The following is a 72,089-nucleotide window of genomic DNA, read 5'->3' as shown; positions in this document are numbered from 1 at the left end:
CGTTTAGGATGCCACTAGGTACACTGAGTGTTTGCTAGTTTAATGGCTTAGTTATAATGAGTTGGAGTGTGCAATGCAGGCAGAGGTGCTGCAAATGTCTTTGCACTAGTGTGACTAGACAAATGTCCAATAGCCACGTTTAGGATGCCACTAGGTACACTGAGTGTTTGCTAGTATAATGGCTTAGTTATAATGAGTTGGAGTGTGCAATGCAGGCAGAGGTGCTGCAAATGTCTTTGCACTAGTGGGACTATAGAAAAGTCCAATAGCCACGTTTAGGATGCCACTAGGTACACTGAGTGTTTGCTAGTATAATGGCTTAGTTATAATGAGTTGGAGTGTGCAATGCAGGCAGAGGTGCTGCAAATGTCTTTTCACTAGTGGGACTATAGCAAAGTCCAATAGCCACGTTTAGGATGCCACTAGGTACACTGAGTGTTTGCTAGTATAATGGCTTAGTTATAATGAGTTGGAGTGTGCAATGCAGGCAGAGGTGCTGCAAATGTCTTTGCACTAGTGGGACTATAGCAAAGTCCAATAGCCACGTTTAGGATGCCACTAGGTACACTGAGTGTTTGCTAGTATAATGGCTTAGTTATAATGAGTTGTAGTGTGCAATGCAGGCAGAGGTGCTGCAAATGTCTTTGCACTAGTGTGACTATAGCAAAGTCCAATAGCCACGTTTAGGATGCCACTAGGTACACTGAGTGTTTGCTAGTATAATGGCTTAGTTATAATGAGTTGGAGTGTGCAATGCAGGCAGAGGTGCTGCAAATGTCTTTGCACTAGTGGGACTATAGCAAAGTCCAATAGCCACGTTTAGGATGCCACTAGGTACACTGAGTGTTTGCTAGTATAATGGCTTAGTTATAATGAGTTGGAGTGTGCAATGCAGGCAGAGGTGCTGCAAATGTCTTTGCACTAGTGGGACTATAGCAAAGTCCAATAGCCACGTTTAGGATGCCACTAGGTACACTGAGTGTTTGCTAGTATAATGGCTTAGTTATAATAAGTTGGAGTGTGCAATGCAGGCAGAGGTGCTGCAAATGTCTTTGCACTAGTGTGACTAGACAAATGTCCAATAGCCACGTTTAGGATGCCACTAGGTACACTGAGTGTTTGCTAGTATAATGGCTTAGTTATAATGAGTTGGAGTGTGCAATGCAGGCAGAGGTGCTGCAAATGTCTTTGCACTAGTGGGACTATAGCAAAGTCCAATAGCCACGTTTAGGATGCCACTAGGTACACTAAGTGTTTGCTAGTATAATGGCTTAGTTATAATGAGTTGGAGTGTGAAATACAGGCAGAGGTGCTGCAAATGTCTTTGCACTAGTGTGACTAGACAAATGTCCAATAGCCACGTTTAGGATGCCACTAGGTACACTGAGTGTTTGCTAGTATAATGGCTTAGTTATAATGAGTTGGAGTGTGCAATGCAGGCAGAGGTTCTGCAAATGTCTTTGCACTAGTGGGACTATAGCAAAGTCCAATAGCCACGTTTAGGATGCCACTAGGTACACTGAGTGTTTGCTAGTATAATGGCTTAGTTATAATGAGTTGGAGTGTGCAGAGGACAGGAGGGTACAGTGCCAGGATTGTGGGGCTCTGGGCAGAGGAAAGGAAGCCTGCCTTTCTATTCCCTCCTAATAGGGAAATGCAGGGAGGAAATCCCTGACCTTTGCTACACAGACGCTGTCGCTGTTTTCAGGACCTGTCACCTATGGCTCTGACACTGCCGGTTTGAGCCCTTAAAAGGACTGATAGAAAGTGCTCTCCCTAAGCTGTCCAGCGCTGTGTATGGAGCGCATACAGCTGTATCAGCGATAGGACAAAGGACGGAGCTGCGACAGTGATGTCTGACACCAAAGACGCAGAAGAGATAATGGCGTCCTGGAGGAAAATGTCCGGTTTTATAATGCAGGGACATGTGACATGGACATCCTATCACACATGCCGTTGCTTCTCTGGCTAAAAGTCCACTTAGCTGTGTGTGTGTCTGGGATTGGCTGACATGCTGGCCCGCCCCACAAGACGCGCGCGCTTAGGGAAGGAAGACTAGGAAAAAAAAAAAAATGGCGATCGCCATTATACAAACAGCAGTGATCTGAAGGCGCTGTTCCCGCACACTATACACTGAAATGTCATAATAGTGTGATTCACAGAGTGACTTACACTATTACAGCGGAAACCAAGCTAGGAATTAGCTGTTTTTTTGCTGCTAGAACCGTTCTCGAACGTTTCTAGAACTATCGAGCTTTTGCAAAAAGCTCGAGTTCTAGTTCGATCTAGAACAGGCCCCAAAATCACTCGAGCCTAGAACTGGAGAACCTCGAACCGCGAACCGCGCTCAACTCTAATGAACACCTTTGAACCCCATTGAAAACAATGGCAGGCAAACACAAACACATACAAACACATTATACATATACACATACAGTTAATAATAAACATTGTCATTATACTTACAGGTCCCGCGACGCATCCTGCACTCTGTCTCCCACCGCTTCTCCTTCCGTTCATCGCTGCGTCCTCCCGGTAACCAGCACTGATGATAGGACCTTTCCGTGATGTCATAGCATGTGACCAGTCATGTGTGTATTATCTCATTGGCTACAAACTGGTCACATGGCTATGACATCATGCTAGGTCCTGTCAGTGCATCTCACCACTATGCGGTGCTCGCCCGAGTATCTCCGTACTCAGTATACTCGGAGAGTACCGGCAAGATACTCAGGCACATGCTTGGCTCCCCGTTCCTGCATGCTGGCGCTCTTTACAGAGTCAGCCCACAAGCAGGGACTGGATGCCACAGTCGGTGAATATCGGTGCCAGGAATCAGGTGATCGGAGATCACCATTGCTATAGCAAACCGCCTTTCAGGTTACTATTGTAACAGTAATGACGTCACCGCTTACCAACCCGCAGCCTCTGCTCACTCATTGAATGATTAGACTCAGCAGCAGCAGCGTTCTTCCTCCCATGCAGTGCTGTCTGATGTAGCAGAGCTGCATGGGTTGAAGGAGAAAGAAGACAGAAGACCAGGATCATGGAGGAGTGAGCAGGAGTAATAAACATGGAGTCTCTAAGTGTGTCTGTGTATTTATTTCTATTAAAGTATTTTTTCTCTGTGTAGTGTCTTTTTTGTAACCCTTTATTGGAGATTCTTAATGGCTGGGTCAAACTTGCCTGACATTAAGAATCTCTGGCTTAATACTAGCTAGTAAAACAAAGCTAGTATTAACCCCTTATTACCCAGCGAGCCACCCGGTATCAGGGCCACTGAAAGAGTTGGATACAGCACCAGAAGTTGGCGCTTCTATGAAAGCGCCATTTTCTGGGGCGGCTGCGGATTGCAATTCGCATCGGAGAAGCCCAGAAAGCTTGGGCCAACCTGTGCTGCGGATTCCAATCCCAAGCTGCCTACTTGTACCTGCCTGGACACAAAAATGGGGCGAAGCACATGCCGGTTTTTTTAAAAATTTTTCATGAAATTCATGAAATAATTAAAAAAGGGCTTCCCTATATTTTTGGTTCCCAGCCGGGTACAAATAGGCAGCTGGAGGTTGGGGCAGCCGTACCTGCCTGCTGTACCTGGCTAGCATACAAAAATATGGCAAAGCCCACATCATTTTTTTGGGCAGCAAAGAACTCCTGCATACAGTCCTAGATGGAGTACGCTGAGCCTTGTAGTTCTACAGCTGCTGTCTGCTCTCCTGCATACACTAGTGAATGGAGCATGCTGAGCCTTGTAGTTCTGCTCCCCCTGTCTCTCCCTCCAGCATACAGTCCTGGATGCAGCATGCTGAGCCTTGTAGTTCTGCAGATGCTGTCTACTCTCCTGCATACACTAGTGAATGGAGCATGCTGAGCCTTGTAATTCTGCTCCCCCTGTCTCTCCCTCCAGCATACCGTCCTGGATGCAGCATGATAAGCCTTGTAGTTCTGCAGCTGCTGTCTGCTCTCCTGCATACACTAGTGGATGAAGTATGCTGAGCCTTGCAGTTCTGCTCCCCTGGCCTCTCTCTCCAGCATACAGTCCTGGATGGAGTATGCTGAGACTTGTAGTTCTGCAGCTGCTGTCTGCTCTCCTCCATACAGACAAACAGCAGACAACAGCTGCAGAGCTACAAAGCTTAGCATACTTCCAGGACTGTATGCAGGAGTTTTTTGCACCCCCCCAGAAAATGACATGGGCTTCGCCATATATTTGTATGCTAGCCAGGTACAGCAGGCAGCTACGGGCTGTCCCCAACCTCCAGGTACCTATTTGTACCGGACTGGGAACCGAAAATATAGGGAAGCCCTTTTTTTTTAATTATTTCACGAATATCATGAAATAATGAAAAGAAAATGACGTGGGCTTCGCCCAATTTTTGTGTCTAGCCAGGTACAACCAGTCAGCTGGGGATTGAAATCTTCGAAACAACAATTGATACAAAAAGGCACCAGGGTTCAGGATGATAAATAACAACTTGGCATGGACCTTGATTAGTGCGAATGATATAAATTTTATTATACATGGGGTGAAAAAACACTCACATTTAAAATCATTTAAAAACAGACATACAAAATACTGTTTCCTGCATGGTTCAAACCTGGCACATATTCAATAATTCAGGGAAAACATATACAATCCAAGATGGAGAATGGACTCTGTCCCCTAGGGAACTCTAAGTACTCTATATATGCATCCCATATACAATCAAGTGTGCCTGCATTGCACCAACTGGTTTTGAAAAGCCTGAAAACTACCACCAAGTAATATAAATCACAGCTGAAATAGCCAGATTTAAGTCTAAATAACAACTATACAGGATTACCCAGGCAGCAATGCAAGGTGCAGGAAGCTCAGTACAGGACCCGACGCGTTGCGCCAGTCAAGCTGGCTTCATCAGGAGAATATCACCCTCCAATGTTCCTGGGGCTATATATATATATCCACCCCATATAACATTTGCCCTATCAGAGCACAGGAGTAATAATTATAACATAAAGCACAGGTGTCCTACCAGGCTAGAAACGGCCTCTGTTTTATCCATATAAGGGAATTCTGAATCACATGGAGCTTCTCCATTACACGTGCGGCCAGGAAGGAATCCCCTGGTAATGGCCACTCCTCCTCCTTGTCACATGGCTGCCTGTGCAATGCTATGGTGGAACACAAACAAGCGTTTCACCAACCGGAAATGACGATGTGTAAACCGGAAATGCAGCATTAGAAGTGTGCTCACATGTGGTGCATCACTTTTAGACAGTCCCCCGGATACAAATGCCGTGAACAAAGGTTCCACAAAGTTAGTAACTTGTTAGTACAGCATTCAGGGATGCACTCAAATGGTCCATCATTTTTGAAACATCCCCCGGATACTTATATAAGCAAACAATAGTTCCACATTGCAAAATACCATCAATCCTCAATAACACATACCCCAAATGCATTTTAATCCAAATATGTGGAACTTAATATTGCTGTACATGAATTTCATGAGCGACTTAAGTACAATGTTATTACATATTTGCACATAAAATCAAATAATGCTAATGTGTCCAAAGTACACCAAGCATTATTTATCAGCGCTGATATCACAGATTAGTTTGTTATTTATCATTTTTTATAAAACCCTGTGAACAATAAATCCTCATTAATGCCGCCCGGATGCACACTGTTCAACTCATATATCCATCTGGATTCGCTACGCAGGAGAGCCGGTACAACATCACCACCTCTAATGGACATCTGAATCTGTTCTAAACCAACAACACATGTATTTCTGATTTTACAATTATGAACTTTGTGGTAATGCATAGCCACAGTTGAAATTTGTTTACCTTGTTTAATATGAGTATTAACCAGGGATATATTAGATAGGTGCTGTTGTATCCGTTTGCGCAATTCCTGCGTAGTTTGACCCACATAAATCAATGGGCAGGGACACACCAAAGCATATACCACATTCTTAGATTGGCAGTTGATATAATCACGTAATGGATATGCCTTCTGAGTAACTGGATGTACAAATTCGTACAATGCTTGTGTAAAAGCACATATTGAACAGTTACCACATGCAAATGAACCTTTTAGCGAAAACCCTGTATTCAGACTGGTAGTAGGTCGCACAAAATGGCTGTGACTCAAACAGTCTCTCAAATTACGTGCTCTTCTCGCTGTGAGTTTTGGAGTTGCAGAGATGATATCTCTCAGTTTAGTCTATGTGTGGAGAATGTTCCAGTTTTTGTTGAGTATTTTATAAAGCTCACGCCATTGATCATTATATGTGGTCACCAAGCGTACCACATTGTCCACTTTTCTGGATTTTGGAGTGAATAAGCTTGTCCTTTCTGTATCCATAGACCGTGCAAAAGCCTGACTGATGACCTGTTTGGGATATCCTCTCCTATTCAACCTCTTCGCCAGTATCTCCGCCTGTGAACAAAAATCGTGTTGACACTTGATTGTATATGGGATGCATATATAGAGTACTTAGAGTTCCCTAGGGGACAGAGTCCATTCTCCATCTTGGATTGTATATGTTTTCCCTGAATTATTGAATATGTGCCAGGTTTGAACCATGCAGGAAACAGTATTTTGTATGTCTGTTTTTAAATGATTTTAAATGTGAGTGTTTTTTCACCCCATGTATAATAAAATTTATATTATTCGCACTAATCAAGGTCCATGCCAAGTTGTTATTTATCATCCTGAACCCTGGTGCCTTTTTGTATCAATTGTTGTTTCAATGTTTTGTTAGGTACTTGGCACAGTGGTTTTCATATTATTCATTGGTGGTGCTGAGGCTCTCTTTTGGAGGTTGTTGGATTGAAATCTTCAGCGCAGGGTGCCCAAGCTTTCTGGGCACCCATGCTGCGAATTGCAGTCCGCAGCCGTCCCAGAAAATGGCGCTTTCATAGAAGCGCCATCTTCTGACGCTGTATCCAACCAACTCTTCAGCAGCTCTGGTGACTAGTGGCTCGCTGGGTAATAATGGGGTTAGGGCTAGCTGTATATTATCAACTGGCCCTAAGCCCAAAAATCATGGTGTCACATCAATATTAGACATGGCCACCATGAATTTCTAGTACAGATAAAAAAAACACAACACAGAGAAAAACACAGAAAAATATTTTTATTAGAAATAAAACACAACACAATTAGTGACTCCATCTTTATTGAAAGAAAGAACCCCCCTCCGCAGTAATCCTGGGTCAAGGGTGCCGCGCCATCCAATCTGGATCCAATATCATCTGATCGGTTTGCTGGAAGGCAAAGCGATCAGATGATGTGTCAGGTTCAAGGGCTTGAATCACATGGCACATCAGCTGATTGTATAAACGGCTTTTATACAATCAGCTGATGCATCAGTGCAAAAAAAAAAAAAAACTACACACTTCTGTGCAGACTCCTGCCCGACGGCATCGACTGAGTTTAGCCGGCCGGGCGGTAAAAAGCCGGCATCACTGCTCGACTTATAGTGTCATCTTATTCCATCAGGTGACCGCATCAGGTGATCATCGCCAGGTCTGAGAGACAGAGAGAGAGAAGAGAGAGAGAAGAGAGAGAAGAGAGGAGAGAAGAGAGAGAGGAGAGATAGAAGAGAGAGGAGAGAGAGAGGAGAGAGAAGAGAGAGAAGAGAGAAAGAGGAGAGGAGAGTAAAAGAGAGAGAAGAGAGACAAGAGAGGAGAGAAACAGGAGAGAGAAGAGAGAGAGAGGAGAGAGAAAAGAGAGAGAGAGAGAGAAGAGAGAGGAGAGAGAGAGAGGAGAGATAGATATAAGAGAGAGAGAAGAGTGAGAGGAGAGAGAAGAGAGAGGAGAGAGAAGAGAGAGAGCGGAGAGAGAGTGACAGTGACACTGGACACTGAAGGAGCAGGACACTGTAAGACGAGCTCCTGATTCAACCAGAGTTAATACCTTATAATGAGCAGATTGGAGGACATAATACAGAAATCTACAGATATGATGGAATACTAAGCACACCGGACAAACATTTTAAGGATTTTAAGCAATGACAAGAAAAATCACAAGAAAATTTAATACAAAGATGGAAAAGCAGGACAAGATTGCCTAGTGGAAACCCAGCAAACAGACCACCCTAAATCAAAACCATCAAACCCTACCAGCACAGCGCATCCCCAAGGTAAGGGCTCCATGCTAATACACTTCTAAAATAAGAATTGATCGTATATTACGCATTAGAAAAAATAAAAGAAAGACCTTTAAAATGAAACTACACGGGGATTGCACTGTAGTCAATGCAGGAGACCTGGAGAAGGCAACTGGAGCTAGCAGGGGGCCTGACACATTAGTGATAACCTTCCCTGAGAATGCCAGATCCAAGGAAGCTAGGAAAGCCATAAAAATGGACACTATCAAGAAAAACCCAGAGACACTACTAATAGACTTTAATGAACAGGGGGAAAAACAAATCTGTTATTCTACTCAAGGCACCATGAAGCCTGGGACCAGACTCTCAGCAAACATTACAAGAACATCAAAAATCGGGGCATTAGCAGGGGCAAACAAATTAGAGTACAGGATGAGGAGGACCCTGAAACCTTTAATTTCTCCATAAATATTTATAGCAATGGAACTATCATGGTCCAAGGAATGGAACCAAAAATGGAGGAATTTCATGAACAATTCCAGCACATTAAAAACCAAGTGACAACCCTAATAAAGGAAGGAAACATATTCACAAGTGACCAGACCACAGCAGACAGAATCTCCATCCACCCCCCAGCCCCATCTACATCCCAATCATCACAACCCCCCAGGGATATGCTCAGAGACTGCTTGTCTCAATTAGAATGCGAGTTTATTTAATTCAAAGAAGAATTTCAAAGAAGCCAAGGTGAGAAAAAGGCAAATGACCAACTGAGGGGAGAAATATCAAGGGTGAAAACAGACCTTTGGGAATTGCAAAGGTCACTTCAAGGGCTACAGGAAGAAAAGGCATACCTCAAAGAAGAAATATGCCAGCTAAAATCCTCAATCCTACAACAAAAAACAGAGAGGGCACCTCAAAGTATAAGCACTCCCCCAAAACAAATGCCTGCACCAACTACCTCTGTGCCAGATATATCACAGACCTGCGACAACCTCAGCCAGACGCACTCTACGCATAACCCCAGCAATAACAATACAGCCCCACCATCACAGCAAATCAGGGTATCCAACACTCCTGGACCCAACAACACAAAGGAAACCCCTACCATCAACCCCAGCAATGAAAATGCATCATCACAACAAACAAGGGCAACCAACACTCAAAGACCCTACACACAGAAAACAAATGGCCCAAATAAAACACTGGATCCTGACATAGTCCTAATAATAGACTCAAATGGGAAATACCTGGACACTCAGAGACTGTTTCCAAGGGCTCGGGTTGTAAAAATTCACTGCTCAACGATCCCACAAGCAGAGGAGGTGATCAGCAACCCATATTTCACAGAGCCCACACACCTCATACTACACACCGGCACAAACAATATCCACCAAGAGACAATCACAAAGGACCTATCAAAACTCGCAATAGCAGCCCAGCAAAAATTCCCCAGAACCAAAATAATCCTGTCTGCCCTGCTTCCAAGGAAAGATATGCACCAACAAATAACCCAGCAAATCAACTCAGAGCTGGCCGCCAGTATTACCTCAGCACCAAACATACAGCTGGCAAGACACCCTGAAATAACACTCCATCACCTCTATGACGACAAACACCTCAATAAATAAGGAGTCAGCCATCTAGCAAAAGAGCTAAAGGACATGGTTCTAAACAGACCTCCAAGACCACAAGCAAGACACCCACCAAACAGATGGAAGCCCACAGAGACCCCCGGAGAGAGTCCACAGAGATGGCAGAAATACACAAGACCACATACCCCACAATGGCAATACAAAGCAACAGAGGGCAACAACATGGCAGAAATAAGGCATTGCTCAACACATTGTGCAGCAAACTCTTGGGACACTACTAAAATATGCCACCCAAACCCACCACTAAATCCGGTTATGTCCTATGAAAATCTATCCTTCCTCATTATAAGGTATATCAACTAAATATGACATCCTTAGTTATCAGCAGCTGGAACATTCAAGGATTGAATGCCTCAGCTTTTAGGTCCAAGACAAATGACCCAGACTTCAAACAAAGGCTAAAGAACATTGACATCCAGATCCTCCTGGAGACATGGGCCCGGGCAGAGGAGGAATCTCTCGCACCCATGGGATACAAGGAATTCTCTGTCTCCGCCCAGAAAAACAAGAACACCAAACACGGCCGCTGCTCAGGGGGCATACTAATATGGTACAAGGAAGAGATCCAAGAACATATCAAGGCAATAAAAAAAGGAGAAAGCCATATCTGGATGAGGATAAGTAGCTCCATCCTCATCTCTCAGCAGGACATCTACCTCTGTGCAGCCTACATCCCTCCATCAGAATCCCCATTCTTTAAGTTGGACATCTACGAGGAACTTCAGAGGGAGGCTGCCCAATTCCAGTTCAAAGGTAAGGTGCTTATCTGTGGAGACCTGAACGCCAGGACAGGTACAGAGAAGGACTACCTGTCACCTGACAGAAACACATACGTCCTGGGAGATGAGCCCTTCTACAGAGACTCAGTACAGACAACAAGAAACAGCTATGATAGAGTGGTGAATAAAAGCAGCAGAACACTGCTTAACCTGTGCCGGAGCTTGGGGCTGTATATACTGAACGGGCGCACCAGGGGTGACTCATTAGGGAGATTTACACTAAACTCCCACATGGGCAACAGTGTAGTGGATTATGCCATAACAGACATAGACCCAGCAAACATAAATGCCTTCATAGTCACCCCTGACACCCACATGTCAGACCACAACCAGACACTGCTGTACTTGAGATCCACGGACAAGTCACCCACACAAAAGCCCCACTTGAGCTGTCACCACAACTTGCCACCATCCTTCAAGTGGCCCAAACAGTTAGCCATTGAATACATCAACATTACCAACAGAACAGAGATTAAAGAGCAGCTTGTACATTTTCAAACAAAATCCTATACATCAAACAAGCAAGGGGTCAACCTGGCAGTAAACGACTTCAATAACATCCTATATACCATGGCAGAGCTAGCAGACCTCAGAAGGACCAACTCCAAGAGACCAATAAATAAACAAGGCCAAAAATGGTTTGACAAAGAATGCAAGGCACTGCGCAACTCCCTAAGGATAGCCTCAAATCAAAAACATAGAGACCCGGACAACAAGGAGCTAAGAGTGTTCCATGACACCCTACAGAGGCAATACAAGCAAACCCTCAAGGAGAAAAAACAAAAGCACATCTCCCACAAACTGCAGCAGCTCAAAGACTCCCTCCAGGACAACTCATTCTGGGAGACATGGAGCCATATCGGTACAAATCCCAAGCAAAGCACCCTCCACATTCAAAATGGCAACATCTGGCACAGCTACTTCAAGGGCCTCTACAAGAATTTCCCTGAAGAAGACCTAACCCCAGACCAGGAACATCTAATCACTAAACTGAGGGACATGGAGGAGACAATCAAGGACTTTCAAAATCCTCTGGACATACCAATCAGTGTGCTGGAAATAAAAGACAGAATCAAACTGCTAAAATGTAAGAAAGTCGCGGGCAGTGACGGCATCCTGCCTGAAATGATCAAATACAGTTCCCCAGACATTCATGCAGCACTGGCAAAACTATTCACCCACGTCCTGAGTGCCGGCTACTTCCCTCAAAGCTGGAATCAAGGTCTGATAATGCCATCTACAAGAATGGAGACTGATATGACCCAGCAAACTACAGAGGGATCTGTGACAACAGCATTCTGGGAAAACTGTTTAACAGCATCATTAATAAAAGGATTATCGCCTTCCTCACCAAGGGTGACATCCTCAGCAAAAGCCAAGCTGGTTTCATGACAAACCACCGCACCACGGACCACATTTACACCCTGCAAAGCATCATCAAGACCCACGTCCACGGCAAAAAACAGGGGAAAATATTTGCATGTTTCGTGGACTTCAAAAAGGCATTTGACTCAGTTTGGCATCCAGGCTTGTTCCTGAAACTTCTGGAAAGCGGAATAGGTGGCAGAACCTACGATGTGATCAAGAGCTCATACACTGAGAACCGGTGCAATGTGAAGGTGAACGGGAAGAGGACGTCTTTCTTCCGACAGGGCCGTGGGGTCAGACAAGGCTGCAGCCTGAGCCGAAATCTATTCAACATCTATATAAATGGACTAGCAACAGCTCTAGAGTCCTCCCCCACTCCAGACCTCAGTCTGCATGACCGAGAGGTGAAGTTCCTGCTGTACGCAGACGACCTCCTGCTACTCTCCCCAACCAAGAAAGGCCTCCAAGATAGCCTGGCAGTACTGGAAACATTCAGCACCACATGGGCGCTTCCCATCAACCAAAAGAAGACCAAAGTCATGGTGTTTCAGAAGAGGAACGAGAATAAAATAAACTCTCCCTCCTTCACATTAAATGGCACCACGCTGGAGAAAACCAGCAGCTATACCTACCTCGGTCTGGAGCTAAGCAATAACGGGAGCCTCAAGCAAGCAGCAGAAGCCCTGAAAGGAAAAGCGTACAGAACCTTCTACGCCATCAGAAGGCAACTGTACCACCTCAAACCACCTGTGAGAGTCTGGCTCAAGATATTTGACAGCATCATCTCCCCTATACTGCTGTATGGCAGCGAGGTATGGGGCCCAGTGACCTACCCAGACCACACAAAGTGGGATTCCAGCCCAACTAAAGTCTTCCACATGGAGTTCTGTAAATATCTCCTCCAAGTCCATCGCAGCACCTCAAACATAGCCTGTCGGGCAGAGCTGGGCCAATCCCTATTATGGTTCAGCATACACAAGAGGGCGCTATCACACCAGGCACACATACAGAACAGCAACCCCAGCTCCTACCATCATAAAGCCCTGCTGAGCCAGAGCCCAGAGCAAGCCAGGAAATGCGGCAGCCAGTCCAGCCAAAGTCAGCAACACACCCTGACAAAAGCCCAAATAAAACAGATCTCAGAGAGCTGCAAGATGCAATACATAGAGGACTGGAAGAGTGAATTAGAGAACTCCCAGAAACTCACAATCTACCGGTCACTGCGGAGGGACTACACTCTGGCCCCATATCTGGAAAGGTTACGCCACCCCAAAGACAGGCAGACCCTGAGCCTGTACAGACTGAGTGCCCACAGCCTAGAGGTGGAAACAGGGCGGCACCGACAGACATACAAGCCACGAGAAAACAGACTGTGCCAGCACTGCCAGTAGGGGGCTCTGGAGGACGAGGCACACTTCCTGCTGCACTGTGACAAATACTCAGCAGTGAGGGCCTCCCACTTCCAGAAATTTACCACCCATACCCCAGACTTTCCATCCATGGACGAGGACATGAAACTCCGCTTCCTACTGGGGGAAGATGAATCAATGGTGGAGTTCGCCGCCCAATATGTCACCACATGTCATAAGCTAAGGGGAACATAAGGCCTCTAAATGGACTTTCAGAGCTCAAATTGTGCCTCCAACTCCTCATAACCCTGATCCCCTCCCACCACACTTACTGTATTTCTCTTGCTTTGGCAACACTAATTGTATTTTGGTAATGCCAATAAAGCATGTTTGAATTTGAATTGAATTGAATTTGAATTTGAATTTGAGAGAGAGAGGAGAGAGAAGAGAGAAAAGAGAGAGAGGAGAAAGAGAGAAGGGAGAGGAGAGAGATAGAGAAGAGAGAGGAGTGAGAGGAGAGAAAGAGAAGAGAGAGAGAGAAGAGAGAGAGGAGAAAGAGAGAGGAGAGGGAGAGAAGAGAGAGAGAAGAAAGAGAGAGAAGAGAGAGGAGGGAGAGATGAGAGAGAAGATAGAGGAAAGAGAGATAGAAGAGAGAGAGAAGAGAGAGATAGAGAGAAGAGAGAAAGGAGCGAGAGAGGAGTTGGTGAGGAGAGAAAGAGAAGAGAGAGAAGAGAGTAGAAAAGAGAGAGAAGAGAGGAGAGAGAGGAGAGAGAGAAAAGAGAAAGACGAGAGAGAGGAGAGAGAGCGAAGAGAGAGATAAGAGAGATATGATTGATAGAGAGAGGGGGGAGAGAAGAGAGAGAGAAAAGAGAGAGAGAGTAGAGAGAGGAGAGAGAGAGAGGAGAATGAGAAGTGAGAGAGAGCATAGAGAAAAGATAGAAGAGAGAGAGAAGAGAGACAGAGAAAGAAGAGAGAGAAAATAGAGACAGAGATAGGGGAATGAGAGGAGAGAGAACGAGGAGAGAGAATAGGGAGAGAAGAAAGAGGAGAGAGAAAAGAATGAAGAGAGGAGAGAAGAGAATGAGAAGAGAGAGCAGAGAAGGAGAGGAGAGAGAGTGAGGAGAGAGAAGAGAGAGAGAGGAGAGAGAAGAGAGAGAACAGAGAGAGAGGAGAAAGAGAGGAAATAGAGAGAATAGAGAGAAAGAGAGAAGAGAGAGGAGAGAGAGAAGAGAGAGAAGAGAGAGAGAAGAGTGAGAGGAGAGAGATGAGAGAGAACAGAGAGAGAGGAGAGAGAAGAGAGAGAGGACAAAGACAGAAGAGAGGAGAGAGAAGAGAGGAGAGAGAAAGTGAGAGAGAGAAGACAGAAGAGGGAGTAGAGAGAAAGGAGAGGTTGAGAACAGAGAGAAAAGAGAGAGGAGAGAGGAGAGAGGAAAGAGGAGAGAGAGAGAGAAGAGAGAGAGGAGAGAGTGAGGAGAGAGAAGAGAGAAGAGAGAGATGAGAGAGGAGAGAGAGAGAAGCGAGAGAGAAGAGAAAGAGGAGAAAGAGAGAGGAGAGAGAGAGAAGAGTGAGAGAAAGAGAGAAGAGAGAAAGATGAGAGAGAAAGACGAGAGAGAAGAGAGAGGAAAGAGACGAGAGAGAAGAGAGAGGAGAGAGAGAGAAGAGAGAGAAGAGTGAGAGGAGAAAGGAGAGAGAGGAGAGCGAGAGAGAGGAGAGAGAAGAGAGAGGAGAGAGGAAAGAGGAGAGAGAGGCGAGAGAGAAGAGAGAGGAGAGAGAGAGAAGAGAGAGAGAAGAATGAGAGGAGAGAGGAGAGAGAGGAGAGAAAGAGGAGAGAGAAGAGAGAGAGTGAGAGGGGAGAGAAGAGAGAGAGGAGAGAGAGAAGAGTGAGAAGAGAGAAGAGAGGAGAGAGAAAGCGAGAGAGAGAAGAGAGAGAAGAGAAAGAGAGAGAGAGGAGAGAGAGAGGAGAGGTAGAGCAGAGAGAGAGAAGAGAGAGGAGAGAGAGAGGAAAGAGAGAAGAGAGAGAAAGAGAGAGATAGAAGAGAGAGAGAGAGACATGCAGGCACTACCACACTCATAATCATCCCCGCACACACCCCGGCACTACCACACTTATCATCATCCCTGCACACACCTTGACACTATTGCCCCCATCATCGTGCCCGCATACACCCCAGCACTACCGCACTCATCATCATCCTTGCACACAACCCAGCACTATCGCGCTCATCATCATCTCCGCACACACCCTGGCAGTGCCGCCTCCATCATCATCCTCACACACACCCCTGCACTACCGCACTCATCATCATCCCCGCACAAACCCCGGCAGTACCACCCCCATCATCATTCCTGCACACACCCTGGCACTACTGCACTCATCATCATCACCGCACACACCCCTGCACTACCGCACTCATCATCATACCCGCACACACCACGGCACTACCATCCCCATCATCATTCCTGCACACACGCTGGCACTACTGCACTCATCATCATCCCCACACACACCCCAGCACTATCGCACTCATCATCATCTCCGCACACACCCCGGCAGTGCCGCCTCCATCATCATCCCCACACACATACCCCGGCACTACCGCACTCATCATCATCCCCGCACACACCCCGGCACTACCGCACTCATTATCATCCCTGCACACACCACGGCACTACCACCCCATCACCATTCCTGCACACACCCCGGCGCTACTGCACTCATCATCATCCTCGCACACACCCCGGCACTACCGCACTCATCATCATCCCCACACACACCATGGCACTATTGCCCCCATCATCATCCCTGCACCCACCCCGGCACTACTGCACTCATCATCATCCCTGCACACACCCCGGCACTACCACACTCATCATCATCCCCACACACACCATGGCACTACTGCCCCCATCATCATTCCTGCACACACCCAGGCACTACTGCACTCATCATCATCCCTGCACACACCTCGGCACTACCGCTCTCATCATCATCCCCGCACACACCCCGGCACTATTGCCCCCATCATCATGCCCTCACACACCCCGGCACTACCACACTCATCATCATCACCGCACACACTCTGACACTACCGCACTTATCATCATCACCGTACACACCCCGGCACTACCTCACTCTTTATCAGCACCCCACACACCCCTACACTACCGCACTCATCATCATCACCGCACACACCCCGGCAGTACCAAACCCATCATCATCCCCGCACATACCCTGGCACTACCGCACACATCATCATCACCGCACACACCCCGGCACTACCGCACACATCATCATCACTGCACACACAAGCACTACCGCACTCATCATCCCCGCACACACCCCGGCACTACTGCTCACATCATCATCGCCGCACACATGCAGGCACTACCTGAGTGAAGTCTCCGGTGACAGCATGGCTCACTTCGGTTGCTACGTGAAGCTGACGCAGAGTGGTTGTGTTCAACGGCACTCCCTGTCAGCTTCATGTAGCAGAGCTGAAATCGTCGTGTGGATTACGTCGGACCTGGATTTGTGTTTGGGGATTAGTAAAGTTGTAAAAGAGGGTTTTTTTTGTCTTTTATTCCAAACAATAGATTTTTCGTTGTGTGTGTTTATTTACTTTCACTCACAGGTTAATCATGGAAGGTATCTCGGGGAGACGCCTGCCATGATTAACCTAGGACTTAGTGGCAGCAATAAGCTGCCATTTAACTCCTTATTACCCTGATTGCCACCGCACCAGGGAAATTCGGGATGAGCCGGGTAGAGTCCCGGGACTCTCGCATCTAATGGATGCTGCAATTCCGAGCGGCTGCTGGCTGATATTGTTAGGGTGGTGGGCTCCACATAACGTGGCACTCCCCATCCTGACAATAACAGCCTCCAGCTGTGTGGCTTTATCTCGGCTGGTATCAAAATTGGGGGGACCACAGTTTTTTTTAAATTATTTATTTATTTATTTTACTGCGCGATATAGACCCGCCCGCCGGCGGCTGTGATTGGTTGCACTGAGACAGGTGTCACTCAGCATGGGGGCGTGTCTGACTGCAACCCATCATGACGCCGGTGGGCGGGGAAAGCAGAGAATACCAGAATGAATAATGAGTGGCAGCCATGTTCAACAGAGGAAAAGCCGCCAGGTCAGGATCCAACTGACAAATATTTTGGGCATCAGTGCATTTTTTTTTGTCCTCTTGAGTCTGGGAATCTTTGAAATAGACCTTAGATGCCCATGGGATAGAATGTGTGAACAGCTCTGCAGAATCACTCATGTGTGGTTCCCCACAGTCAGTTGAAGTGATATGCAGCTGCGAAAGAAATCTAGTGGCATATGCTTTCCAGTAATGGAAGTTGTTCTCATTTCTCTTGTGTAGGATGAGCCGGTATTTTCTCACTAGAGCTTTGACTACCATAAGACCTTCCCACATGTACACCTTGAACACCCCAGCTATTCACCCTTCCACTACAACCTCGTTGTGATTTACCACTCATGGTTGATGTTCCCTTCCACTTTAAAACAAATGTTTTGCAACTCTATGCTAACAATTGTCAGACACCTGACACAAAGTATAAATTATTTCTTTCCTGCCTGAATTGGCAATATTGGGAAGGCACTAAAAAGTTCATAAAACTAGACAACTGTGGTTGTCTGCATAATTTTAAGCAGGCTATGAAAAGTGCCCAGACCTTTTTAGCTAGTTCACTAGAAAATTTTCAACAGGCACTACTAACTAAAAATATCTTCAAATGGGGTTGACTGCATAATTTTGAGTAGGCAATGAAAAGCGCTAAAACCTTTATAGCTAGTTCACCAGCAAATTTACAGCAGGCACTACTAACTAACAATAACTTGAAATGTGGTATGAAAAAAACCAAAGTTCTTAAAGCTAGATGTTATCCTCCTCTTCTTTAGCGCTCCGTTGGACCGTGCAACTTCTTTAGCCAATAACTAGAATGTGGTAAAGTGCATAATTTGGAAAAAATTCAGCAAAAAGTGAAAAAAAAAGTTTTTAACAACATGAAAACAATAATAAAACACAGGTTCAAATCCCCACCCTTTTTGCCCTTTGAAAATAAAGCAATAAAAACAAATGAAAGACACACATATTTGGTATTGCTGAGTTTAGAAATGTCCAATCTATAAAAATATAAAATAAATTTATCCAATCAGTAAACAGAGTAACAAAAATCAAAATGCCAGAATTATGGGGTTTTAGTTGCTGAAACAGGGCAATGATATACAGTTAAATGTGATCAAGACATTGTATCTACCCAAAAATGTTATCAGTAAAAATGTCATCTCAGGGTGTAAAAAATAAGCACTCCTACAGCCCCGGATCCCCAAAAATAAAATGTTATGGATCTCAGAAAATGACAAAAAAAAGTCTTACAAATTGGTTTTTTTTCACCACTTAAATAACAAGTAATTTGTACAAGCTGCATACTAATCTGCATCCTCATACTGACATGGAGAATCATACTACCAGTTCAGCTTTACATATAGGGAGCATAGTAAATAAAAAAAAGAAAAAAACAACTGTGAAATTACACTTTTAATGCAATTTCACTGCACTTGGAAGGTTTTTTTTTTCATTTTCCAGTACAATATATGCTAAAATGAATGGTGTAATTCAACAGTACAACTCATCTCTCAAAAACAAGATCTGATATGGCTATATTGATGTAAAAAAACAAAAAAAGTATGGCTCCTGGAAAAATGGAAGAAAAAAATACAAATAGCTTGAAGGAGTTAAAGGAAATCTGGACCAGGTTTTTGCTCCCCCGTCTGAGAGCAGCATAATGCAGAGACAGAGATCCTGATTCCAGCAAAGTGTTATTTACTGAGCTGTTTGCTGTCATTTTGATAAAATCAGAATTTTCTCTGCTGCAGATCTAGCAGTTAGGCTGGACTCACACGAGCGTATGGCATCCGATGCGAGAGCATCGGATGCGATATGCTAATGTCCCCCGGCTCAGGCTCTGCTGTGAGCGTGAGCCGGGTGTCATGCGACTGTAACCCGATCTTGCGATCGGGTCACAGCTGTGAAGCTGAGTGCAGGCGCTGCGGAGGAGAGGGAGGGGTTAATCCTCCCATCTCCTCCACTGTCAGCCTGTGCGTAGATCGCACTGCACTGGGATAACATCCGAGTGCAGTCCGATGTATCTCTCGCATCCATTCACTTGAATGGGTGCGAGAGATACGGCGGTAGCAGCAAAACGCAGCATGCTGCCGCTTTTCTCGCATCCAGAATCTGGATGCGAGAAAAGCTGACCAACAGCTCAACCTCATTGCCTAACATTGGTCAGAGTGCAATGCGAGAATTTCTCGCATTGCACTCGTCCGATTTTCACGCTCGTGTGAGCATACCCTTATACAGAGCTTAGGAATACGCTGGACTACCTGGCAGTTGTCCCCTTAGTTATCTAATGGTAATTTACTGCTGATTAATCAGTCACTACACTAAGCAGCCCAGTAAGTGAGACACTGCTGGAATCAGGGTCTCTGCCCCTACATTATGCTGCTTTCAAATTAGGTAGCAAAACTGGTGACAGATTCCCTTTAAATGATACTCTCTTGTGGCTTTCCACTGTAAGGCTGAGTTCACACATAGCATCAGCGACAACGACGTCGCTGTTATGTCACCATTTTCTGTGACGTAACAGCGACCTTGTAAGTCGCTGTTATGATCGCTGCTTAGCTGTCAAACACAGCGACGCAGCAGCGATCATAACGTCACTACATGTGCAGAGAGCAGGGAGCCGCGCACACTGCTTAGAGCTGGCTCCCTGCTCTCCTAGCTACAGTACACATCGGGTTAATTACCCGATGTGTACTGCAGCAACATGTGCAGAGAGCAGGGAGCCGCGCATACTGCTTAGCGCTGGCTCCCTGCCCTCCTAGCTACAGTAGACATCGGGTTAATTAACCCGATGTGTACTGCAGCTACATGTGCAGAGAGCAGGGAGCCAGCACTGGCAGCGTGAGAGCGGCGGAGGCTGGTAACGAAGGTAAATATCGGGTAACCACCTTGGTTACCCGATGTTTACCCTGGTTACAGCTTACCGCAGTCTGCCAGACGCCGGCTCCTGCTCTCTGCTCGCTTCATTTCGCCGCTCTCTCGCTGTCACACATAACGATCTGTGCGTCACAGCGGGAGAGCAACAATAAAAAAACGAACCAGGGCTGTGTGTAAAGAGCAGCGATCTCACAGCAGGGGCCAGATCGCTGCTCAGTGTCACACACAGCGAGATCACTAATGAAGTCACTGCTGCGTCACAAAAAACGTGACTCAGCAGCGATCTCAGCAGCGATCTCGCTGTGTGTGAAGCACCCCTAATTCCTTGCTGGAGTCTTTGCTATCTCCCTCTTTTGTTTTTATGGCAATGACAAGACCCCTCACATTTGCATAAGGTGTGAGCTACTGAGTGCATTGCCCCATACCATCACAGACAGCAAGGGCCACATCATTAACAGAAATTACGTCCATAACTACTTCTTACCCAATGGTGTGAGGCTATGTGATTAAGAAAAGGACTGGGTAAGAGGCCACAGAGCAAAACAGGTGACATGCAGAATTCAGAATTAAATTATATTATATTTTACCTACTTTTCCTGAATTTAAAAGAATCCATCCGAATTTCGTAAATTCTTATCCAGTTGATTTGTAGGAATTGCTTCACTCATCTCTAGGAGCTTGAAGAAGGCCATGCAGACTTATATTAGGTTATAATCCATATACAGCTTTTGAGTTCCTTTAATTAAACAAAATTTCCATGGGGAAAACATAAGAAAATGAAAGGAACATGTAAAGTTTAAAAATACGTTTTTCAAATGAGGACAGATCTCCTGAATTGTAGTGAAGCAATACTCTCTACATTTACAAAACTGACTTATCCACTGATAAACATAGCATGCACTATGATATTTATACAGACTGTATATCTATTGTAATAACTATAGGACTAAATATCTTCTTTTATATAGATGGAGTTTTATACAGACAGAGAAATGAAAATCTCATTCTATTATAATGATAATTAGTACAATAAATTTCCTTATGCCGCCTTTGAAGAAATGTGGTAATTAAACTGTGAAATTTTATTTTCCTATGGAGACATATTAATTTACTGTCTTATGAAAAATTTGTTGCGGCACCAGATTTCTTTATTCATTACATGCACTTTTGTAGTAGAATAAAACTAGCTATAAACAGCAAGAACATGTATATTAGTTAAGGCATACTTTAATATATTTTAACCAGCAGAGTATAAGTGAGAAAAGATCATTAGTTTATGTATGTAATTAATCTTGTAAAAAGTCGCTAAAAGTTTGCTGACTGGAGAAACAGTTAACTTTCAGACAGTGAGAAAGTCTATAAACAAAATCGCCAGTGTAGTAAGTCTGACAAACTAATGACTACGAGATATCTGCAGCAAGAAATAAAACATGTATTTCATTAAACTTCTTTCCCCTGGGTATGTTCATAAAGTAATTACATCCTCAGTTTAATCCACTTTTCTAATTTTCAGTCTGTTATGGCATCTGTGGTAAAGGTCAACATCCCTGTTCCTTTCTTTACCTGACATAATTTAATATTGCAACACTACACTACAATCTATACCCATGAAGTATTATAATTAGGATAGATATTATCGTCTTAAAAATATATGTATGTATATCTAAACAATATATACTATATATATATATATATATATATATATATATATGCATATAAAACTAGTCGGAATGGATCCAGCAAACACTCGGGTAGTCCAGATGGCAGTAAAAAAAAAAAATTGACAAATTTATTGAAAAAAAGTTAGAAATTTACAGAACTGGAGGCATTTAATATATGCAGGACACACACAACCACAAACAACGCATTTTGGCGATGTAAACCACCTTCCTCACGGTCAAAGTTGAGTTTTGGCTTGGACCGTGAGGAAGGCAGTTTACCGCTGAAACACTTGTCCGTGGTTGTGTGTGTCCTACGTATATTGTCTCCAGCTCTATACATTTCTAACTTTTTTTCAATAAATTTGTCAATTTTTTTTTTTTACTGCCATCTGGACCTCCCGAGTGTTTGCTGGATCCATTCATATTTTCCTCGTTGCCAAGGATATTCTCTCAGTCCACGATCCGTGCACCATAGTGGGAAACAGGAGGACTCATTCTGATCAGAGCTCAGACAGGTGAGCTGGTCAATATACTGTTTGTGCCATATATATCTAATATATAAAGCTGAATGTGTGTATCTATGTGTGTGTGTGTGTGTGTGTATGTCCAGGATTGGCATCTGCACGGTCGCAGGTACAACCACAAAATTTTGCACACTCACACTTCTGGACCCCGAGAGCGTCATAGGCTATGTTTTGAGGGGAAATTTTAACCCCGCGCTTTACAGTTATTCACCACAAAACCTGCCTCCATTAAAGCGAATGGAGCTGGGAGCCACAGTGCAGCCAAAACTTCAGAAGAATGCACAGCCACTCCCTTAAATGGAATGTTGGCATGTCCCAATGCAGCCAGGGAAAGAGACAGACACAGACAGGGAAATAGGCAGACACAGACAGGGTAAGAAACAGACATAGACAGGGTAAGAGACAGACATAAAGAGACAGACACAAAGAGACAGACTGACAGGGAAAGAGACAGACAGGGAAAGAGAGGGAAAGAGAGAGACAGGTTAAGAGACAGACACAGACAGGTAAAGAGACAGACACAGACAAATAGACAGAGACAGACACAGGGAAAGAGACAGACAGGGAAAGAGAGGAAAAGAGACAGACAGACAGGGTAAGAGACAGACAAAGACAGGTAAAGAGAAAGACAAAGAGACAGACACAGGGAAAGAGACAGAGGGGCAGAGGGAAAGAGACAGACAGGGAAAGAGAGGGAAAGAGACAGACAGGGAAAGAGAGAGAAAGAGACAGACAGGGAAAGAGACAGACAGGGAAAATGACAGAGATAGATAGACAGACAGACAGGGAAAGAGACAGATAGACAGACAGGGAAAGTGATTGAGACAGAGAAAGAGACAGAGACTGTAAGAGAGAGACAGGGAAAGAGACAGACAGACAAAGAGATAGAGAGAGAGACAGAGAGATATATACACAGGGGGAGGCAGACATTATAATTACATTTATATCTATTTGTTTTGTGGTTTTTGTGTGCAGAATACATTTTTGTTAATACATTCTATCTTGTTAACAGCAGTTATTAACCCGGGCGAAGCCGGGTAGTACAGCTAGTATATATATATATATATATATATATATATATACCAGAATTGGTAAATCCAATGTGATGTGATACTTCAGGGGTGGCTGATTACTAGAATTTTTAGGGTGGGAAGGGCCCGATAAACATGGACCTTTCCAGCCTGATAATATCAACTCACAGCTGCATCTGCTTTACCTTTGCTGGTTATTAAAAATAGGATGAAGCCTATGTTATTTTTTTAATTATTTATAATAATAATAGGTAAAGCAGGCTAAATGCTCTTTAATGCCACATGAAAGGCAATAAAGAGTGCAAGTTTATGATATGTTGGGTGCTTGTGACATTATATATCTACAGCATATCTATCTATCATCTATCTATCTATCTATGTATCTATCTATCTAATATCTTTCTGTTATCTATTTATGTATAGCTTATTATAACAGCTGGTCAGACCCGGACTGTAAAAGTCCGAAACTGCGCGGTTTCAAAATTTCCCTATGTCGGACCCGGGCCCAAGATTCCGGATGTTTGATCCAGATCCAGCACTCGAGAAGTTAAAAAAAAACAAGAAAATAAGAATGAAGCGAGAGCTCCATACTTACAGAGGCTCAGTCGCAGCTGTAAACTGCTCTCACACAGCTGTACGCTGCTCCTGCGGCCTCCGCTTATCATTGCTCATCCATATGTACTCAGCACTGCTTTCCCTATCCACTAGATGGCCTGGCCTCTGTGATTAATTCCAGTTAAATGCGCCCCCAGCCTGTGGGATCGCATCTGACTGCATCAGTCATTGCGGCTCTTTCATTCTCTAGAGCGGAAAGCGGGCAATCATGCTCTATGGCAGGTCGCTGTGGGACCTTGTGTGGATTAGTTCGGATCTGTAGGGTGTGTTGGGGTTAATAAAATGGTGAAAGAGGGTGGATTTTTTATTTTATTACAAATAAAGGATTTTTTTGGTGTCTGTGTTCATTTACTGTCACTTACAGATTAGTGATGGGGTGTCATAGATGCTGCCATTACTAAGCCAGGAATTAGTGGCTGCTGTGCTCTGCCATTAACTCTTTATTTCCCTGATTGCCACTGCACCAGGGCAATTGGGAAAAGTGAGGTAAAGCTCTTGGATTGTCACATCTAATGGATGTGATAATTCCCGGCAGCTGGAGGCTGATATTTTTAGGCTGGATCTCCCCAGCCTGAGAATACAGCCCCAACTGTCAGCTTAATCTTGGCTGGGAATCAAAACTGGGGGGAAGGCACATCTTTTTTTAATGATTTATTGAAATAATAATAATTAAAAAAAAACACATGCAGTTCCGCTTAGGCCAGAGTCGCACTTGCAAGGGACTTGCACGAGTCTTGCATCACATCACCCAGCATGGCCACACATACTTTCCTGGCAGGAGCAGGTTGGCTGCATGTAGTTCTATGCAGCTGCACGCCGAGACTCGGGCAGGTGTGACTCCGGCCTTATGATGCACTCACAGGAGCAATATGACTTGCACAAGTAATGGATTGCATAACCCGGCACAGCCGCATACTCTCTGGACACGAGCATGCAGCTGCATAGAAAGACATGCAGGGGAACGCTTCTGTCAGGAGAGTGTGCAGCTGCCTGGTGATGCGATGAGACTCGCACAAGTGTGACTCCGGCCTTATGGTGTGCTCACAGGAGCCGTATGACTCGCATGAGTATCAGATCGCATCATTCCTCACAGCTGTACACTCTCTGGACACGAGTGTGCAGCTGCACAGAAATACATGCAGATGCAAGCTCCTCTCAGCAGAGTGTGCAGCTGCCAGGTGATGCGATATGAGACTTGCGCAAGTATGTGATTCCGGCTTTATTTTGATACATAGCTATGATAAAGTCGACAGCTGGGGGCTAGCACCATGGGATTTATTTGTGCTGGTATCAGAATACGGGGACCCTGCGCCGATTGTTTTATTTATTTTTTTATTTTTATACCACGATACCCACAGACATTTGCACTGCTTTTTCTACCCACCAGCTGTCCTGGCGCTTGTGATTGGTTGGCTGACACGCTGACAATCAGGGAGGAGACGCATCTAACTGCAACCAATTACATGCACTGGAGGGCATGGAAAGCAGTGAATATTCAATGAGAGTTAATTGTCAGCTCCGGAAGTGAATACATGATCTGGAAGCAGATTGCCGCCATGACGAATCTTCCATGAGTACACCGCGTGCGCTGACATTTACAGTTTTACTACGGACTCTGTTCCACTAGCATATTGGCATTTGATGTGAAAACATCGGATGCAGTAAGCTATTGACACTTCACTTAGGCTCTGCTGCAGAGTGAGCTGAGTGTCATGCAATTGTGATCTGATCTTAACATGCAGAGAAAATGGTGAGACTTTCTCCCTCTTCTCCACTGCATGTCTGTGCGTATATTGCAATGCACTGTGATGACCTCCGAGCGCAGTGCAATGTTTCACATGCCCCCACAGACTTGTATGGGTGTATAATGCAAGACTCACTGTAAAATGCAGCAAGATGCAATTGTTTTCTCTTGGTGATCTGGGATGAGAAAATAATAGCAGATTGACACTGCCCCATTGTGTAACACTGGTGCAAATGTAATCCAATGTTTTATCCGATTGCACTCATCCATGTTAATCGCAAGTAGAAACGAGGCCTAATACTACATGTTTGCTACTCACCCTGACAGAAACCAGTAAGTGAAAGAGGCTGGAAATTTGTGTCTACTTAAGAGACAATTTGAGAATAACCCTTTTTTGTGGTAAATTTATAATAGTGTATTTAAATCGTAAAAGTTTCATTAAAAAAACAGGAAAGATTTGTGTTCTCAGCTCTGCTACATCTGAATGCACAGCACGCAGCCAGAAAAAAAACAAAAAATGAGCCGGAGTGTGAGTTGGTATACCGCACATTATAAGTGTATGCTTATGCTCTGGTTCATTTTTTTGTTTTTCTTTAATGTTTGTAGAAATAGGGTGTGACCCCCATTTTCAGTGAGCTGAGCATTTCATCCATTGCATCCCATGGCTGTGTGCCTATAGTTCGGACTAGAGATGAGCGATGTTCGATTCGAACTGTTCGCCAATTTCAAATTCGAGTGATTTTGGGTGATGTTCGAGTCGTTTGACGAACTCGAAAGATTTGCTTCAAGTTTGGCAGTTCGAGTTACGGTTCAATCACCAGAAGCGTGGCTTTTCACAGTTAGGCTATGTGCGCACCTTGCGTATCTGCATGCGTCCTGCATCCCCAGCACAATCCCTCTCTCTTTCCTACTCACCGATCACGGCGCAGCGCTCCACAGCTGTCACAAAGCTACGGCGGCTTTCCTGTTTTGAAAATGGCTGCCACTCATTATTCAATCTGGTATTCCCTGCTTTCCCCGCCCACCGGCGCCCATGATTGGTTGCAATCAGACATGCCCCCATGATGAATCTCACTGCAACCAAACACAGCCGCCGGTGGACATGTCTATATCGTGCAGTAAAATAAATAAATAAATAATTAAAAGAAAAAACAACTGTGGTTCCCCCCAATTTTGATACCAGCCAAGATAAAGCCACACGGCTGGAGGCTGGTATTGCCAGGATAGGGAGCACCACATTATGGGGAGCCCACCACCCTAACAATATTAGCCAGCAGATGTCCGGATATGCCGCATCCATTAGATGCAACAGTCCCGGAACTCTATCCAGCTCATCCCGAATTGCCCTGGTGCTGTGGCAATCAAGATAAAAAGGGGTTAATCATGGCAGGCGTCTCCCCGAGATACCTTCCATGATTAATGTCTAAGTGAAAGTAAATAAACACACACAATGAAAAATCCTTTATTTGGAATAAAAGACAAAAAAAACCCCTCATTTACCTTTTTATTAACCACCAAACAACAATCCAGGTATGATGTAATCAACACGACACTTTCAGCTCTACTACATGAAGCTGACAGGGAGCGTCATAGAACACGAGCGCTCTGTGTCAGCTCCACGCAGCAACTGACGTGAGCTGCGCTGTCACCGGAGACTTCACTCAGGTAGTGCCTGCGTGTGATATATCTCTACTGCAATACAGAGGTCAAGATTACCAAATCTTCCTACGCTTTTCATTAGAGGCAGTGGCTCAATTTGAGTCCCAGCCGTCCCGGTAAAGAATTTAATTTAATTTATTTTTAATTTTGAATTATAAATATTATTTATTTATAATTATAATTTAATTTAATTATGCCCTGAGGGGAGGAGCCGGACATCAGCTGTGAGCACACCTCTAACATCGGAGCAGTACACGGAATGAGGCTGCATTGCTCTCTCCTCTCTCTCTTCTCTCTCTCGTCTCTCTCTTTATCTCTCTCTTTTTCTCTCTTTTTCTCTTATCTCTCTCTCTTTTTCTCTCTCTCTTTCTCTCTCTCTCTTTCACTCTTTCTCTTTCTATCTCTTTTTCTCTCTTTCTCTCTTTTTCTCTCTCTTTTTCTCTCTTTCTCTCTCTCTCTTTTCCTCTTTTTCTCTCTCTCTCTTTTTCTCTCCCTCTTTCTCTCTCTCTTTTCTCCCTCTTTTTCTCTATCTTTTTCTCTCTTTTTCTCTCTCTCTCTTTTTCTCACTTTTTCCCTCTCTCCTCTTTGTAGCTGAATAATCCACTTTTGGATACTCTACTGTAAAACAGAGGTCAAGATTACCAAATCTTACTAAGCTTTTCATTAGAGGCAGTGGCTCAATGGGTGAAGCTACTGCCTAAGGAGAATTAGTTCACAAGTTCGAGACCCGGCCGTCCCGGTAAAGAATGTAATATGTTTTAAATTATAATTATTATTTATTTATAATTATAATTTAATTTAATTATGCACTGAGGATAGGAGCCGGACATCAGCGGTGAGCCGTGGGACACACCTCTAAAATCGGAGCAGTTCACGGAATGAGGCTGCATTGCTCTCCTCTCTCCTCTCTCTCTCTTCTCTCTCTTTCTCCTCTCTCTCTTCTCTCTCTTTCTCCTCTCTCTCTTCTCTCTCTTCTCTCCTCTTCTCTCTCCTCTCTCTCCTTTCTCTCTCTCTTCTCTCTCTCTCCCTCTCTCTTCGCTCTCTCTTCTCTCTCTTCTCTCTCCTCTCTTCTCTCTATCTTCTCTCTCTCTCCCTCTCTCTCTTCTCTTTTCTCTCTCTTTTCTCTCTCTCAGACCTGGCGATGATCAGCTGATGCGGTCACCTGACGGTATCAGCTGACACCATAAGTCCAGCGGTGAGGCCGGCTTTTTACTACCCGGCCGGCTAAACAATCAGCTGCTGCTGTAGGACAGGAGTCTGCACAGAAGTGTGTAGTTTGTTTGTTTTTTTTGCACTGATGCATCAACTGATTGTATAAAAGCCGTTTATACAATCAGCTGCTGTGTCATATGATTCAGGCCTTTGAAACTCACACATCATCTGATCGCTTTTCCTTCCAGCAAACCAATCAGATGATATTGGATCCGGATTGGATGGCGAGGGACCCTTGACCCAGGATTACTGCGGAGGGGGGTTCTTTATTTCAATAAAGATGGAGTCACTAATTGTGTTGTGTTTTATTTCTAATAAAAATATTTTTCTGTGTGTTGTGGTTTTTTTTATCTGTACTAGAAATTCATGGTGGCCATGTCTAATATTGGCTTGACACCATGAATTTCGGGCTTAGGGCCAGTTCATAATATACAGCTAGCCCTAACCCCATTATTACCCAGCGAGCCACCCGTCACCAGGGCAGCTGGAAGAGTTGGATACAACGCCAAAAGATGGCGCTTCTATGAAAGCGCCATTTCTGGGGCAGCTGTGGACTGCAATTTGCAGCAGGGGTGCCCATGGGCACCCTGCCCTGGGGATTCCAATCCCCAGCTGCCTAGTTGTACCTGGCTGGACACAAAAATTAGCCGAAGCCCACATTACTTTTTTTTTAACAGGTGGGTTACTATAGCAACGGTGATCTCCGTTATTCACCGGCTGTGGCATCCAGTCCTTGCATGTGGGCTGACTCTGTAAAGAGCGCCCAGAGGCAGGAACATGGAGCCAAGCATGTGCCCAAGCATCTCGCTGGTACACGGAGATGCTCAAACAAGCACCACGTGCCGGAGAGATGCACTGACAGGAACTAGCATGATATCTATCCATGTGACCAGTCTGTAGCCAAAGAGATAATACACACGTGACTGGTCACATGCTATGACGATGTCACGGAAGGTCCTATCATCAGTGCTGGTTTCCGGGAGGGCGCAGCGATGATCGGAAGGAAACGCGGTGGGAGACAGAGTAGAGGATGTGTCGCACGGACCTGTAAGTGTAATGGCAATGTTTATTAACTGTATGTATACATATATAATGTGTTTGTATGTGTTTGGATTTGCCTGCCATTGTTTTCAATGGGGTTCGAAGGTGTTCGTCGAACGTTCATCGAACGTTCTTCAAACTAAGCCGCCATTTGACGAACCAAACTCGAACACTAAGGGGATGGCTCAGCACTAGTTGGGACCCAGCCTTTCTCTGCACTTATTCAGATTGTTGTCTGTTGACACATGATGTGGTTTTAATATTAACCCCTTAAGGACGAAGCCAGTTTTGAACTTAATGCCCAGGCCATTTTTGCAATTCTGACCAGTGTCCCTTTATGAGGTTATAACTCTGGAACGCTTCAACATATCCCGGTGATTCTGACATTGTTTTTTCGTGACATATTGTACTTCATGACAGTTATAAATTTAGAATGATAATTTTTGCTTTTATTTGTAAAAAAATCGAAAATTTGGGGATAATTTTAAAAAATTTTGCAATTTTTAAACTTTTAATTTTTATGCCCATAAACCAGAGAGTTATGTCACACAAAATAGTTAATAAATAACATTTCCCACTTGTCTACTTTACATCAGCGCAATTTCTGAAACAAAATTTTTTGGGGTTAGGAAGTTAGAAGGGTTCAAAGTTCATCAGCAATTTCCCATTTTTTCAACAAAATTCACAAAACCATTTTTTTTAGGGACCACATCACATTTGAAGTGACTTTGAGAGGCATAGGTGACAAAAAATACCCTAAAGTGACACCATTCTAAAACCTGAACCCCTCAAGGTACTCAAAACCACATCCAAGAAGTTTATTAACCCTTCAGGTGCTACACAGGAACTAAAGCAATGTGGAATGAAAAAAAGCAAAAAATAAAATGTTACCTAAAATGTTGCTCTACCCCAAATTTATTCACTTTTAGAAGAAATAACACAACAAAATGGACAACAAAACTTGTTACCCACTTTCTTATGAACGCGCCAATACCCCACATGTGGTCAGAAACCTCTGTTTGGACAAATGGGAGGGCTCGGAACAGAAGGAGCAATATTTGAATTTTCTGAAAGCAAATTTGGTTGAAATAGATTGCGGGCACCATGTTGCATTTAGATGTCCGCTAAGGTACCTAAACAGCAGAAACCCCTCACAAGTGATACAATTTTGGAAACTAGACCCCTATAGGCTCCTATCTAGGGGTATAGTGAGCATTTTGGACCCACAGGTACTTCACAGATTTTGATAACGTTACATTGTCATATTGAAAATTTTCATTTTTTTTCTCAAAAATGTTGCTTTAGCATCAATTTTCTCACTTTTTCAAGAGGTAATTCCAAAAATTTGAACCCAATGTTTGTTATTCACTTTTTTATGAGCGCGGTGATACCTCACATGTGGTCTGAAGCCTTTATTTGGAGAAATGGGAGGGCTTGGAACGGAAGGAGCAATATTTGAATTTTGGAAAGGAAATTTGGCTGAAAAAGATTGCGGGCACCATGTCGCATTTGGAGGACCCCTAAGGTATGTAAACAGCAGAAACCCCCCACAAGTGACTCCATTTTGGAAAATAGGCCCCTCAAGGAATTTATCTAGATGTTTGGTGAGTACCCTGAACCCCCAGGTGCTTCACAGAAGTTTATAACGTTGAGCCATGAAAATAAAAAAATAAAATTTTACCAAAAAATTGTTATTTCAACCAGGTAGCTTTTTTTTCACAAGGGTAACAGGAAAAAAATCACCATGAAATTTATTGTGCAATTTCTCCTGAGTTTGGCGATATCTTATATGTGGTGGAAATCAACTGTTTGGGCACACGGCAGGGCTCGGAAGGGAAGGAGTGCCATTTGACTGCAAAATTGGCTGGAATCAATAGCGGACACCATGTTGCATTTGGAGAGCCCCTGAGGTGCCTATACAGTGAAGCTCCCCAACATGTGGCCCCATTTTGGAAAATAGACCCCTCAAGGAATTTATCTAGATGTTTGGCGAGTACCCTGAACCCCCAGGTGCTTCACAGAAGTTTATAATGTTGAGCTGTGAAAATAAAAAAAATACTTTTTTACCACAAAATTGTTACTTCAACCACATAGCTTTTTTTTATCAAGAGTAAAAGGAAAAAATTCAGCAAAAAATTTATTGTGCAATTTCTTCTCAGTATGCTGATACCTTACGTGTGGTTGAAATCAACTGTTTGGGTGCACGGCAAGGCTCGGAAGGGAAGGAGCGCCATATGACTACACAATTGGCAGGAATCATTAGCGGACGCTATGTCGCATTTGGAAAGCCCCTAAGGTACCTAAACAGTGGAGCTCCCCCACAAGTTACCCCATTCTGGAAACAAGACACCTCAAGGCTTTTATCTAGGTATATAGTGAGCATTTTGAATCCACGAGCACTTCACAGAATTTGATAAGCTTAGGTTGCCATATTGAAAATTTTAATTTTTTTCCCAAAAATGTTGATTTAGCATCAAATTTCTCACTTTTTCAAGAGGCAACAACAAAACATGGATCCCACAGGTTGTTATCCAATTTCTTGTGAGCGCAGGGATACCCCATATGTGGCCAAAAACCTCTGTTTGGATAAATGGGAGGGCTTGGAATGGAAGGAGCACCATTTTTATTTTGGAAAAGTTGAAATAAATTGCGCACACCATGTCACATTAGCAGGGCCCCTTGGGTACCTATACATCAGAAACCCCCCCACAAGTGACCCCATTTTGGAAACTGGACCCCTCAAGGATTTTATTCAGGAGTATAGTAAGCATTTTGATTCCACAGGTACTTCACAAAAATGTTGCTGTAGAAACAATATTCTCACTGTTAGGCTATGTGGCCATGATCCAGTGACACGGCGTCTAGTACACAGTATCAGCCTTCCTGCAGAGATGTGAGTGTTGTCCATGGGAGAACGCAGCTGCCCATGCCCACGATTTGGGTTCAGGATGCTGTGGACTTTAGCTCTATTCTGCGTGCAGAGAACACTCTTGTCTCCGCAGCATAAATTGACTTGCTGAGGCTCTGGAAGCTGCACCACAGGTCGGTTTATGCTGCGGAGAAGAGAAGCACAGTGGGCATGAGATTTCTAAAAATCCTTCCCCTGTGCTTCTACTGCCCAACGCACCATTATGGATGCAGGGAAAACCCTCTGCGCCCAAAACGCTGCAAACCCCTATTGTGGGCACCCAGGGTAATATGCTACAGTGGATGAATGGATAGATGTCAAACCAATATAACGTCCCACCCCCTGCATATTCTAAACTGGCACCCTTCAGTGACTTTCATGTGGCACTAAAGGGTGCCTAGCCTTGTATTTAGCCCAAAAAGAAAAAAAAATAATTAAAATAAATGACGTGGGGTCCCCCCTATTTTTGATAGCCAGCTAGGGTAAAGCAGACAGCTGTAGCCTGCAAACCACAGCTGACAGCTTCACCTTGGCTGGTGATCAAATTGGAGGGCTCCCCAAGCTGTTTTTTTTTTTAAAAATTGTATAATAATTAAAAAACAAACAAACGTGGGGTACCCCAAATTAGATCACCAGCCAAGGTGAAGCTGACAGCTGGGGTCTGGTATTCTCAGGGTGGGAAGAGCCATGGTTATTGGACTCTTCCCAGCCTAAAAATAGCAGGCCGCAGCCACCCCAGAAGTGGCGCATCCATTAGATGCGCCAATCCTGGCGCTTCGCCCCAGCTCATCCCGCGCCCTGGTGCGGTGGCAAATGGGGTAATAAATGGGGTTGATACCAGATGTGTAATGTCACCTGGCATCAAGCCCAGCAATTAGTTATGTCACGGCGTCTATTTGATCCCAGACATAACTAATTGACAGTAATACAAAAAAAACATTTATTTGAAAAAACACTCCCCAACCATTCCTCTTTGACAAGAAAAAAAAAATCTCCTGTAAGCCATTTTGGAAGTCCCACGATCTTCTAGAATATGGGGGGCACATTCAGGGAACGTGTCCCCCATTTTCTAGGAGTGCAGACCTTCCATTTGAGGAGAGTGGTGCAAAGAATCTGCACCCACCCTCCTCGGGGTCACAGATGCAGTGTGCGAGCAGCAGCAGCCAGCGTCTCTGAGTCAGACACAGGAAGCTGACAGCCGCGCTCTGCAGTGTGACCGGCGTCTGCTGTGAAGGAGAAGGGGGTGCGGGGGATCAGCGCTCCGACAGGTACGGGGGACACCGGTGAACACCGGGGTGGGAATAGGGGGTGACCTGGCAGGCCCTGGGGAGCATGTTTCTGTCGCATGTGTGGTGGCACATGCGACAGAAGTCAAAGGAAATGGGTAAATGCGGGCGGTGCGCTGCTGTGCGCGCCGCCATCTTGGATTTTCAGGAGGGGGTTGGGGGTCGGGGGGGGCACTTTGGCGACCCCGGGGGACCAGAGGGGACCGGGGGAGGAGATTTATCTCCCAGCTGACATGTTTGATCATGCTAGATGGGAGATAAATCATTGTTTACCGGCGCTGTGATTTTACTATAACATGATCATCGGTATACGGTGTATACCGGTCATCACGTGAGCGGGGACCAGAAAAACCAGCCCGAATCATGATCTCCAGGGTCTCAGCTACCCCCGGTAGCTGAAACCCCGGAGATTTTCTGACGCTGGGGGGCGCTATTTACCTTTTTCTGACCGCCGTTTATAAACGGCAGATCAGAATAAGGACCTGATTCTGCCACCGTTTATCTCCGTAAGGCTGTTGTAATGGGGTTAAAGAGTGTAGGTATCGTCCCGATTTGGGTACACCTTGTTGCGGTGGGATGGCTTTACGCTTTTTTGATCAAAATTGTGTTTAATAAGAACCTTATTTTTATTTATATGCACTATGATTTTATTTATTAGCTAAAGTAGGGTATATATTGATATTATTCTTATTTTGGGTCTTCCTTGTCTTATGGCCAGTGTCAACACACACTTATAATGTGTAGTATATCAACTCACCCTCCAGCTCATTTTTTGTTTTTTTATAAAATAATGACCACCTGCTGTGAATTTTAGGCAGAAACTTAGCCACGCAATGAGCGGTGACAACATTCAGGTAATTTGTGCTCACAGCTAAAGGTTCATACGGTCCTTCACCTGTGATTGCAGGTAAGCTGACGTCAAGGAATCTCATTAAACTCAGTGATCTTACCTCAGGTGAAGTCTCTGAGTTCACAGACCTGCATCTCCTGGAAGAAAACCACTTTGTTTGGCCAATATATGCAGATTTTTTGCTGCAATGCATAGACAATATTTCTACACCCAATCCAAAAAATTGCATGACTACTGTATCATACTGCATGTGGTTTTGATGGGGGTTTTTTGCCAGGAGGTGTACATTGGGTGCAGAACAATGGTGTAAAATTTAATCAAGAAATTTGCATCCCTTGGCCCAAAACTGCAAAAAAAGTTTTTAACGCCATTTCAGTGTTTTCTGCTAGGAAGGGCAAATTTGATGCTGAAATGTCTGCAACAGATTTCCACACCACATTTTGCACCTCCTTGCATTTTTGAGCCAAGAGAGGAAAATTTTGAGATGAAATATTTACACCATATTCCTGCACCAAATCTGCATCTCTTGACAAAATACCCACAAAACCCACACATTTTTGTCAGGAGATGCAGCTCTGTTAACTCAGTTTCCTCACTAGATGAGATCACTTACTATACAGAGGTCACCTGAGGTCAGGTTACCTGTGATCAGAGGTGGAGGACTATGGAGACCTCCAGCTGTGACCGCAAGTAACCTGAGTAATGTCACGGATCATCGCTGTGGCTCATTCATTCTCTGCCTGAAGCTCACAGTGGGTGGTCATGTTCTATGGCCACATTTGTAACTTCAGATGTAGCAGAGCTGATATCATCATGGGTAGTTATGTGGATTATGTCGGACCTGGGTACTTTTCAGGTTAATAAACTGGTGAAAGGGTGTTTTTTGTATTTTATTTCAAATAAAAGATTTTTCAATATTTGTGTTTATTTCTTTTCACTTACAGATTAGAAATGGGAAGTCTTATAGATGTCTCACATTACTAACCTAGGGCTTAGCAGCAGCTGTGAGCTGTTATTAAACCCTAATTACCCTGATTGCCATGGCACCAAGGAAATCAGGAAGAGCCGGATGAAGTGCCAGGATTGTCACATCCATTGGATGTGACAATACTGGGTGGCTGCTATTTTTAGACTGGGGGCCCAATAAGCATCGGTTTTCATAGCCTATGAATAGCAGCCCCCAGCTGCCAGTTTTATCATGGCTGGGTATTGAAATTTGAGGGGACTACAGGCCAGTTTTTAGAATTATTTATTTAATTCAATAATAAAAAATGTGTTTCCTCTTATTTTAATATATAGCCAAGGTAAGTGCATGGCTGGGAGCTGCAGCATGTAGCTGTATGCTTCATCTGTGCTAGGTATCATAATAACCCATGTGGAGATACAAACAATGGAAGGAAGAAAAGGGTTAATCTCCTGCACCGCCAAGCCAGTCCAAATGATGTAGATAAAATGTGATTTATTGGTCAACGCGTTTCAAAGCCCTCAAAGGCTTCTACATCAGGACACTGGTTGGGTCATGTCTTCCTTTTCAGTCCCTACACAGACCAATCAACAGCTTGCCTTGGATCTATGTGTGCCACCATTTTGCTGTAATATAAGAGATGAGAAAGGGTTATAAAACAATAAATTCTTATAATCACCTCTCTTTGATCCTCCACATACCTGCCCCACTGCTTTCTTATGCATTTTCAGTTGACTCCTAATCTGTCTCCATCCGGTCCTTCTGACAAATATTGTTGCTGAAAAGGCCCCACATGCTCACATGAGGCCCAATGCACATCAAAAATGTGTGTTGCATCTCACATGAATATGTGGGGTATGACACACATTATTATCATAAGTTTCATGAATTGAGCACCATGTGATTATATGAGACCATGTCAGTGACAGCACCCACTGTAAGGCTTAGAGGTAAAAAGGAGCTAAATAAATAAAATATTCTGAATTTTTTTAACTATATATATATATATATATATATACACCATACGACCAAAAGTTTGGACACAACATCTCATTCACATTGAAGGCATCAAAACTATGACTTAATACATGTGGAATGAAATACTTAACAAAAAATTGTGAAACAACTGAAAATATGTCTTATATTCTATGTTCTTCAAAGTAGCCACATTTTGCTTTGATTACTGCTTTTCACACTCATGGGAAACCTTTGAAAGTGTTCCCAAGTGCAGTGGCAAAAAACAGCAAACGGTACAAAGAAACTGGCTCACATGACGACCGCCCCAGGAAAGGAAGACCAAGAGGCACCTCTGCTGCGGAGGATAAGTTTATCCGAGTCACCAGCTTCAAAAATCGCAGGTTAACAGCAGCTCAGATTAGAGACCAAGTCAATGCCACACAGAGTTCTAGCAGTAGACACATCTCTAGAACAACTGTTAAAAGAAGACTTTGTGCAGCAGGCCTTCATGGTAAAGTTGCTGCTAGGAAATCACTGCTAAGGACAGGCAACAAGCAGAAGAGACTTAAAAAGAATGGGCATTAGACTAGTGGAAATCTGTGCTTTGGTCTGATGAGTCCAAATTTGAGATCTTTGGATCCAACCACCGTGTCTTTGTGCGACACAGAAAAGGTGAACGAATGGAATCTACATGCCTGGTTCCGACCGTGAAGCATGAAGGAAGAGGTGTGATGGTGTGGGGATGCTTTGCTAGTAACACTGTTGGGAATTTATTCAAAATTGAAAGCATACTGAACCAGCATGGCTACCACAGCATCTTGCTGCGACATGCTATTCCATCCGGTTTGTGTTTAGTTGGACAAACATTTATTTTTCAACAGGACAATGACCCCAAACACACCTCCAGGCTGTGTAAGGGATATTTGACTAAGAAGGAGAGTGATGAGGTGTTACGCTAGATGATCTGGCCTCCACAGTCACCGGACCAGAACCCAATTGAGATGATTTGGGGTGAACTGGACCACAGAGTAAAGGCAAAAGGGCCAACAAGTGCTAAGCATCTCTGGGAACTCCTTCAAGACTGTTGGAAGACCATTTCTGGTGACTACCTCTTGAAGCTCACCAAGAGAATGTCAAGAGTGTGCAAAGTAGTAATCAAAGCAAAAGGTGGCTACTTTTAAGAACCTAGAATATAACACATTTTTTCAGTTGTTTCACACTTTTTTGTTAAGTATTTCATTCCCCATGTGTGAATTCATAGTTTTGATGCTTTCAATGTGAATCTACAATTTTCAGAGTCATGAAAATAAAGAAAACTCCAAAGTTTTATGTAGAGTTTTCTTTATTTTCATGACTCTGAAAATTAACAAACTGGGGGGGTCAAAATATGTGCATTTTCTTAACCTTGTTATTACTATCTATATGTCCTTACATTTTCTAACAAAATGATTTCTAGATTTGGTAACTACAAAACCTAATAAAAAATCATTTGAACAAGAAAATAAAGAAAACTCTTTGAATGAGAAGGTGTGTCCAAACGTTTGGTCTCTACTGTATATAAAAGTAAGTTATTAATGTAATTGTAATGACCTATAGAATCAAAATGTTGGTGATTTTTACCACACAATGAATGTCGTAATAATAATAATCCCTCCCAAAATTGGCCAAAATTTTTTCACCAATTTACCACATTTGGCATTTATTTTCCTGTGTTTTATGTTATATTATAAAATTAACTTTTTGATTCAAAACTACAACTTGTTATGAAAAGATAAAGCTCTCAAACTGCTATGTTAACTTACAGAAGGTTATGGAAGAAAAGAATGGAAAAATTAAAGCACAGTATTGAAAAACTGCACGGTCCTTAAAGGGTTAATATTTATATGAAAAATATAATGCTATATTTTTAATCATGAAAAGAAGTTATTTTTAGTCAGAAAAAGGTTTTGCAATTATTATTGCACCTTTCAATACATTGCCCACATCATTTTTATGATTTGCAGTAAGATTTCCTTTTGTTACATAATCTTAAGTGCTTTTAGCTTTCAGCCTTGTCCTGAGAAAATTGCCAAATCTTTACTTAACATAAATTGCACTCAGAAAGTTAAATCATTTTCTATTTACATTATAATAAAATAAGGCATGAGGTAATTCTTACTTAATTTTTTCTGACAAATTGGGTTGTTACTTTTTAATGGAGTATCTTTAAATTGCAGACTTGAGGAAGTTTAAGGTGAGACTGTTTGGTCAGCTTCCCGAACTTAATGAAGATTAGTAGACATCGCTTGCAAAGTAATTAGGCAGGCATAAGGTGAATTACACCAACATATGATTAATTCAATTAAATCAGTTACAGAAAACCAAAAAATGTAATGCGAAGTCTTACTCTTTAAGTAGTTTTTCCACATTCTTGTCATTATGCCTCCTTACTTTGGTTAAAGTAAATAAATAATGTATAAAATATTTGTCAAATTAAAATTATGTAATAAAGATATAAGTTATTAGTCAAGTTAAAATTATGTATCAAAGTTGACTAACATTTAAGTGAATTTGGAATATGTATAATTTTAAAAAACAGCAATCTATACCTTACATCATATCATTATAATATACTGTATATTATTTGATGATTCTCTTAACTATAAATCTCACTGACTCAGAGGAATCAAGACTGGATTTTTTTGCCACAGTTTACTTTAGTCTGAAAATGAAGAACGTTTCTGTTGTAATTTACACCATCTTTTTGGCTGAACTTAGGTAAATTTGTTAGCCCCACTCAGTCACATATCCTTTCAGATAAGCTCCCAAAATTGGCAATGATGACCTAAGCTTGCATAAAAGAAACTTAAAGAATCAGCAAATTATGAGTTGCAACATGAAGCAGTTATATGCAAGAAAACTAGAGAAAACTGCAAGATGAAATGGAGCTAATGCTCAAACCTGGTGTATTCATTTTATAATTGTTTAGTAGCAATAGACAGTAATAAAGAAAATCTGCTTCAATGTGTAGTTTTCTTTGTCAATTTATGATACAATGCCTAGTAATACATTTTCATTTTGGAGTTGTTGTCATTAGTGATGAGTGACCACTACAATGCTTAAGTGCCCAGTACTTAAATCACACAATTTGGGCGCTTGGTCATGCTCGACTTGAGTCACAAGTTTAAAGGAAGTCAATGGAAAACTCAACCATTTTTCTGAAAGACCCAACAGGAGGGCTGAGGGGTAGTATCAAAGAAATCCAGCACTCAGACAGGGGAGTACGTGATAATAAGTGCTTTAATTCAACATAATGTGTAAATGATTGGTGATGTTTCGGTCAAAGATTACATCACACAGCTGTTGATGTTGTCAGTGAGTATACAGTATCCAACGCAGTATAAATATGCAATCCTTGCAGAATAGCAAATAGTGGAATACATAACTGCATAATAAGTAAACGCACCCCCAGCATCCGCTCAGATAAGCCATATCTCAAAACACATCTTTGTTCCAAAAGTGAAATACCACACCCTAACAACTTTTTGGCAGGCTTAAAGATATTAACTCCTTCCTTACATTAAAATTTCCTCTATTTTTCTTCATTCATGTCAAAATAAATTATATCCTTTCCTAACAAATGAGGTTAGTTAACCCACCCCTCTGTCACACAGAAAAGGATAGGTCCTTAACTACATGGGTACACCACACGCATCAGCACCCCCATTCCTATACTTTTTCTAACTTTGAATTTCACATAATAGAACATATGCATTCTGCGACATTTTGGGAGTTGGTTTTCTGCAGCTGGGACATCCGTTTCATAGGTGTAGTGGAGATGCTGTTACAGTGCTGGTCATCTGGTCATGGTGCAGGAGATCAGCAGTACAAATTTTCTTACCTGGAACATAAAATATAGAATTAGATCTTTTTAAATCTTAGCTTAATCTTTCTATTTTTTGCTCACACTAGTACACAGATCATTGTTAGGTATATAACCCCACAAGGAGAAAGAAACTGTGCAAAAAAATCTCTGTGCACACCAATAAAATAATAACACTTTATTGTATCAAAAAAGCACTCAAGAAATGCGCAAGATATGTAAAAAAAAATTAAAAACAATTTAAACTGCTGTCCCATAATAAAGTTAAGTACAATGATGATTAATAATGTATGACAATAAGGACGAAAGCCTAAAATAGTATAGAGTAGAGCACGCCCAACTCAGTCCGCCCCATACATCAGGTGATAACAGGAGGGTACAACCAACAATAAGGGGGTAATAAATAATCAGAATAGGAGTCTTAGCTATTTTCCTTGTGTTTTCACGCACTTTTGCATGTGTTTTGCTGCATGCTTTTTTGCCATGTTTCTGGTGTATGTGTTTTTATTTCAATAAAGATGGTTGAAAAACATAAAGTAGATCTAACAGGACATTAACCAAAACAAAGGACTATCCCCCTTACATATTTTAATCTTGCACACTTTAGTGCCTTATGTGGCACTGAGGAGTGTTTAGCAGGGTTTAATCTAATAAATAAATAATTTGAAAAAACAATGTGTGGTGCCCCTATTTTTGATAACCAGCCTAAAATAAAGCAGACCACAGATGGATGATATTAGCAGAATAAGAAGGTCAATGAATAATAGGCCCTTCCCGGGCTAAAAATAGCAACCCACATCGACCCCAGAAGTGGCATATCCCATTAGATACATTAATTCTGGCATTTTGCCTCAGCTCTTCCCAATTGCCCTGGTACCATAGCAATTGGTGTAATATTACTTTTGTTGTTAGTTGTGTATTTTCAGCTGGCATGAAATCTTGGTGTTAGTAGTGAAGAGGCATCAATCAGACACCCCCATTTCTAACCCAATTAGTTAAAAATATAAAAAAAACACATAAAAATACTTTTTAAAAAAACAACACCCTGACAGCTCTGGGTCATCAATTTATAATTAAAAAGGGGTGCAGATTTGCAGTAGATCACCAAATCTGATGTAGTACACAAAAGTAAACTTGAAAGTCAAAAAGAGATAGAGAAAGACAAGACACTGTCCTTTTTTCACCAATTAATTATTAATGAAATAATCTCCACAGCTTCAACATAGTGCATTGCGTTTCCACAACGTCCCTGGCTATGGCATTGTCGTATATGGCAGACAATCCCCACATGTTGATTGGCTGTCTGACAGCCACAAAACATGACATGAGGGGTAATCAATCGAGTAATGAGCCTACCTAAGCAACACATGCATGATTGAGTATCTACCTGTGGAAATCATGCTCTCTCATCAATAAAAGGGACAGAAAAGGGATATTATATAGTGATGAGCGAGTATGCTTGTTACTACTTGGTACTCGCACGAGTATCACTGTACTCGGGCTACTCGGCAGGTACCGAGTAATTTCGCGATACTCGTGCTGTACTCGTGGTCTTCATCCCTACATGTTGGCGCTCTTTTGAGAGCCAGCCCTCATGCAAGGATTGGCTGGCAGACCACTGCAATGCCACAGCCCTGTTAGTTGTGGAATTGCAGTGATTGGCCGGCCCGCACAGCGTGACCGAGCCTTTATACCGGCGGGCGCGCTGTGCTCTGCACACAGCCATCTCATATTCCCTGCTTTCCCCGCCCACAGGTGCCTATGATTGGTTGCAGTGAGACACGCCCCCACGCTGAGTGACAGGTGTCTCACTGCACCCAATCACAGCAGCCGGTGGGCGTGTCTATACTGTGCAGTAAAATAAATAAATAAATAATTTAAAAAACCGGCGTGCGGTCCCCCCAATTTTAATACCAGCCAGATAAAGCCATACAGCTGAAGGCTGGTATTCTCAGGATGGGGAGCCCCACGTTATGGGGAGCCCCCCAGCCTAACAATATCAGTCAGCAGCCACCCAGAATTGCCACATACATTAGATGCGACAGTTCTGGGACTGTACCCGGCTCTTCCCGATTCACCCTAGTGCGTTGGCAAATCGGGGTAATAAGGAGTTAATGGCAGCCCATAGCTGCCACTAAATCCTAGATTAATCATGTCAGGCGTCTCCCCGAGATTCCTTCCATGATTAATCTGTAAATTACAGTTAAAAAACACACACACCTGAAAAATCCTTTATTAGAAATAAAAAACAATAACAAAGTCCCTCATCCCCAATTTATTAACCCCGACAAAGCCATCCATGTCCGGCGTAATCCACGGACCTCCAGCGTCGCGTCCAGCTATGCTGCATGCAGGTGACAGGAGCTTCAGAATACACCGCCGCTCCGGTCAGCTTCACACAGCAACTGAGGTGAGTAGCGCGATCAGCTGCTGTCAGTCAGGTAACTCACGGCCACCGCTGGATCCAGCGGTGGCCGGGATTTACCTCAGTGACAGCTCAGCTGATTGCTATACTCACCTCAGTTGCTGCGTGGAGCTGACCGGAGCGGCGGTGAGTAGCGCTATCTGCTGAGCTGTCACTGAGGTTACCCGCGGCCACCGCTGCATCCACCGCTGGATCCAGGTAACCTCAGTGACAGCTCAGCTGATCGCGGTACTCACCTCAGTGGCTGCGTGGAGCTGACCGGTGCGGCAGTGAGTAGTGCGATAAGCTGAGCTGTCACTGAGGTTACCCGCGGCCACCGCTGCATCCACCGCTGGATCCAGGTAACCTCAGTGACAGCTCAGCTGATCGCACGGCTGTCTTCAGTTGCTGTGTGAAGCTGACAGGAGCGGCGGTGTATTCTGCAGCTCCTGTCACCTTCATGCAGCACAGCTGGATGCGACGCTGGAGGACTGTGGAGTACGCCGGACATGGACGGTTTGTCAGGGTTAATAAATTGGTGATGAGGGACTTTGTTAGTGTTTTTTATTTCTAATAAAGGATTTTTCGGGTGTGTGTGTTTTTTAACTGTAATTTATAGATTAATCATGGAAGGAATCTCGGGGTGACGCCTCACATGATTAATCTAGGATTTAGTGGCAGCTATGGGCTGCCATTAACTGCTTATTACCCCGATTTGCCAACGCACTAGGGTAAATTGGGAAGAGCCGGGTACAGTCCCAGAACTGTTGCATATAATGTATGCGGCAATTCTGGGCGGCTGCTGACTGATATTGTTAGGCTAGGGGGCTCCCCATAACGTGGAGCTCCCCATCCTGAGAATACCAGCGTTCAGCCGTATGGCTTTATCTGGCTGGTATTAAAATTGGGGGGACCGCACGCCGTTTTTTTAAATTATTTAATTATTTATTTCACTGCACAGTATACACACACCCACCGGCTGCTGTGTTTGGGTGCAGTGAGACACCTGTCACTCAGCGTGGGGGCGTGTCTCACTGCAACCAATCATAGTCGCCGAAAAGCAGGAAAGCAGGGAATACGAGATTGTTTAATGAGCGGCCGGCTTTTTCAAAAAGAGGAAAAGCCGCCGGAGAACAGCTGTGCAGTGCCGCGGCAGTGATCGGGGAACGGTAAGTAAGAGAGAGGAGGGAGACTGACCGACAGACTGTGAGAGGGGGACAGATAAGACAGAGAGAGACAGACAGAGCGAGACCGACCGACGGGAGACAGAATGAAAAAAAAATGACCGTCATCGCTAGTAAAAAGCACAAAACGTGCGTTTTGGACATCGGAGTGCCACACAATGTTTTACGTAAAATCTTTCATGTATTAATCTCAAAAAGTAACATACACCAGCTCTATCTCACTATTGGGTATGTGCCCTTAACATTTCCATTTTGGTGTCATTTTGGAAGGTTTTCTGGTGAGTCCGTAAAAATGGCGTAAAACTCGGACAAAATTGTTCACAGCTGTGACTTTTGAGTGATAAATGCTTCAAGGGGTCTTCCCCATGCTGTTGCCATGTCATTTGAGCACTCTTCTGAGACTTTTGTGACATTTTTAGGGTTTCTACATGCTGCCGGGGGTCATTTCAGAAAAATACTCGGGTCTCCCATAGGATAACATTGGGCTCGGTGCTCGGGCCGAGTACACGAGTATCTTGGGATGCTCGGCCCGAGCCTCGAGCACCCGAGCTTTTTGGTACTCGCTCATCACTAATATTATATTGTATGGGGGCCAGAGCAAAAACAGGATTTTTTTTAAGTATAAGGACTCAAGGCCAGATCCACAACGGAGGATTTTTATAACTATATGGGGAACAGAATGGGGGACAATTATAACTATATGAAGGCCAACATTTTTTTATAATAATTGTTATCCTTTCTGGCTCCTCATTATTGTGGGGGGGTTCACTCCTGTGCAGAATAATACTGGGGAGAGAAACCACTCTGTAGATGTTCCCCCATAAATTATATACACAAAACATAATAGTAAAGTAAAGAGTCAGAGAACTAAGGAAAATTGGTGATCATAAAAAGTCAGCCAATTTTTATTAACAATCTTTATTCTTTCTGTCCTTTTTACAGCAGCTACCGTAAGCTCTGATCCCATGGATGTCTAGCTCAGCAGATTGGATCAGTTTGCTATCGGCATACTGTCATGTCCAGCCTTCAATGTAACATCTGAGAGGGAATTTGAAGGCTTTGTTACATACAGATCAGGTTATTTTCTGCAAGTTTGGAAAAACTTAAATGTGTCAAAATGAATCAGACATGGATCATTGCTGACTTTTGTTTGCCTACAGATGATCACAATGTTTATTCTAGACATACCATCTTCCTACCTGTATTTCTTTTGTCTCTCTTCTACATAGGCCGGCTTCTGCCAGAGCCAATGACCGATGCTCAGCTAGGCATATGCTCCCTGTTTATCATGTTATTTGTACTGTAGCACTGTACCTGCCATTTCTAGCTCTAAACTATAAGCTCTTTGCTTACTCCTATTTTTATACCATGCTAATTCTGCCACTGCACATCCATATCCTGAATGCCCATTGTGCTTTATAGCTATTCTGTATTGCCACTGCCATTACTGAACCTACATTCCCAGACATCTTCATTGCCCCATTTTATTCTTACATTGAATGAGTTCAGGCACTTGCCACTGCCATTTCACAGCATTTCCTGAGACACACCACTGCCCACCATGTTTATAGCTATATTATACTACTGAAATTAAGCCCATGCTCTTGATGGAATGAAAACAGATCATAAAATAGGGCAAAGGTTATGCATGGAAAATGGTTGACAGTCCATTATTTCTTCACATTCTTCACATTTAAAATATATAACCTATTTGCGCTTAATAAATAAACGGATAATATTGGATGACTTGTGAAAAATAAATGACACGCCCAGCTCCGGGGGCGGGGGGTACTCGTTACCGGGCTGGACTAGACCGGTGATGTCACAGCAGCATGGCACAGTTCCGTGACCCTGGCAGTGTCTTTCAATAATAAAGTGATGATGATTATGATGATGGGAGTTGCAGTAAAAACTAAAAGTTCGTGATGCTACCTGTGATACTGCGGCTATGTGGGCCGCTCCTGCACTGTGTATTCCCAGGGGCAGATGATGATGGCACAGCTGAGGTGATATTGCTCCCCACAGGTGGAGCAGGACCTTGGGGCAACCGTTGTAGAGTCTATATTTGGGCAACTGGTGGGCTTCAGGGTGCAGGGCCAGGAATGTGGACAATAACGGACAAGGACTGCAGTTTCGTTCCCTTTCACTTTACTTGGTTACCGGTGAGGAAGTCCTGGGAGACTGGTACAGGTGGTGATGATGGTAGTCTGAATAACCTGGAAGCAGTCGGGGAAGCTTCCCTGGTAGGTAAGTGTGAGGCCTACCCACTACGCTCTTTCCTGGTTTTCAGGGCCCCCACTGCATTAGCTAGGCTGATCCCTCTCCTCTGTTACTTGTGGTAATTCTCTCACCCGTATGGCAGGCTGAGCGGGCCATCGCAGGTACTGCTTTGCCGACAGCGGCTCCCGGGCCCTAATATGCGGCTTTGCCTTCAGGTGGTCTGTGGGGGCCAGGAGATTTGTAATCCTTCTGCCCTCTGGATTTATCTACCAGGCCTCAAGCACCCGGGCAACTACGGACTCGGTGTACGATTTCTAGCGTGTCCTTCTGGGGTGAGCCTCCTTAGCTTCACTGCCCAAAGTATTTCTCCTATCTGCCTCTTGGTCAGACTCCATTCCCCAAGGCCGAATGTCTCTCGGCTCCCTGACCTCAGGAAGAAATGGTCTGCTCTCCTCAAACTCCTGGCTCCAACTCCTCTGTCTCCAACGGTCAACTCCCAACTGTCACTCCTACAACTACTCCCCCAGGTCAGAGCTTCTGGGAAGCTCCCCAGAACACCAGGTTTAGAGCTCTCTCTGATGGCCCAGAGTAGGAACTATGTTGAATGTAGGTACTTACTGACCAAGGGACCCCTCGCTTGCTTCCAGGCTTAGTATTAACCCCTCTGTGGGGGCAACACTACTGTGACAACCAGGCAACTGGGGTGCCACATAAATGCTTCTTCATTTACCAAAGAGTTACCAGCTTGATAAATCCCAAACATGATTAATTTTAGTAGCCCCCATTTGAAAAAATACATCTTTGTTAATTTCACCACCGACCAAGGAAGACATCTTCCTCAAAGAGGGATATTAAATTATGACAATAAGAAATTTATTTTGCTTCTTGTTGCTTTAACTTTTAATCACATATTTAAGACATGAATACATTAGAAACTGTGAGCCCTAAGAACCAGGACAGTGGAACACCACCCAAAATTAAGTAGCATGATGAGGTCCTCCTAGCCATAGTAGCTATAGGATCATCAAAATACTAAATTTATAACACTTTGACAAAAAAGTCTAAAATGTGTTACTCTATGTTGGCACACCATAGTTTGTATTTCTGTATGTTATGTTTGCATATCGAGAGACAGCATCACAGTAGAACTGTATATATTCTAGCAGCTAATAAATTGGAAGTTGTCAGAAAGATGGGTGTACATGCACTAGAAGCTAGACCTGGTCTGTTGGTAGAGAATTCTAATACTGTATTAAGGAAATAATTTGCTTTTGGGATGACAAAAGCTGATGTCTCTTGTATGCAAAGTGTTGGTTTGAAATATTACAAACAGACAATTTAAGGATGTGAAGGACCTGGAGGTATGGTTGTGATTCAGTAAAACTGAAAAAGTTAGCAAATGATAGAAACATTTTACAAATGTCTAAGGAATTAGAAGAGATGCTGAAGTCAAGGATTGATATGACATTGTCTATAGAAGCACACTCATTGCCACATGTACCACTGCACAGAAATAACAAAAGCCTAAGTAGCTCAATAAGTGACTTAATACTTGTGACAGAAAGGAATGATTTGGATTGTTTTCATTTAAATAAAATGTAATTAAAATTGTGAACATTAGAATAAAATAATAAAACCTATAATAGGTGAACATTCAAAAGGAGAAAACAATATTATACAGATGATGCAATTCTACATTGAATTTTGTACCTTTTGATTTTCATTATAGGGGGCATCCTATTTATTTACAAACTTTCTAGTATTGAGATTTGATTACATTTCTTCAGCACAAATCAAATTTTGAGAATAAATCAGTGAAGCCAGTGAATTTGACTTACCAAGCATTCACTCACCTCTAGTGTTAATGTTATGGATGGAAAGATAGTGTGTAACAAAAAGTTGAGCATTTTGCATTGAATCACTTAGCTCCAACATTCTTGTTTGTAAATGCAGTTGATATTTTTCTTTTTTCCCATTTGTGAACACGAATTGTAAATGTGTCTGACCCTTTTTCTATTTTCTAACATTTTCCATGTTAATTTGTTTTTCCATTTAGACACTAAATTTAGGTGCACTGCCATTAAAATGACTGAAATTCTGATAATAGGTAAAATATTTGAGTCCAGAATGGTTTTACAATTTTACATTGCCATCCGATGTGGTAAAAGAAGCAAGTTTCACAGCAAGGTCTCCAACAATGTGAATTTGACATTGTAAAAGAATGCTGAATTCAAAGAGGTGTCAAGTACCATCCTGATTCAAGGTAGTAAATGTGGTTAATGGTAGCTCTGAGCCAATGTCACAGCTAATATCCAATCTAGCTCTGTCAATGTGAGCCTTAAATCAGACTTGTTTAAGAGCTTTATATCTGCACCTGAAGACAAAAATGTTTGATAAGCTGTGGATAAAACTTTTAGTTTAGTTACTGTTTATCTCTGTAAAGTATAATATTGTGATTTTGATGGTTAATTCAACTCCAAGAGGATTCAATAGGAATGGAAATGTATCCCTTGCCAATAATGTTGAAAGTTTCTATTGCTTAGGTGGTGAAGATCTTTCAGATATTAAAATGTGAAAAAGGTTTTAATGTTGTAAAATTGATAAAAAAAAATACAGTATGATTCCAGCTTTTGTTAAAAATTTATAATTTATATTGGTGTCTTTGTAGAGAAAAAGTTTAAGGATATTTTTTAAGATTAAGTAAAAATAAGAGATGCATTGTTTTTATTTGCTTTATACCAAATCTTAGGCATATGTTTTTCTGTCTTGTAAAAATATTGCTGGGGCAGAGGCAGAAGAACATTTGGAAATGAACCACTTAGTTACCAGCCCTAAAAGTGTTAATGACTGGCCAATTTCTCTAGTTTCTGCTTCTCTTCATTTCAGAAGCCATATATTTTTTTAATTCACATGGCTTTAATGGCTTTACTGTTAATGTTTTATTGTATTTGCAAATTGTATTATTGTTTGGTATTATACACATACGCTAGTCACAAAAAGTAAGGGATATTTGGCTTTTGGATGAAACATGTTAGAAAAAAAGTTCCTACCACAGTGATATTTTATCCAAAAATTAAGAAAAAACATATAATGGTGATTTCCTCATCTTAAACAATTTATTGAAACAAAAGACAAAAACAGTGGTGAGTATAACCCTAAAAAAAACGTATCATGGGGCATTGAGCATCAATTATAGTTTGACAATGATGACATAGTTCTTGTCTACTGAGGCATGGGATCCCCCTCTTCTTGAAGGGCAGCCATCAGGTCACTGAGCTTCTGGAGTACAAAGTTACGAGCCTCCAAACCGTGACTCAGCTAACACCATAGGTTTTCTCTAGGATTCTGGTCTAGATAAAGAGCAGGTCACTCCATTTAAGGTACACCAGTCTCCAGCAGCTGTTCCCTAATATTTTGCCCTCAATAAGCTGGGTAATTGTCATCCATGAAGATAAATTTAGGCCTGTGTTGTTTATGTAGAGACACAAGGACTGGATTAATGATGTTATTCAGGTAGTAGGGGTTTGTGACTATACCATTCACAAAGTTTAGGGCAGTTCTGTATTGACTAGACACACCTACCCACAATGTAACGTAACTCTGAATTTTTGTTGCAACCTGCTGATGACACTCTGTGACACTCTAAGCTCAGTGGACACTTCTGTCTGAGAACATCCTGCTGGAAGCTTAGAAATGGTGAGCTACTTTTGATCAATTGTTAGCTGTCTTTTTGGTATCATGATGTGAGCAGTAAGATGAGAAGGACTGCATGAATGCCAATTTTAATTGAAATTTATTGGGCGATTAATGGATCAAACACCTGTTGTGAATTTTACCATTAACCCCTTCACGATCTTGGGCATACCTATATGTCTTAAAAGGGAGGTAGTTCCCGTCCTAGGATATTTAGGTACATTCAACAATCGTGGGTGCATAGGAGTTGTGCCCGGCACGATCGCTTCTGGGGACTCGTCTTTCCTGACAACCAAACCTGGCTTTCACAGTAAGGGACAATCTCCATGCCATCGGTAGCTGTTTGATGTCTATTGAGGCATTTAAGGCATTGTTAGAGAGATTGTGCTCTCTTTAGCCTCCAATTGGGGCCCCTGCCATGTAGTTACAAGGGCCCGATAGTCACCATCGTGACTCGAGGTTGTTCTGATGACCTCCGAGTCACCAGAATACTAGAAGCCTCAGGGATCATGCCTGCTGCATGATCACTAAAGTTTCTGACAGTGCAGCTCTCACATTTGCACTGTACTGCAATGACCAAACATTGTAGTACAATATCAGCTGCTATCAGAGTAGCATAAAATAATATAATGACTAAGTAAAAGTATTAAAAAATAAAAAAAATGTAAAAATAATTAAAAAAAAATCAGAAAATAAAAAATTAATAATAATTCCCACAGTTATATATGTAAAAACATATTTGTTATTGCCATATCCATAAAAATCCAATTATATAACTGTCACACTATTTAACCCCATCAGTGAACATCGTAAAAAAAGAAATAAAAAATATAGCAAAATCTACGTCTTTTCATCTTAAAACTAACAAAAGAGTATAATAAAATGCAATCCAATAGTCATATAAAAATAAATATGGTACCGCTGAAAATGTCATCTTGTCACGAAAAAATCAAGCCATGAAACAGCTCCATCAGCAAAAAAATAAAAAACTTATAGCTCTCAAATTACAGCAATGCAAAAACAGTTTTTTTTCTATAAAATAGCTTTTATGGTATAAAAGTGGCAAAACATATTAAAAATTATGTGTGGTATTGCTGTTATCATACTGACCTGTAGTATAAACCTGTCTTATCAGTTTTTTGGCATGGTGAATGGCATAAAAAAAATTCCTGAATTGCTGTTTCTTCATGATTCTGCCTTACAAAAAGCAAAATAGAAAGCAATAAAAAAATATTATGTGGCCTAAAATGATATCAATAAAAACTATAACGCATCCCACAAAAACAAAGCCCTCACATGACTGTCAGCAGAAAAATAATCAAATATTATAGCCTTCAAAATTCAGTGATGCAATTTTTTTTTATTTTGTGAAGAAGCGTTTTTGTGTGATAGTAGCCAAACCAAAAAATAATGATATAAACCTGGCATCGCTGTAATCATACTGATAGGAGAAATAAAGGCACCTAATCACTTATATCGAATGGTATAATTACGTGTATAAGGAATTGTTTTTTACAGGGCAAGTTGTAATTTTAAATTACAACATCCATTATACTTTAGAATGTAGTGCCATATAAGAAAAAAATTTCAAGTGGGATGAAATGGTGAAAAAATACAATTCCACCTTTGTTTTTGGATTTTATTTTTATATCGGTCATTGTATGGTAAAAAGTCAGAATAATTACAGTGATTCTAAATGTGCATACTTTTTTTCAGATAAGAAAATACTTTATAAGTTTTGTAAAAAGAAATTTGTTTTCAGTCACCATTCTCTGAGTCTCATAGTGTTTTTAGTTTTGCCTTGTTTAAGCTTTATGAAGGTTTGTTTATTGCGTGGTGAGATGTCAGTTATACTGAAACTAGTTTGGTTTTCATACAATATTTTGATCACTTTTTATTCCAATTTTATAATGGAGGTGTCGTTTTCACATTACTGGGTCTACCCCATGGGTTTATTTATTTTATATTTTGATAGACCGGACGTTTACAAACATGGCGATATGAAATATGACTATTTGTTTTATTTTTAATGACAGAAAAAGTCGGTGATTATACATTTTGTAATGATTAAAATTGTAAACAAACATTTTATTTTTTTTCTTTATTTTTTACTTCTTTCTCGATATTTAGGAAAACCAAAAGAACAAAACGGACATTATGCGTCAGATGAAAAAAGTTGCGATAACATTATAACCCAATTTGTGATTACTGCATATAAAATATTATTTTTATTAAATACATTTGGGTTCATATAAATACATATACTTCAACAAGGAAAGTCAATAGAGGGTAAAATGACGACATAGAAGAAACTGGCACATTAATCCCTACAAATATATGAAAGGCGGAACCATATCATAAAGTTCCCACTATTGCTATCAAAAAAGGTGTGGAAATCAGTATATCCACAAACACATACCTTGGGTGAGACTAACACAGTTTTAAAACTTTATGGAGGTTAAGAAGTCCCAGGTCCAGTCTACAAAAGTTCAGTACATAGATTATAAGGGAATCCTAGGATGTCAATATAGCCTAATAGAACATAATAGAACTCACCTATGTAGACTCATATAAGGTCACGCCAGGTCTGTACGTGGAGATGTCCCTACATGTCTTGCCAAAAGCTTCATAAGGGTGTAATATGGTAAAGAATGGTGCCCATCCAGAGTGTGTACCTGTGTGGGGTTTTATGATGTTGTTTAATGAATGCAGGTGTGCGGAGCCGGTGCTCAACAGGGACGCTGCCATTGTTAGCGCATGCACCCATCTCACTTCTGCCGGCTGCGCCACTTCTGGCTCTCCAGCGTTAATAGGCGTCAGCACCTACAGAAGCCATCAGGGGTGGGGACAGGAGGGTGGAGGCGGGTATTGTATGGTATTATGGTATGGTATGGTGTATGCTATTATTAATTTCTGGATATTTAAACCTGCGATCATTTGATCACGTATACTATTTTCTGCAATATGCAGTGAGCTGGAGGAAAAATCTGGGGTTTTATCCAAGAAAGATGATTAAAAAAATGTTGGAAATGCTCACATTGGGAGGTTGCTTGCATCACAACCAACTGTAAATGACCAAATGACGGCTGCAGCAGCCCCACAAATGTAGCGGCAAACATCTGAAGAAGAATGGGTAAATTTGCCGCGCTGCTGTAGACAGATAATCAATAGTGATTTATTTCTACATGTTTCAGAGAGAACCCTCTTTGATGTGATTTCCTGAGGAAGGAGAGGGTTCTCTCTAAAACGCATAAATATATCACTATGCACCTAGCCCTGGCTGACTATGGCAGCGTGGCAATCATACCCATTTTTCTTCTGGCATTTTTTGCAATATCAAAGTATTGCAGCATATACTAAAAATTAGAGTCTCCTATGTAGCTTGAGCTATTACAGTTGGATCTTATTTAGAAATTTAAAGCTAAGTCTTGACTGCTTCGAGATCTAACCGTTCATTCTCTGGGCTGATGCATGAGCCCAACAAGACTAATATTAGTTATATTTTAGTGACACAGGCATTATTCAATTACAGCAGAGAGGTCATCATAACAAAATAGAGAGATACATGGGATGCTGAGGTATGAAGAGGCCTGTCCATTATGTGTTTGTGATCTCATACTTGAGGTACCATAGGTGCAGAAGAAGTTGCTCATACTACCCTACACTCTATTTCCAGCCTAATACTGGTGATATCCTTGGTGCTTATGTAAGAAGAGGCAGTTTAGACTTTTATCTACCCTATTTTTCTGAATCCTGAGTGTCAGCTCTCGATAACTTATAATTCATACTGTTAGGCGGGCTTTGCACGTTGCGACATCGTAAGCCGATGCTGCGATGTCGCACGCGATAGTCCTTGCCCCCATCGCAGCTGCGATATCCTTGTGATAGCTGCCATAGCGAACATTATCGCTACGGCAGCTTCACATGGACTCACCTGTCCTGGGACATCGCTCTGGCCAGCGACCCGCCTCCTTATTAAGGGAGCAGGTCGTACGGCATCACTGCGACGTCACACGGCAGGCGGCCAATAGGAGCGGAGGGGCGGAGATGAGTGGGATGTAAACATCCCGCCCACCTTCTCCCTTCCGCATATCCTACGGAAGCCACGGTGACGCCGGTAGGAGATGTTCCTCGCTCCTGCGGCTTCATACACAGTGGTGTGTGCTGCCGCAGGAGCGAGGAACAACATCGGACCATCGCGTCAGCGTAAATATGGATTACGCCGACACTACACCGATGATACGATTACGACTCTTTTGCGCTCGTTAATCGTATCATCTAGGCTTTACACACTACGATGTCGCTTGCGATGCCGGATGTGCGTCACTTTCAATTTGACCCCACCGACATCGCACCTGCAATGTCGTAGTGTGCAAAGTACCCCTTAGGCTACATACAGCTCACCAAGTCACAGCAATGTACCTTTAACAAGACATCATCCATTTTAATTCTAGACTAGTGATTATCTTTCTTATCTAAAATAGCCTGATTTACTTATAAAAGAAATGTAGGAATTTATTCATAATGACATTTTATTTCCTAGAGAATTAAGTTTTTTAAAACAAGTATTATAGAAAACAAATTAGACCATTGGATTTCCATTGCAACAATGCTATATTAATCAACTATTACTAAAATTGAATTTTAAATTTAACTAAAAATTCTAGCTGTAATAAAAAGTGTTCCCATTTCCAATGTTACTTCTATAACCATAAACTTTACTGCATGTGGACTCTCCAGGAATACTCATCAAAGTGTTAAAGAATTGAGTGGGTAAGAAAGCAATTTAGAATACTTCTTGAGTCTAGAGAAATTCCTTATTTCAAGATTTTATGGTTACACCTATATAGTTGAGATTATATTCAGTGAAAGTTAAGCTATAAATAATACATATATATTGCCAGTTAAGGAAATCACTGTTAAAAGAGCTTGATGGTTGGTATGTAAAATAAAAATCTTGACTCTATAACCTCAATTTATTCTTTAACATATTTAGAATTACTTTTAAGGTATGTTAAAAGTATGAAGCAAAGAATTTCTACTCTGCAATATCTTCCTAAATTTCTAATACAGTTAGATTTTTAGCATTTTCATATACACCAGTCAGCATTAACTTTACAACTACTGACAGGCTAAATGAATAACAGTGATTGTCTTATTACAATAGCACCTGTAAATGGGTGGACTATATTAGATAGTAAGTGAATAGTTCTTGCAATTCTTTTGTTGGAATTAGAAAAACTGTGTGGTCCTGAATCTGTTACATGAGGCACAGCATATGAGGAGGAGAGTAGCAATGAAGCTGACATGTATCTGACATTCCACATATCCCAACCAGCTTTAAAGCATTACTATGCATTGCTATGCTTAGTTCCTTTATATGCAAAGAAATGTATGTATTTTTATTTATTTTTAGCTGATGAAGGCCATGCATGGTCGAAATGTGTAGTAATTATTATTAATTTCTACCAGCATGAATAAAACTTTTTATCTTGGATACACTATCACTTTGGAACCTGGGAACACTGCACACAATTATATTCTTTTGCTTCATTACTCTTTTGTGGATGTCCAAGGGAAAATCCCTTCCACACTCTTTCCATGGGAGCAGCATACCTGGCCAGATACACCGGTTGCAGCAGCGAAATTAAGAAAATGAACGACGTGTCAACGATCACCGTTATGGAAGGATTTTGTGATCGTTGATCGTCGCTCATTAGTGCTACATGCTGCGATGTTGCTACCGGCGCCGGATGTGTGTCACTAACGAAGTGACCCTGACGATATATCGGTAGCGATGTTGCAGCGTGTAAAGTACCCCTTATATTAAGATAGTATGAAGTTAGCGTGTATGTCCATATAGATATATATAGACACTCATACTTGTAATTAGAGATGAGCGAGTCAAACAAGGGGTGCGTTTGCCGAACCTTTATCGAACCAAACTTCAAATGTTTATCAAACCTTTCTGAGTCCCACAGGATTCAATGGGAAGCCAAACATAAGCACAGAAAACACATTAAGCGGGGGATCAAAAAGTTTCAAAAATAGCAAAAATGCGTTTGACAGTGCTGCACCGAGTTTTGGCATAGCCATAACATTGGTGCAACTTCCTAGGCTGTTGACAAAAGAAATATAGAGGTGACTGAGAGACAGGTGGAGGACTGGTGCTCCCATACCCCTGCCAGTACAGACAACACACAACTTGGAGATCCATCTTGGAGTCTAGATATTTAAAAACAATTCAGGCAGACAGCAGGACAGTGTCATCAATTGCTCCTCCCTCCCCGATTTCCCCATAGTGTCTTTGCAAAAGAGTAAGGTATGGTCCATGCAACACACAGGATGTGGCCTGGCGCTTCATTTTAAAAAGTCAGCACACAGCAACTGTGCCTTCTGTATCAGCTCATCCAGGCACGAATAGTGTCCCAGAAATTTCTGCACAAACAGGTTGAGAATGTGAGCCATGCAATGCACATGTGATGTCGTTCAAGCATATTGTCACCACCAGGTTTGCACCGTTATTGTACGCGGTCTTCCCAGGTTCAGTGGAGACAGCTATTGATCAAACTAGGCCTGAATAGTGGTCCGCAACTCTGCAGCTGTTTGACTGCTTTTTCAAATGCATATTAATTTAAGCACTGCCTGATTGTTTTGACTTACACACATAATGTAGCCTGGCATTTTCATTTTAAAAATAGATGCATGAGTGACAGGCCTACACCTGGCGCTACAGACAAAAGCCAACTTGGACATCCTACTTAGAGTCTCCACATTTCCAAAGATTAAGGTCAGGTAACAGGAAAAGTGGCAACAATTGGCACACTCTACAAATTGGCCAACTAAGCAACATGGCTGCATGAGACTTGCCCTGGAACAAGGCCTGAAACAGCATTTCTACCTTCAGCAGAGACATCAAGAACACACCCCTGGCACTACAGACAAAGCAAACTTGGAAAATCTACTTGAATCTCCACATTTCCAAAAATTAAGGTCAGACAAGAGGAAAAGTGGCAACAATTGGCACACACTACAAATAGGCCAACTAAGCAACATAGCTGTGTGGGACCGGCCCTGGAGCAAGGCTTGAACCAGCATTTCTACCTTCACCAGGGACAGCAGGATAAAACACAGACATAGGGCTGGTGCTCTCATACCCCTGGCACTACAGACAATGCCAACTTGGACACCCTACTTGGAGTCTCCACATTTCCAAAAATTAAGGTCATGCAAGGGGAAAAGTGGCAACAATTGGCAAACACTGCAAATAGGCCAAATACTAAACAAAGCTACGTGGGACCGACCCTGTAACAAGGTCTGAAACAGCATTTCTACCTTCACCAGAGACAGCAAAATAAATCACAGGCGTATGCCTCTTTCTCCCTGACCAATGAAATTTTAAAAGAGCTGGGAGGTACAGTCCATACAATATACAAGCCTGTGGATGGCATTTTAATTTTAAAAATGAAGACATGCCTGAGTGGTAGATGTAGGCCTGTTCCTCCCAGAAGCCTGGCACTACCCCAAGACATAACTTTGAGATCCATGTTGGAGTCTCGACATTCAAAATCCTTTCAGGCAGAGAGCTGTTCAGTAGCATTAATTGCCCTCCTCCCCATAGGGCATTAGAAGAGCTGGGAGGTACGGTCTATACATTACACAGGCTGTGGGTCGGCATTATAATTGGCAAAATGAAGAAATGCTACAGTGGCTGGTGTAGGTCTCTTGGTCCCAGAAGACTGGCATTACCCACAAGACACAACTTGGAGACCTATCTGATAGTCTCAGCATTTAAAAAACTTTTAGGCAGGCAGCAGTACAGTAGCACCAATTAGCTCCTCCCCATACTGTTTTAAAAGAGCAGGGCGGTATGGTCCATGCAACACACAGGCTGTGGGCCGAAATTAGAACTTGAAAAAGGAAGACATGCTACAGTGACTGTTGTAGGCCTCTTGGTCCCAGAATACTGGCACTACCCATAGGACACAACTTTGAGACCTATTATTACGCATCTGCACCGCCATAGCCTCCAGCAGCCTGCTGCAGTTCCAGTTGCACACAGGCACCAGCTACCGTTTTTGACCATGCCTTGGGTCATCAAGCTGGCTGCTTCCTCCTCCACGTCTAAGTGTGGAGAGGCGGCTAGTGCACTTGCGCGCCAATTTACCCCAGCCAGTGCCTAAGTCCAGTGTTTCACCTAGTGAGCATCCTCAGCCTGATTGTGTCATTTCTGAGGCTAAGTCCTCAGTTAGGACTACTGAGCATACTCCCACACTTAATGCAAAAAGCCTCTTTGCAAAGGTACTTAGACTTTGTGCCGTGTCTAAGTCCTGTGTTGTGCCTACTGAGCATGCTCAGGCTGATAGTCTGATTTCTGAGACAGTTGTTCAGGCTACTGTGAATGCTCAGGCCCTTAGTGCATCAGGGGCTAGGTACGGAAAGGACCTCACCGGGCATGTCCGTGAGGTGGCAGGCCCTGATAGGCCGGCACGCATCAGGTGTCCTGATGATGTGTCCACTCCAGACTGACTCGCAGAGGCCCACCCCTATGACTTGGCACCTCATCAATGGTCATCAGACGATGACTAGTGAGGTGTTTTGGGCGTGGCTGTCATGAGGTCATCAGTGACAAAGCGGTTCCGGATAGGCCGCTGGTGATGTCACCCTGCTATTGGCTTCTGCAGGTGCCACTGTGGTCCATCCTGGGTTTGGGGCAGACCCTATGTAATAAAAGGGGCTGGAGACAACATGGAGGTGAGCAGTGTTCTCATATGCTTGTTGTGAGCACACCTCCATGTGTAGAACCCTATTCAGCATTAGCCTCTTAGATTGGAAGCAGTAAGGGATAGTCGTGCGGCCCAGCCACATCAAAACACCCGTGGCAGCCCACGATAGGGTCAGGCATTGCGCTTCCCTCCTACTGTCCAGTCCTGCTAGTGCAACTCAGTGGTGTTAACTGGGCTGCTGCTTCGCCTGCTGTCCACACGCATACGGGCAGTGTACTCCAGGGCCTAACAGGGAGTTCCTGGGCTGGCGCTAACAGGGAGTTCCTGGGCTGGGTGTGTGGACTCTGCGATGCTAACAGGGTTCACGACTAGAGTTGAGCGCTGTTCGAGGTTCTCCAGTTCGCGGCTCGAGTGATTTTGGGGGCTGTTCTAGATCGAACTAGAACTCGAGCTTTTTGCTAAAGCTCGATAGTTCCAGATACGTTCGAGAACGGTTCTTGCAGCAAAAAGACAAGCTAATTACTAGCTGGCTTTCCGCTGTAATAGTGTGAATCACTCTGTGACTCACACTATTATGAAATTTCAGTGTATAGTGTGCGGGAACAGCGCATTCAGATCACTGCTGTTTGGATAATGGCGATCGCCATTTTTTTTTTTTTCCTTGTCTTCCTTCTCTAAGCGCGCGCGTGTAGTGGGGCGGGCCAGCATGTCAGCCAATCCCAGACACACACACAGCTAAGTGGACTTTTAGCCAAAGAAGCAACGGCATGTGTGATAGGATGTCCATGTCACATGTCTCTGCATTATAAAAACGAGTATCTGCCCATCCAAACACCATTATCTCTTCTGCGTCTGGGTGTCAGAGCTGGCGTAGCTCCTGTCTCCGATACTGCTGTGTACGCTCTATACACAGCACTATACAGAATAGGGATAGAAGTTTCTATTAGTCCTTTTAAGGGCTAATACCGGCAGGGTAAGAGCCATAGGTGACAGTCAGGGCCGTGATAACAGATTTTAACAGCTACACAAGATGACAGCGTCTGTGTAGCTAAGGTCAGGGATTTCCTCGCTGCATTTCCCCATTAGGAAGGATAGAAAGGGAGGCTTCCTTACCTCTACCCAGACCCACAACCCTGCCACTGTACCCTCCTGCCCTTTGCACACTCAAGCTCATTGTTACTAAGCCATTATAGTAGCAAACACTGAGGAAACTTAGTGGCATCCTAAACGTGGCTGTTGGACTTCTGTATTGTCCCACTAGTGCAAAGATATTTGCAGCACTTCTGCCTGCATTGCACACTCAAACTCATTGTTACAAAGCCATTATAATACCAAGCACTGAGGAAACTTAGTGGCATCCTAAAAGTGGCTGTTGGACTTCCATTAGTGCCCCACTGGTGCCAAGCTATTTCTAGCACCTCTGCATGACACCCTCCTGCTCTGTTTTTAATAAGCTATAATGATAGCAAAAAATGCTGCCATTTATTGGCATACAAGAACTGGCTGTTGTACTCCATTAGTGCCCCACTGGTGCAAATCTATGTGCAGCACCTCTGCATGACACCCTCCTGCTCTGTTTTTAATAAGCTATAATAATAGCAAAAAATGCTGCCATTTAGTGGCATACAAGAACTGGCTGTTGTATTCCATTATTGTCCCACTGGTGCCAAGCTATTTCTAGCACCTCTGCATGACACCCCCCTGCTCTGTTTTTAATAAGCTATAAAAATAGCAAAAAATGCTGCCATTTAGTGGCATACAAGAACTGGCTGTTGTATTACATTATTGTCCCACTGGTGCCAAGCTATTTCTAGCACCTCTGCATGACACCCTCCTGCTCTGTTTTTAATAAGCTATAATAATAGCAAAAAATACTGCCATTTAGTGGCATACACGAACTGGCTGTTGTATTCCATTATTGTCCCACTGGTGCCAAGCTATTTCTAGCACTTCTGCATGACACCCTCCTGCTCTGTTTTTAATAAGCTATAATAATAGCAAAAAATGCTGCCATTTAGTGGCATACAAGAAGTGACTGTTGGACTTCCATTAGTGTCCCACTGGTGCAAATCTATTTGCAGCACCTCTGCATGACACCCTCATGCACATTTTGCTATGCTAATTTTATAGCAAACTCAGGGAATTCCTTGCTGCATTTCATCTTTCGGAGGGATAGAAAGTGAGGCTTCCTTTACTGTCTTGGTACCCACAGAACACGGCCACTGTACCCACCTGTCCACTTTTGCCATGCTATTTAATTTGCCCAAAGAGCTGACTCTTTTTCTGCCTTCCTAAAATTGTCTGTAATACTAAGTTAGTGTTCCTTTGCTGCCAAGCAAGGTAGAACACATGTGCATTCTACACTCCTTTCCATTTCTGGAATGCAATTATTAAATGCAGGTAGTCCAGCCAATCTGTGACGAAGGTGCAGGTGTGGATATAATGTAGCCTGCATCCAATGTTGGTTTTCTCGATGTCTGACAGCTCAATAATACCATCTGTTTCCACTTCCAAAACAAGTGATGACCTGCCAATCACACTCCCTGTTGCTTGTAAAGGGGTGGAAGTTCAGTGTGCAAAACCATGTGAGACTGCTGTCCCCAGTCACAGAGGATGAAGAGCACGCAGATGCACTTGATGGGGCAGGCGGTGGTTGCACAGGCACGCTAGGCCGCATTGTAGCACAGTGAAATTCACATTGCGACTTATGCTTCATTTTAAGTCTGTACAGGGTGGGCTCCCCAGTATGCAGCAAAACCAGGCAACAGGAAAAGGACTCTAGTCAGTTGGGTTGATAAATGATTGTTTAACTTTACCAAAACAAACAATAAGAACCATGCATGCAATTTAAATAATTGAACAATATATTCTGTTGCCTACTACCTGCTAATCCCTCTGCGTAGCAGTAATTGTGTGTTTATGCGTGTGTGTGTGTGTGTATATGCGAACACGACTTACCAGTGGCACATCACAAGAGCTTCCCAGTTATCTATGTAAACATAGACAAAACACATTACTCCCCCTGAATACCCTTGTTAGCTGAAGCCTCACAGATAAGGCAGATGATAACAGTGTGAATGCAAACCACACAGCTCTGCAACACAGTCATGGAAATCTTGAAAATCAACAGTCAATGCAAACATGTGTCGCTGTCCCTCTATGATTTAAACTGTACGTGACAATTTGACAGTGTAGAGGCAGCAAGTCTTATTGTCTATATAGTCGGCCTACCCAGAACAGATATGTGTTTTGCTAATAAAACAAAGTGTTGCATGCCTGCATTATTGTCTTGGCACAGCCTACCGTACCCGGGTACTGTGATGTCCAGTTGCCAGAAATACAGACTTTACGCTCCTCTCACGGTAAGCAGTATAGACAGCACCGTAAGAATGTTGGTCTGTGGCACAGGATGCTGCTCACTGGCGTTATAGTACTCCTCACCAAACTCCAAAATAACTCCCCTCACAATTGAACGAATTGTTTCCGCGGTGGCTCCTTGCTGTAACACACACCTTTAGCTTTTCCTTCTGTTCATAGACAGCATCTCCAAGTCCACACCCGAAGAGCAATTTCACCTCCACGTCTAAGTGTGGAGAGGCAGCTAGTGCGCATGCGTGTGCCGATTTACCCCAGCCGCAGCCTAACTACAGTGTTTCGCCTAGTGAGTATGCTCAGCCTGACTGTGCCATTCCTGAGGCTATGTCTTCATTTTGGGATACAGCGCATGCTCCCACACTTAGTGCGAAAAGCCTCTTTGCACAGGTACTTGCATTCCGTGCCGGGTCTAAGTCCTATTTTGTGCCTAGACACCATGCTAAAGCTGATAGTCTTTTTTCAGAGACTGTATTTCATGCTACTGAGCATGCTCAGGCACTTACTGCATCAGAGACTAGGTCCGGTAATGAACTCTTTGGCCCTGCCCCTGATCTGGGGGGCCCATATAGACCACAGGGCATCAGGTGTCCTGACGATGTGGCCAGGCCACTCCCAAATGGCTTGCATAGGCCCGCCCCTATGATTTGTCACATCATTATTGATGGTCAGACGATGACTGGTGAGGTGTTTGTGTCGTGGCAGCCATGAGGTCATTATTGAAGTTGCGGTTCCAAATAGGACGCTAGTTATGCCAGTTAGTACGCTCCGTCAATTTGTACTCCGGTCGCCAGGCGACAACGTGTTCCTTTCGTGCATAGTGCTGATGATGGGAGAGGAGTCGATGCCAGCGGCGCAGGTGGACGCAGGTTATGCTCACCCACTGGGATGCTTTACCTTGACATATGCAGAACCAATGGCTGAATGCAGGTGGTGGGTATCTCACAGATGAAGTACCATCATTCAGCTACAACCAATGGGAAGACACAACACCCTTTTTTAGGCCCCTCCTGTCTGAAGACCACTGCCAGACATAGCTATGAACCTCTGGTTACTGTTACCCCCAGTTCAGTTTTATGAGTTTGTGTGCTTGTTACCTGACTACTTTTCCTGCTTGCTGTTTAGATACCTCGTTGGCCGATTTGCATTTCACCTCTGCTGGTTTTCTGATTAAGTCCTGTCCCTCCCATTCTGTTCCTCTTCCTCAATTAATGTTTTGACCCTGCATGACTACTATTCTCTGGAACTGCAGCCTTCCACAGGTATTGATCAACTTGGGCCCTGTGTCATTCAACATCACTATATAGGGATTAAAGGGTTTCAGGGTTCTGGGGGTCCAGCTTGGTGAGTGGGTTCCCTCTAGCCTATCCTTTACAGCCCGTCTGAGTATGTCGATCTAGGCAGGCGTTACACCGTGCCCTCGACAGAAGGACATGTAGGCCGGGATAGTGTTTTAAAAATTGCTGGAGATTCGGATTCAACACGTGAGCCATACAAGGCACGTGTGTCACATTGGCTTGAAGAAGGGCCGCAGACTGTTTAGCATCATTGTCGCACCCGGCATAAGGTCTCAAAAATCCTCGGTTAAAAAAAGGTTGGAAAGGAAGCATTTTGGTAGCCAACAGTTTGCAGATGCTGAAAGTCAACCTCTAAGCCATGTCATGCCCTTCTAAAAGCATGTAAAACACAGCAAGGGGACTCCAACCACAGTCTCCCTCGTTTCCACTAATTGGGCCACACACACCCCACTTGACTGGCATCAGTTGACCCCCATTTTCAAGATGAAAAAGATGCTTTGCATGAAGCACTCTCAAAAATACACGTGCCTTTTGCCTCCCCTGGATGACCCAGGGGAAGAAAAGTCCTCTGAGAGCCATGACTTGTTCATCTTGGTTCTTTTACAAACAAAGCGAGGGGACTCCAACCACAGTCTCCCTCGTTTCCACTAATTGGGCCACACACACCCCACTTGACTGGCATCAGTTGACCCCCCTTTTCAAAATGATAAAGATGCTTTGCATGAAGCACTCTCAAAAATACGCATGCCTTTCACCTCCCCTGGATGACCCAGGGGAAGAAAAGTCCTCTGAGAGCCATGACTTGTTCATCTTGGTTCTTTTTTCAAAAGCGAGGGGACTCCAACCACCGTCTCCCTCATTTCCACTAATTGGGCCACACACATCACTTGACTGGCATCAGTTGACCCTCATTTTCAAGATAAAAAAGATGCTTTGCATGAAGCACTCTCAAAAATACGCGTGCCTTTCGCCTCCCCTGGCTGAGCCAGGGGAAGAAAAGTCCTCTGAGAGCCATGACTTGTTCATCTTTGTGAACGTTAGTCTGTCCACATTGTCAGTGGACAGATGCGTGTGCTTAGCTGTCAGCAGACCCCCAGCAGCACTGAGGACACGTTCCGAGAAAACGCTGGCTGCGGGACACAACAAGATCCCCAAGGCATACGTGGTGAGCTCAGGCAATTTATCCAGATTGGAAGCCTAAAATGAGCAGGGCTCAAGTTGCACAGTAATGGCATCGATGTTTCCTTGCATATACTCATATCTGTGTCTCCTCCTCTTTTTCCTTGTCCAGCTCTTTTGTTTTCGCATGAGTATATGTCTTTGTCTTTTTCCCATGTGTTTGTGTTGTGTTTTGAGTTGTTTGTCACCTTTTGGACACCTTTGAGGGTGTTTTCTAGGTGTTTTTATGTGTTTGTGATTGCCTGCCATTGTTTCCTATGCGGTTCGAGTTTGGTTCGTCGAACGTTCGACGAACCGAACTCGAACGAGATCTCCATTCGGCAAACCGAACTCGCGGCCGGTTCGCTCAGCTCTAATCACGACCTTCTGATCCAAGTGTAACTTAACTTGAATCAGGCTCCTATTATTTCTGAGCCACCCAGCTCTGTATTCTCTGCCTAACGTTCGGGTTGCAAGCAGCTCCTTTTCCATCTGGGAGCACGGTGGACCCCGACTGGCGATTGGGATATACACTACCTTATCCTAATCCGCCAGTCCCTCAGTAACACCTATCATGTAGTCTCGAATTTAAAAACCTTTCAGGCAGACAGCAGTACAGTAGTATCAATTGCCCCCTCCCTATAGAATATTAAAAAAACAGGGAGGTACGGTCCATGCAACACTCAGGCTGTGGACCAGCATTTCAATTTGAAAAATGAAGGCATGCTAGATTAACTGGTTTTGGCCTCTTTCTCCCAGAAGACTGGTACTAGAGTCTGTAGGGGCCAGAACTACTAATGGTTGGTAGGGATTCAAATGCGTTTTTCCCTCTGCAAAATGCAGCTAAATTTATAAAATGTATACAATGTGATTTTCTGCACTTTATATTCAATGTCAGTTATCACTGTAAAAATGAAGCTACCCTTAAAATTACAGACTGTTTGTCTTTGTTAGTGGGCAAACTTACAAAATCAGCAAAGGATCAAATAATTTTTTCCTTCACTGTATGTAGTGCTGTCCCTCTTTACATAGCATCCTCTCTTGTTATATATAGCACTATCTCTTATTACATACTGTTCAATGTTGTTATTTCCCTTATAACATAGTATTCTTTTTTGTTACATATAGTGCTGTACATAAAGGAAAAAAATAGGTGTATCCTTACAGCTATAGAATTTTTTTTATAAGCTATTCAAAAAGTGAAAGAAAAACAACTGACATATAGTCATGGAATGAAGTGAAATTAAAAATGTTTTTTTTATTGAAGAGAAGTAAAATTACAAAGTAAATATTACAGCAAGAGTGAACATCACTTATAAAAAGTAATGTATGAGGGACCAACAAGAAGTCATAGGTTCAAGATAAATGGAAGATCAGATGAAAAATATGCATGTACAACAATAAACTAGATTTAAACTCTATAAGTATGCAGAAAATGACATGAAAAATGTTGTTACTCCAAATGGGCTAAGATTGCATTATTGGTGGAACTAATTTGAAGGTAGTCCACTAGGAGCACGCCCTCCTAATCCCAGAACACAGACGCCATCACCTCAGTTAATGATTTTTGTACACTGAACTTTTTTGGACCTGGAGAACCACTGTACCTCTAATCTTTTGACTGCTCCTTGTTTTCAGGGTCATACAAATAAATTCAGGTCTCATCCATAGTGACCAGTCAATCCAGGAAGTTCTTATCATTCCAGAAACACTGACAAAGGGACTGGGAAGTTTTCACTCACATGCTTCTCTGATGTGTTGTCAAACATTTGGGGACCCACTTTGAAGATAGCTTCCTCATGTCCAAATATCCATTAATAATGATACAAGCACATTCACGGGAAATCCCTATGATGTCTACTATTGCTTTAGTTGAAATTTGTCGATTTTCCAGTATGAGGTTGTGCATAGAATCGACGATCTCTGGAACAACTAACACTCTCAGTCATCCAGGACGTTCCTTGTTATTGGTGCTGAAGTGGCCCACTTTAAATTTGGCAACCCAGTTTTTAACTGTGTAATATGAAGGGCATTGATCCCCCAATGTCTGCAACATATCACCATGAATATCCTTTGTGGACTTTCCTTGCAGGAACTAAAATGTTATCAGTCCCCTGCTCTCAGTTGTTGTTAATATCTCATTAGACTCCGCCACTTTGTTTTCCCACGTGCGTAGAACACTGTTGACATAAGCAACAAACACAAAATTTTGAAAACCTATATTAGACACATAAGGCTTTCTTTTGATGTAACATTCATCACCATAGAAACAAGAAAAGATCTCAAAGCCAAAGACTTATCAGCAGCCCCTCATATATACTGTTGATGTGTTGAATGGGACAACAACTGTAGGTAGAAAATGTTAATATATAAAATAACATTTTACAAACAGCATGATGAAAATATGTACGCAATTCAAGAAAACTAGACAATACAGAATGGATATTGAAACACTGTTTAAACAGCACAATGTATGTATGCACACAAATTGGATAAATAGACAGTACAAATATGTATTATAATGCTATAAAAGCATCACAAAAAAAGTATACACAAAATCTAAAAAGTAGACAGATATACATTATGAATTAAGATGAGCGAACGTATTTGGCACTGCTCGTTACTCATTTGAGCGTCAGGAGGCTCGGGTACTCACGGAGCTCAGCTGAGTATCCCTGGTGTTCTAATGTTTTGTCTGTGACCACAACGCTCATGCTTGCTTCACTGCCTGATGTAGGCAGAAACCCCAGAGAGAGACATTTGCAGTCTCTAAATGGCTCTCACTGGGATAAAAGCAATGTTATTAGATGTAGTGTGTGTAAAGAAAAAAAAAAACACCCTCTCTCCCTTGGAAATGTTTTCTTGATGGCTGTCTGTACGTGTGTGGAGAGCCAAACTTCCCAATCATTGACTTCCATTCTATTCATTACTCTTGTTGATCACATTCAGAGCATCTGACCTGCTCGACTCGAGGACCGAGCACCTGAGTATTTTAGTCCTCTCCCATCAGTGGTTATGATGCTTCACATGTGGTCAAAATTGTCGGTACCCCTGGTTTAATGAAAGGAAAACCCTTAATAGTCACAGAAATAACTTGAATCTGACAAAAGTAATATTAAATAAAAAAATCTATGAAAATGAACAAATAAAAGTCAGACATTGCTTTTCAACCATGCTTCCACAGAATCTTTAAAAAAATAAAACTATTGAAGTGGGCCTGGACAGAAATGATGGTATCCTTAACTTAATATTGGGTTGCACAACCTTTTGAAGCAGTCACTGCAATCAAATAATGTAACTGTCAATGAGACTTCTGCACCTCTCGACAGATATTTTGGCCCCCTCCTCAAGAGCAAGCTGCTCCAGTTGTCTCGTGTTTGAAGGTTGCCTTTTCCAGATGGCATGTTTCAGCTCTTTCCAAAGATGCTCAATAGGATTTAGGTCATTGCTCAGAGAAGACCACTTTAGAATAGTCCAATGTTTTACTCTTAGCCCATCTTGGGTGTTTTTAGTTGTGTTTTGGGTCATTATCCTGTTGCAAGACCCATGACCTGCGACTGAGACCAGGCTTTCTGACACTGGGCATCACATTTCTCTCTAGGATCCCTTGATAGTCTTGAGATTTCACTGTACCCTGCATAGATTCAAGACACCCTCTGCCAGTGCAATAAAGCAGTCCCAGAACATAAAAGAGCCTCTTCCATGTTTCACAGTAGGGAGAGTGTTCTTTTCTTGATATGCTTCATTTTTCTATCTGCAAACATACAGTTGATGTGCCCTGCCAAAAAGTTCAAATTTTGTCTCCTCTGTCCATTGAAAATTCACCAAGAAACTTTGTGGCTTGTCAACATGAATTTTAGTAAATTCCAGTCTGTCTTTTTTATGATTTTTTTTTCAACAATGGTGTCCTCCTTGGTCGACTCCAATGAAGACCACTTTGACTCAAACAATGACAAATGGTGCAATCTGACAGTGATGTTCCTTGAGCCTAAAGTTCACCTTTAATCTCTTTAGAAGTTTTTCTGAGCTCTTTTGTTACCATCAGTATTATCCGTCTCTTTGATTTATCATCAATTCTCTTCCTGCGGCCACATCCAGGGAGGTTGGCAACAGTCCCATGGATCTTAAATTTCTGAATATGTGCAGCTGTAATCACAGGAACATCAAGCTGCTTGGAGATGGTCTTATAACCTTTAAATTTGACATGGTTGTCTATAATTTTTTCTAATCTCCTGAGACAACTCTTTCCTTTTCTTCCTCTGGTCCATGTTGAGTGTGGTACACACCATGTCACCAAACAGCACATTGAGTATCTGTAGCCCTATATACAGGCCCACTGACTGATTGCAAGATTGAAGACACCTGTGATGCTAATTTGTGGAGACACCGTGATTTAACATTTCCTTTTTGTCACATTATTTTCAGGGGTACCATTATTTCTGTCCAGGCCAATTTTATGAGTTTTATTTTTAAAAAATTCTGTGGAAGCATGGTTGAAAAGAAATGTCTGACTTTCATTTGTTCATTTTCATAGATTTTTTATTTATTATTAGTTTTGTCAGATTCAAGTTATTTCTGTGACCATTATGGGTTTTTATTTCATTAAACGAGGGGTACCAATAATTTTGACCACATGTGTATATAATGAGTACAAAAAAATTGTGCACATAATCTAAATAAATAGACCGTTCTAGTTGTGTATTACAACACTACATGAAAAACATAATGGGTGTATGCACTTAACCCCTTCAGCCCCAGAGCATTATCCGTTTTGCGTTTTGTTTTTTTTCCCCACTTCTTCCGAGAGCCGTAACTTTTTTAATTTTCCGTCAATATTGCCATATGAGGGCTTGTTTTTGAGGGACGAGTTGTACTTTTAAATGAAATCATAAGTTTTACCATATGGTGTACTGGAAAACAGCAAAAAAATTCCAAGTGTGGAAAAACTGCAAAAAAAGTGTGATCACACAATAGTTTTTGGGATATTTTATTCACTGTGTTCACTATATGGTAAAACTGATGTGTGTTTGTGATGCCTGAGGTCGGTGCGAGTTTGTAGACACCAAACATGTGTAGGTTTACTTGTATCTAGGGGGTTTTAAAAAATCACCAGTTTGTCCAATAAAAGTGGCGCGTGTTTTGCGCCATATTCCGAGTCCGAAACCCGTAGCGTTCTCATTTTTCGGGATCTATGGCTCATTGATGGCTTACTTTTTGCGTCTCAAGCTGACGTTTCTAATGGTAACATTTGTGGGCAGATGCTATGTTCTGATCGTCTGTTATTGCATTTTGCGCAAAACTTGCGGTGACCAAAAAACATAATTTTGGCGTTTGGAATTTTTTTGCTGCTACGCCATTTACTGATCAGATTAATTGATTTTAGATTTTTATAGATCGGGCATTTCTGAATGTGGCAATACCAAATATGTGTATTATTTTTAATTTTTTAACCCTTTAATTTTCAATGGGGCGAAAGGGGGGGGATTTGAACTTTTTTTTTTGTTATTATTTTTTAAAACTTTTTTTTTTACTTTTTTTTTATTTTACTAGTCCCCCTATGGGGTTATAGCGATCAGCAATCTGATCGCTCTGCCCTATTTGCAGATCTCAGCTACACAGCTGAGAACTGCAGATATGATGCTTTACTCTCCGTGCTGGCACTATGCCAACATTGGGAGGAAGTGACTCATGTTAGCTACAGGCATCACATGACCCTGTGCTACCATGGCAAACACCGAAAGTCACGTGATCACGCACGTGACTTCCGGTGGGGGCGGCGGTAAGTAAATGTAATGGCTGCACGCATATACATCTCACTGGCAGACTTTGGCAGCGAGATGTAAGGGGTTAAATGTTGCGAGTGGAAGCGATTCCACTTGTGACATGCAAGCACACGTCAGCTGTTAAAAACAGCTGATATGTGCGCAGATCGCCTTATCCTGCCCGTGGCAGGGGCGGGGCTTAACGTCACACGCTCCATGATAGATAGATCCGTCATTGGTCGTCAAGGGGTTAATCTAGGTAAGTAGACGGTGCTAGACATATAGTGTAATGCTGTATAGCTAACACAATAGAAGTGTGCATACACTTTAAGTAAATAAACAGTACTGGATATGTATTGTAACATAATATAATCAATACAATGGAAATATGAACATAATCTAGATAAATCAATGGTGCGTAATGTCTATTATAATGCCAAATGTAAAAAGCACAAAGGGAGAATGTGTACAATATAGATGAATAGACAGTACTGTATGTCTGTTATATGACTTTATATATAAACAGCACAATGGAAGTATACACACAAACTAAATAGATAAACACTTTTAGGCCTCTGCCACACTCACGTGAAATTCACGCACGTGCCGAGAGACACGTATTTTCCCTGCGTGTTGCGTGCAGGTAAGTACGTGTCTCTGGTACGTGCGTGACACGTGTGTTCTACGTGTGCTATCCGCGATAGCACACGTAGAATCGGTAATTATTATACTCACCTGGTCCTTCCTGATGTCCACGCTGCTGTCCGTGGTGCTGATCCTCGGTCTCCAGCCCTCCCGTCTCCCCGCTGCTGCTGCTGCCAGGCAGTGAAGTGAATATTCAATGAGAATAATGAGTGGCGGTCGGCAGCAAGAGGCAGCAGCGGCAGAGACAGGAGGGCTGGAGAAGGTGAGTTAATGTTTTGGGTTTTTTTCAATGACATGTGTGTTTTCTCCGGCGCGTGTCACACGGGACCGCATCCACACTACACCCGTGTGGTGCGGGTGCGGGACGTGTGACACCCGTGCTGCCGGTGAAAAAACGGACATGTCAGCGCTTTCAAAAACGCACACACGTACAAACGCACACGGACACACGTTCCGTGTGGTTTTACGTGTGTGTGCCTGCTACAATAGGGTAGCATTGGTTAAAGTGTCTCCGTGCCGCCAGTACGTGTAAAAAATGACAAACACGTGCCGGAGGCACGGATGTGTGGCGCAGGCCTTAGAGTGTACTGAGCCAGCAGTACAGAGCATGCTGTAACTGTGCAAATCACACAATGGGAATGCACAGCGACACAGCAGGGACCAATCTAGCCCCTGAATTGAGTGTCACTGATGACGCTATGATTCAGGTAGGGTCAGAGGCTATGACAGTGACCACCGGCTCTGCCCCCTGAGGAGGATTTCCTTGAGTATCCCAACATGCACTGGGATTCTCAAACTATGCATCATCAGACAGGAAGTAGGAAAAAAATCAATAGACACTAGATATTGTAGTGAGTGAAAGATTGAAATGTTTTATGGAGCCGTGATAGAAAATAGTTTAAATTAAAGCTTTAAATAGAATAGGATTTAGATCAAAATGTATTCAGCCTTCGGCCAACCCCTTTATTCCCTTTCTGTAACATATCATAGAATTAAGACATGGGCTGGGTTTCATGATTTTTGCTCTATAGCAATAATATGGTATT

The sequence above is a fragment of the Anomaloglossus baeobatrachus genome, chromosome 2, assembly GCF_048569485.1.
Source record: "Anomaloglossus baeobatrachus isolate aAnoBae1 chromosome 2, aAnoBae1.hap1, whole genome shotgun sequence".
Taxonomy (NCBI): Eukaryota; Metazoa; Chordata; class Amphibia; order Anura; family Aromobatidae; genus Anomaloglossus; species Anomaloglossus baeobatrachus.
Note: the sequence above shows the minus strand (reverse complement) of the source record.